This window comes from Malus domestica, chromosome 05, assembly GCF_042453785.1.
Source record: "Malus domestica chromosome 05, GDT2T_hap1".
NCBI lineage: Eukaryota > Viridiplantae > Streptophyta > Magnoliopsida > Rosales > Rosaceae > Malus > Malus domestica.
Genome location: NC_091665.1, coordinates 5,447,401 through 5,519,489, shown reverse-complemented (window position 1 = coordinate 5,519,489; position 72,089 = coordinate 5,447,401). Strand labels below are relative to the sequence as shown.

The 72,089-nt window shown below is 38.9% G+C and overlaps 4 protein-coding genes, 1 long non-coding RNA gene and 1 pseudogene across 12 annotated transcripts; 2 read left to right on the top strand and 4 right to left on the bottom strand.

The window, feature by feature from the left end:
• Positions 1-21,197: 21,197 nt before the first annotated feature.
• LOC103436101 (leucine-rich repeat receptor protein kinase EMS1-like) lies at positions 21,198-22,719 on the bottom strand. Its single transcript, XM_008374516.4, has one exon. The coding sequence runs from the start codon at positions 22,467-22,469 to the stop codon at positions 21,360-21,362; it is 1,110 nt and encodes a 369-aa protein (XP_008372738.1). The 5' UTR covers positions 22,470-22,719; the 3' UTR covers positions 21,198-21,359.
• Positions 22,720-23,637: 918 nt separating this feature from the next.
• LOC103436100 (histone-lysine N-methyltransferase ASHH1) lies at positions 23,638-35,948 on the bottom strand. Of its 8 annotated transcripts, XR_011581172.1 has the most exons (15): positions 35,587-35,930; positions 34,965-35,121; positions 33,548-33,634; positions 33,133-33,217; positions 32,963-33,056; positions 32,647-32,845; positions 30,850-30,927; positions 30,628-30,705; positions 29,359-30,536; positions 28,534-29,254; positions 27,988-28,458; positions 27,754-27,906; positions 26,666-26,700; positions 24,355-24,826; positions 23,638-24,145 (listed from the first exon to the last, which is right to left on the bottom strand). XR_011581172.1 is itself a non-coding variant. In XM_008374510.4 (12 exons), the coding sequence occupies exons 1-12, from the start codon at positions 35,730-35,732 to the stop codon at positions 27,763-27,765; spliced, it is 3,438 nt and encodes a 1,145-aa protein (XP_008372732.1). In that variant the 5' UTR covers positions 35,733-35,930; the 3' UTR covers positions 27,373-27,762. The 8 variants fall into 8 exon arrangements, 4 of the variants coding, with proteins under 4 accessions (XP_008372737.1, XP_008372732.1, XP_070678247.1 ...); XM_008374510.4 differs by lacking the exons at positions 23,638-24,145; positions 24,355-24,826; positions 26,666-26,700 and having other exon boundaries at positions 27,373-27,906; XR_011581175.1 differs by lacking the exons at positions 32,647-32,845; positions 32,963-33,056; positions 33,133-33,217; ... (1 more) ...; positions 34,965-35,121; positions 35,587-35,930 and adding an exon at positions 31,230-32,454.
• Positions 35,949-43,552: 7,604 nt separating this feature from the next.
• On the top strand, positions 43,553-44,410 carry LOC108173370 (aspartic proteinase 36-like; annotated as a pseudogene).
• Positions 44,411-45,053: 643 nt separating this feature from the next.
• LOC103436099 (uncharacterized) lies at positions 45,054-46,386 on the bottom strand. Its single transcript, XR_529517.4, has 2 exons — positions 45,949-46,386; positions 45,054-45,412 (listed from the first exon to the last, which is right to left on the bottom strand). It is a non-coding gene; the product is annotated as an uncharacterized lncRNA (long non-coding RNA).
• A 9,361-nt stretch (positions 46,387-55,747) lies between these two features.
• Positions 55,748-59,274, top strand: LOC139196015 (uncharacterized). The gene is made up of 3 exons (XM_070821678.1): positions 55,748-56,359; positions 56,641-58,622; positions 59,109-59,274. The coding sequence occupies exons 1-3, from the start codon at positions 55,748-55,750 to the stop codon at positions 59,272-59,274; spliced, it is 2,760 nt and encodes a 919-aa protein (XP_070677779.1).
• Positions 59,275-69,106: 9,832 nt separating this feature from the next.
• On the bottom strand, positions 69,107-69,424 carry LOC139196014 (uncharacterized). Its single transcript, XM_070821677.1, has one exon. The coding sequence runs from the start codon at positions 69,422-69,424 to the stop codon at positions 69,107-69,109; it is 318 nt and encodes a 105-aa protein (XP_070677778.1).
• Positions 69,425-72,089: the final 2,665 nt, after the last annotated feature.

The following is a 72,089-nucleotide window of genomic DNA, read 5'->3' as shown; positions in this document are numbered from 1 at the left end:
TAGTTATGGGCAGGTGAGTATAAACCAAGAATCTAAGATATACTTGATTTGTGATTCCATTATAATTTCACACACAAAAAAAAGATCAAATTTTGATTGAAACATCGAACAAAACAATCTCATCTGTTACAGATTGGACCAACCAAATAAAGAATCTATTGATATGGTTTTCAACCTAACTATAAAGGAGTTTTATAACAGTGCAATCAATAGCATTTGAACCCAACTAAAAAGAAACTGATTGTATGCTATAAATTCCATGGGTAATTTGATTTTGCAGATTAAAAAGAGTCGAAGAATATTGAAAATTACTAAACCCCATCAGAACATCGCATCAGCAAAGAATCAAATCCAAATGTAAACTGTAGAAGAGTGATAATTGCATAAAGAATATGATAATAGGAAGCATAAATGGGATATTCAGGATCTCAAGTAAATTCGCAACAACACAAAACCCAACCATCAACAATTTGTTCATGACATCTTAAAACACCAAATTTCGTCCCGAAAACAGGATATTTAATATAGGAAGCTTAAAACCTTGCCTCCCAAAACTACTAACATCTGAGAGAGCGTTGCAATTCTTATCTTTAAAAGCATGAATGGTGAACTTAATAAAAGAATAAGAATCTACAATGAAATAAATAAAAACACAATTTCTATAAACATTATTTGCACAAAAATTAACTGTAGTGAGAAACTCACCATCCCACGTCTCACGATGATGTATGATGATAAAACCAATTGGTGGGTGCACTGAAATATATTCACAAGCCCATTAAACACACGAACATCATATAGTGAATTGCACATAAAGTACAACATTATCATGTATACCTCGAGGCGGCATTGGATACGATCACTATAAAGTCTTCATCTCTGACACCAAGAGCACTCAGCATCTCAGAATTCCTCATCTCCCTACCATTATATAGCAGCTGCTGCCCCTGAAGCAGCACCTGTGTCTGCTCATACGCACTGAAAAACATATCACGCATTTGTTATACATTTCTCTATTAACTAATCAACTAATTGAATTTAAAATCAGCTTCCAAACCAAAAAAGTTCTGAACTTTTAATTCTGCAATTACATTCAGTTCTTCATCTCTTACTCTAAATCCAAATTACAGAAATATCTAAACATTACTTCAATTTAATATTGTTTTCCCCCAAAACAGCACAATCCCACAAAAAAAAAAGTTAAAAAAAAAAAAAAACAAAAGATCATGAATTAAATTAAACTTCTCACCTCCACCTCTAGCAGAACTTTCACATTCTCAACCTATCACAAAAAAATCAAATCAATTTAAAAAAAAGATCTTCAACTTCCAAATTAATTGAAAGAACAATAAAATCAATGGAAAACTAACGAAAAGTCCAAAAAAACTTCTCTTCTAATGAAAAGCCATTTTTAAAGGTATAGTGAATAGTACCAGGGAAAGGTATAAATGTGGTTTTTCGTTAAAAGTGAACAGTACCAGGAGTGTTTTGTTAAAACTCCCTAAAATCAATTAAGGGTTTCTGCTGAAGTGAAAAGTAAGGGTCTTACAGTCTTGTGAGGATCGACGTTTAAGGAGAGGATCTGTTCGTCTCCGGTCATCACTGTGAACTTCATCTTCTTCAATATGTCATAAAAAAAACAACAATAAATCATGAATTAAATTAAACTTCTCACCTTGGCCTCAGCAGAGCTTTCACATTCTCAACCTGTCACAAAAAAAAAAAAAAAAATCAAATTCAAGTAAAAATAAAAAAGTGAACTTGAGTATAGCAACCCTAGTCCCCATCTTACAGTATGTAAGGAAGTTGTAATCCAATCATGTTAAATTCACCCTTTTAAACGCCACAATTTATCTAATAAAAAGAGAAATTGAAAGGAAAAAAAACCTAAAACAGAAAGTAGTGATCGAACGCTCCCTCTACTGTCATTTTTTGCCTAAACTCTGTGAATTAATCGGAAACAAAAGAAAACTCAGAACTTGATAATTGAGTGATTAAGAAAACATGGACTTGGTTAACTTGATATATGAAAGCTGAATTCATTGACAGATGCTTCACATACATCACGCATCCACTGTCTATTTCCAGAAAAAGGATACATTATCTGGATAACAACACCTAGTAATGAATTGATACTAAAAAATCCCACAAAACAAAACCATCCACAAATACATATTTCACTATAAAGCACGAAAAGAGAAGGATTAAGGCTCAAAGATACCAGTTGGGTGAAGTGCAGCGAATTCGAATGATGGCGCTAGGTAAAAGGACCTTGTTTTGGAAAGGAAGGATGCTGAGGCTAGTGGGAGGCTCCACCGATTCCACCATATTTGCAGAAAGTTTTATAAGATTTATAATCATAATTTTAAAATCCCTCATTATAATACTATTATAAACGACTACAATAAAAAAATTCAAACATTTTGATTGAATAAATGGATAAAAACTATGTAACAATAAGAAATAATAAATGGTAAAAGAATGTATCCATAGTGTTAGAAAAATTGGTACATTTTACAAAACAAATTGGTATATTTCAAATATAACAAAGTGGAACATTAATAAAGAGAATGGGTACATTAGAAATAAATTAGGGTACAAATAAAATATTAAAAAATTATGAGTACAAATGAAATTTTAAAAAATATGGGCGCAAAAAGAAATTAATACATTGGTACAAATTAAAACCAAAAATAAAATACTACACATTAAAAACAAGGTTGCAAATTAAAAGTGGGTACAAACTAAAAATATAAATATATGATACAAAGTTTAGCCATAAAACATAAATATACCATATGTAATTTTTCTATCATTGATTAATTATACAATGTCAAGTGATGGTAAATGTGACGACCCGTCCCGAATTATAATATATTTTATCCTCGAAAGCTTTGAAGTGATGATTATGCCCTCGTTATGAGTTTATTTCCTTTTTTGACCTCGTTTTGGGCTTAGCTTTATGGCCCAATCAAGGGCCTTATTATTTCCCTTCCTACCTATGCCTTTTCCCCCACTCCAGAAACTTCCCTTTCTCCCTCACACTCTCCCGCACCTCTCTCTCTCGGTGCTCTCGTCCCCGACACAACACACACACACACATACATCTTTGCACCCACTACCACTATCAACACTTCTCCTCTTCTCCCTCACAACTCATATACACCTTTCCTTACCCCTTAAATATGGTGTAGTTCCCGTGTGATATATCCGGTGAGATCTCAAACTTTTCAACTAAGGTAAGCACCTTAGACCATTATAAAATTGTGTTAGGTTAGTTAAGGGTGGCTTGAGACAGTTTGGAATGGTGTGTGTTAAGCAAAAATTGTACATAATATGTAAACAAATAATTCACTCGACACAATTTCACCCTCGTTCATTCTTTGAAGAGGGTTTTATTAATTTGAGTTCGACCCATTCTAGGTTACGCGCCTATTAATTACAGCTCTTCTTTTAGGAAAGGAATACCCTTTGATTTTAATATGAATAAATCGTAACTTGAGGATTTTGGTGTTTATTTGACTTTGTGACTGTATCTAAGTAGAGCCCTAGATTGCTTACGTACCCTCGTTAAGGGATCAAGTCACTCGTAGTTCCTTATGTGTTTGTTGGGGTTTGATGTCTTGTGCAGTTTTAGCTCATGCAAACGAGGACTTTAAGCCATTGGAGAAGTTGATGCCTTGTGCAGTTTTAGCTCGTGTGAGCGAGGACTTTGAGTCATTGGAGCATTTAATGCATTGTGCAGTTTTAGCTTGTGCGGGCGAGAACTCTGAGCCTTTGGAGCATTTTTGTCACTTGATATTGAACACGGCTTCATGCCATTTAGGATTTGATACAGCTTCGTACCATTTGAGTTTTGTTGCGGCTTCATGCCATTTGTGTCTTGTAAATTTAATGGAAATATTTGTGATGAACCCACTATTACTTTGGTATTTGACTTTATCTTGGTGCCGTGCATCTCAGACTTCTTGAATAAATTTAACTTTGATGGATGCCATATTCATAAAGCTCACATGAGAAATATGGAAGAGCTACACTTTTTCCCTCTGGGTTCCACGTGGATAGCATTCCCATTTAATTTGAGGGAATTGTACATAGCAAGCTTCTTATTTCTTTCCCTCGTACACCTAAATTTTCCAAGTCCAGACAGGACGTCACATGGCGTCAAAGTCCTGCACAAAAAAGGCTTTTGATGGAATTCTTTAAGAAGCAGCTTCCCCCTTTTTTTTTTATAATTTTCTTTTGAATTTTCAAACCCATTTGACATGGGACTTTGAACCCATTTGACCCAAGACCCAAGTTTTCTGACAATAAACTTAACTTTCTCTTCTTTTTTTTTTTAATATTTATTATTTGATTTTAAGGCTTCCAAGTTCCAATGGGACTTCTAATTTCAACAACCTCACTTTTTCTTCATGTGAGCAGACTCCCACGTGAGGGCTAAAGTTTATTCATCCCCTACCCTTGCGAGATGGCTTCAAAGGAATCCTCTTTTTCCTTGGCTCTAACACACGGTGTTCTTCTACCATAAGCAAGCAACTATTCCGATATACTTGGGCTTCCGTCGATTCCGTATATTTCGAACCTCTATTTGGATTGGGTAACCGTTGATTTCCAAGTGAGAATGGGTAAGGTTTGTTGGAGCTTAGATCCTTTTCAAATTTCTTCAATTTACCATTATTTCCCCCCTAAATCGGAAAGGCTTCTTCTTGTGCAGGTCATAATCTCCATTTTTTTGCTGCATTGTTCTCTTGCTCTTACTACCCGGCTTGTGATTCTTTTGTGGAGCAGAAATTCAAAGCAAAAAAGGAGGAGAAAAATAATCAGCAGGTCGCCCCATTTTTGTTTTTTTTTTATGTTCTGGGTTTGATTTGGAGTGTGTTGAAACTCTGAACTGCAACTGATTGGTTTAATTGTTTCGTGCAGGAGTTTTTGGCAACGATATCTCTTTGATTAGTTGTTGGACAAACTATTTTGTAGTACTTTGAAAACAAGTGTTGATTCATGGCTCCAAAGGTGAGAATTGCGCCCTTGAAATTTGTAGTAATGCACTCTTCATGTCTACCATACTTGATTGGGTTTTTGGTGCATTAATGTGTAATTATCACCTTCCGGCATCTCTGTTTCCATATAGAGATTTATTTGACTTGCCTTGACCAAGTCTTTAGGTGTTTAATGTAAAGGTTGCCGTGTGAGTGAATTTCTCAATTGATTTGGAAATTTTGACAGTGAGTTTTTTCTCTTCTGTAAATTTGGGACAGCAAGTGTTTGATGTAAAGGTTTGAACCGTTTTCTTTTATCCAATCTTCACATGGCAGATTTGAACATTGGGAAATTTTCCTTTCTTTCCTTGTCTTGTAGCATTTTTTGAATGCTTTTTGGTCAAAAGTTTGACACAATATTTTGATCAAAATGATAGCCACATGAAAGACGTCTCCTTCCTTCTTTGTCTTTATCAAAGCTGTATTGAGGACTTTTCTTTTATCAAAAATTTTGGCTTCTTTTCCTTTGTTCATTTATCAAAATATGCACTTTTCCTTTGTCCCTGTGTCTGCTTTCTTATTTTTTTTTTGACCGATGACCTCATGAATGGCTTCTTAACATATGCACTTTTCCCTTGATCCTTTGTCTCTTTTATCCAACATGATGGCCACGTGAATGGCTTTCATGTTATCTGAAAAACTTTTCTTCTTCCTTCTCTTCTTGCGTGACCTTTCAGGTATAGAACACCAGCAACATGCCATCCTCTTGGATCATGTTGTTCTATTTTTGCCAACAAGCTTCTACACCGTTAGTGAAGAATAGGTTACGGTCAATATTTGGGGTTGAACAAAACTTGCTCTTTCTTTGTTGAATCCATTGCTTGCTGCGACATTGATGACTCCCTTCTTTCTTGGCGTGGACGGCGAGTACGGATCTCTTAAATTTGATTGGAACTTCACGGGGTGGTTTAGACCACCTCGAAGAAATTCATGGGATTTTTGAATTTATTTCTGCTACTGTCAGTGGGGAGTCAGGTTGTTCAAAGTCTCCACCTCCATCTGTTTGGTGAAGCGGAATGCCAAGCAAAAAGACAATTGCCTGGTAGTCTTGGCTGCAATTTTTTTTGTGTTGCTCTTCTTTTGTCCTTTTCTATCTCTTATATATATATATGTGTGTGTGTGTGTGTGTGTGTGTTTGAGGAGTTCTTGTTCTAATAAACCATCTATATTCCATTCATAGAGTTTATCAGAAAAGACAAAGAATTGATTTTGGATGTTTCTTTCTTCAAATTGAAGATCAATTGTTTCATCTGAACAAATCAAATCCCATAGAAAAGATGGTCATAACTACATTCACATTGGCCTAGTTCAAATAGCTGTAAAACCATTAACACATAAAGGACTTAATACCACGTAGAGGACTTAATACCTTTATTTTGTTATGTCTCTTAGATGCTAGATTCACTAATTTTAGTGATAGTATCCTTGGAATGATTGAGTCAAGTCTTTACAAAGGACCTATCCATTTTGATTGTTTTACAGACCTTACCATAAGCCTTTTAGACCCCTGCATGCTAAAAGCACTCACTCTAAATATCAAAACTTCAGGATACCAAGTCCTTGAAGGAACACATCCCTTGTCATTAATTTATCGAATTTATTACAAAGTCACTGACACAAATATGAATTTCCAGGCTTTAACCAAAAGTCCCAGAGATCATACATTTTTAATTCAAACCAACCAAGAAAATGCAAACATTAAAGTTCCAAGAACCATTAGGTGGTCAGATATCAGTCTAAGAACCATTAGGTGGTCAGATATCAGTCTAAGAACCATTAGGTGGTCAGATATCAGTCTACCTTCATATTAATGTTTGATTAATGAAAGCAAGCCAGTAGCCATCCAGAACAATCTAGTTAATTTAGACAACATAGAACAATATTTTGATGAGACTGTCAAAATTAATTTTGATCGTCCAGCCAGAAGATCTTGTGAGTCTGTCCACTCACATAAATCATTTGCTCCTAGCAGGAATTCTTTTTCTGGATCCATACCAACCGATAGGATGGGTCAAGATCAAGAGTTAATCAATTCATTAGCCAATAGGAAATTAAAAGTGGTAAACATTAGTTCATCTGTCACACAACAAGAATTAATCAATGATTTAATTAATATGAAATTAAAATCAGTAGAAACAACCTCCCAGGTTACACATCCGGTTTACCAACCTCAAACCCAAGATCAAGGAGAGCAAACTTCTCCTACAAAATCTGATTTTAACATAGGTCAGATTCATCATCAACTTTTAGTTTTAAACAAACCCTTTAAATGGAATAAAAAACGGCTCAATGTTGATATTGAAGCTGAAGAAAACATTCCATGAAGGAATATTTTCCAAAATAAACACACTTAAGAAGAAAAATTAGAAATTTATAAAAAATGGAAAATTTTTATGGAAACATACAGATTTGAAGTATTTTCTTTGACTATGTTGAAAAGTACTATGAGTTTGAAAAGAAATTAGAGGCAATAACCAAAGAAAATTGGCTTAAAGAAGACAAAACTATTGTCTCTTCTAGTCATCCACCACAAGAAACTATTCTTATCACAATTGCTAATAAGCAGATTCCAGCTACTTCTTTTAAACTTCCCAATGAAGATGCAGGAGTAAAACCAATCATTGAACAAAATAATTTCACTAACCAAAGTCGCTATACAATTGGAAAACAATTAGATAAAATTGAAACTAAAATTGATAAACTCTCTCAACCAAAATCCATAATCAGGGAAAACCCCCTGGTTAATTTCCCAGAATCCTCTTCAAAGGCAGTAGCCTTGAAAACAATCTCAACCTCTACAAATATCTTCATCATCCTCTGAGTCCGAAAGTGATTTAGATTCTATCCGAAAAGTTGAACAAGCTTTCCAAAATCTGGGACTCAAAAGAGTTATAAATAAACAAGTTAATCCAACATCTCTTACCAAAAATTAGTATCCCAGGCCAACACCTCTTGATCTTCAATTTGAAGAAAGAAACATCCATAATCAATTCTCTGTCTCTTCTGAAAAACTCTATGAATGGAATATAGATGGTTTATCAGAACAAGAACTCATCAACAAACTTCAACACATCTCTATGGTTGCTAATAGTTATATTACCAATCATAATCTCAGCCAACCACATGTTGTTGACCTCTTGGTCACTGGATTTACAGGAATGCTCCATTCCTGGTGGGATAAACATCTCACTGAATAGTCCAGAAATGAAATAAAAACGTTGTTAAAAGAGATGAAGAGGGAATACCCATCTTCGATGAACAAATAGGACAAGACGTCCCTGATGTAGTTAACACATTACTTTTCACTATCATAGAACATTTCATAGGAACACCTAGTAATGTCACATCTAGGATCCATGATCAACTTAGCAATCTGAGATGTCCAACTCTAAGCGACTTTAGATGGTACAAAGATGTGTTCATGTTTAAAGTCATGCTCAGAGAAAACAGTAATCAATCATTTTGGAAAGAAAAATTTATAAATGGATTACCAAACCTTTTTGCACATAAAATCATAAAAGTTTTAGTAAATGAATATGGTATTATACCATGCCATACCCTTACTTATGAAAATATAATAAATTTATCCAAAAGGAAGGCTTGAAAATGTGTATAGATATGAAAATTTCAAAACAAGTTAATAAAGATAAATCTATCGCTAAATATGAATTAGGAACGTTCTGTGAACAATATGGATTACCTCATATTGCTCCTTCTAATAAAAAGAAAAGATCAGATACCTACAATAGGTATCCAACCAAATATTCCAGTAAGAGACATCTCAAATATAATAAATATAAAAACAAGAATTTTGAAAGAAATGAATTTTATGAAAAACCTAAACATTCCAAATGGAAAAAGAATTCTTCTAAGAAATTTCAAACTAAAGACCAAAGCCAGAAAGGTAAATGCTACAAATGTGGCAGATTTGGTCATTATGCCAACAAATGTCGTGTTAAGAAAACTATCAATCAATTGAAGATCTTTGAGGAAGAGAAACTTCAGTTAATCCAAGTCTTAGAACTTAGGGACACAGACCATAGTCAATCAAAAGATGATTTGGAATTATCCTCTTCTGGTGACAATTTATCGAGCAATAGCTCATCCCCAGATATCAAGGTTGGATGTACCGATGCTTGTTGTAACAAAATCTCAATTCTTAATAAACAAGAAGAACAAGAAGATCTTCTAATTGAATTAATAAGTAAGGTCGATGACCTGGAACTTAAATCTTTTTATCTTAAGAAACTAAAGAAGTTAGTTTCTTCAGATGAATATGGCACTAGTCAAACCCAATCAACTCCAAAAATCTCTCTTAGCACAACCTTAGAAAGGTTTAATAAGTCTAAGAAAGAAATCACAGTCAAAGACCTCCACAGGGAAGTCAATGAAATCAAAGAAGAAATTAGGATTCTAAAGTCCGCAAATATAGAAGTTCGAACACAACTCAATAGAGTTTCAACACATTTGTTAATCAACACTCACGAAGAAGAGCTTAATAGTTCTTCCTCCAGTTCTAATTCAGGCTCCCAGCCTGAAGAAAAATCTACAGAAAACTTAGTTTTAAGTCTTTTAGACAAGATAAGAATCCAGAAATGGTATTCTAAAATTAAGATAATAATCGAAGATTTTCAAATAGAAACAATTGCTTTGATTGATTCCGGTGCAGACTTGAATTGTATTTAAGAAGGATTAATACCTACTAAGTATTTTCATAAGTCAACAGAAATACTTAGTGCTGCAAAACAGTCTCCAATGCAATTAAATTATGAAATACCTAAAGCATATGTTTGTCAAAACAATATTTGTTTTAATAAAAAATATTTCAGATCCAGTCATTCTAGCTCTCCCCATTTTGGCTCTTATATAACCTTTTAAGGTTCATCATAATAGGATTACCACCAGAGTATTAGGACAAAATGTCACGTTTGAGTTCTGCCTGGAAAAAAATCTCAAAAAACTAAGACATTTACAGAAAAATAATATTTCAAAAACTATTAGTATCATTACTAATAAGTCTCAACACATTAATTTCTTAAAAGAAGAAATTAATCATAAACGAATTGAAGAACAGCTAACAAATAAATCTTTGTTAGAAACTATTAATAATTTTCAAAAGAAACTTATTAATGATATATGTTCTGATATTCCCAACGCCTTTTGGCATTGCAAACAACACATTATTAAACTTCCTTACATAAAGGAGTTTAATGAATCCAAAATTCCCACTAAGGCTAGACCAATTCAAATGAGTCAAGAAGTTATGGAATTATGCAAAACAGAGATCCAAGAACTTCTTAATAAAGGAATTATTAGAAAAAGTAAATCAACATGGTCATGCCATGCATTTTATGTTCAGAAGAATGCAGAATTAGAAAGAGGAACTCCCAGATTAGTTATTAACTACAAACCTTTGAATGAAGTTTTGGAATGGATTCGGTATCCAATCCCCAACAAAAGATATTTGATAAAGAGACTTTCTCAAGCAGTTATTTTTTTAAAAATTGATATGAAATCATGCTTTTGGCAAATTCAAATTCATGAAAATGATAAATACAAAACAGCTTTTGTAACTCCTTTTGGACATTATGAATGGAATGTAATGCCTTTCGGCCTTAAGAATACACCAAATGAATTTCAAAATATTATGAATGAGATTTTTAATCAATATAGCCATTTTTCAATTGTTTATATTAATTATGTGCTTATTTATTCGAAGTTGATAGACGAACACTGGAAACATTTACATTTGTTTGCTAGAATCATTAAGTCCAATGGATTAGTTGTTTCTGCTTCCAAGATCAAACTGTTTCAGACTAATGTTAGGTTTTTAGGATACAATATCCATCAATCTACCATCCAACCTATAGATAGAGTCATTCAATTTGCTGATAAATTTCTAGATCAAATTACTGACAAAACCCAGTTGCAAAGATTCCTTGGATCATTAAACTATGTTTCGAAATTTTATTGTCACATCCCCGCCCGGGTCCACACATCCCGAGCCCGTTCCACCACCGTAGCACGATATTATCTGCTTTGGGCTTACCATTCCTTCACGGTTTTGTTTTTGGGAACCACGAGCAACTTCCCAATGGATCACCCATCCTGGGAATGTTCTAGCCTCCTTCTCGTTTAACTTCGGAGTTCCTACGGAACCCGAAGCCAGTGAGTTCCCAAAAGGCCTCGTGCTAGGTAGGGATGGGAATATACATTTAAGGATCACTCCCCTGGATGATGTGGCTGGTCCATCACATCCCGGGCTCGTTCCACCACCGTAGCACGATATTATCCACTTTGGGCTTACCATTCCCTCACGGTTTTATTTTTGGGAACTCACGAGCAACTTCCCAGTGGGTCACCCATCCTGAGAGTATTCTGGCCTCTTTCTCGCTTAACTTCGGAGTTCCTACGAAACCTGAAGCCAGTGAGCTCCCAAAAGGCCTTATGCTAGGTAGGGATGGGAATATACATTTAAGGATCACTCCCCTGGACGATGTAGGATGTTACAATCCACCCCTCTTGGGGGCCCGACGTCCTCGTCGACAAACTTCCGGCCAAGGATTAGCTCTGATACCATTTGTCACATCCCGACCCGGGTCCACCACATCCCGGGCCCGTTCTACCACCGTAGCACGATATTGTCCGTTTTGGGCTTACCATTCCCTCACGATTTTGTTTTTAGGAACTCACGAGCAACTTCCCAGTGGGTCACCCATCCTGGGAGTGCTTTGGCCTCCTTCTCGCTTAACTTCAGAGTTCCTACGAAACCCGAAGCCAGTGAGCTCCTAAAAGGCCTCGTGCTAGGTAGAGGTGAGAATATACATTTAAGGATCACTCTCTTGGGCGATGTGGGATGTTACATTTATCTTCATCTTCGTCAGCAGTGTAAACCATTGTTTGATCGTCTTAAAGATAATTCTCCAACATGGTCTACCATTCATACTTTTATAGTCAAACAAATCAAAACTCATGTTAAGACATTGCCCTGTCTTGGCATTCCAACTCCCAACTCTTTTAAGATAGTTGAAATTGATGTGTGTGTGTGTGTGTGTGTGTGTATTACCCCACTTTTGTCTACAACATAGCATCAAACAAGAGAAAAATAATTTTACCAGGACTTTGTTTCATACCTGGTGATGACTGTTCTTCTTTGGATACTGACTTGAAAGCACGAATGGTTGCACCCCTTGTTCTTTTTTTTGGTAGCACTTCGTTGCTCTTGATATTTTCTCTCAAAGTTTCTTTTATTTTCTGCAAAGTATCCCTCCTCTTTTTCTGTGTCTTTCCTTCTTACTGCAACTGATGCCTATGTATAGACATCTTATGAGGGTTCTAGAGCTCTTACGTGAGGGAGATAGAGGCCATTTTTTTTTTCCACTTTCTCTTAAACCCCTTTACTGACTCCACATTTCTTATTGTTGCAAAAAATGGGGGAGTACCTGTTTTTGCACGTTTCTTCCCCCCTTTTGTAGGCAGAAATGCATATTTTATTTTTATTTATTTATTTATGGATGTTGATTTGTATGTGAAGCCCCATCCTCATCTTCTTGGGCTGGATTACATTTTTGTTTTGCCTTGTAGTTTGACCCAATTTGTATGGACTCTATATTTTTTTTGTATGTTATATTTTTTTATTGTTCAATAGTGTGGATGCAGAATCTTTGAGGGAAAATAAAGTTCTTAAATTTTCCGGCGAGTGACCGTGGGTTTAGGGGTTTTTCCAGCCAATCTCGATGGCAACGCCATTCCATATTGGTAAGGCTCGAATCCTTACTCCTTGATCTTCATTTTAGCTTTTGAATTAAGGTATTTGGTTGAGTTTTGACCCCAAATCGGAACCCGGAAAGTTTTCCGGCGAGAACACCCAAAATTCGGTGTTCTTCTTCATGTATTTCCGGAGGGCCAAATTGTTTGGGCTAATTTGGTTAGCCCAAAAGGGAACCCATTGTTTTAGTTAAAAATTAAAAAAAAAATTAGAGCCCAGTTTATATGGCCCAATTTCGTGGGCTGTGACCAGCCCAAACCCAAGTCCATTTAGAAAAAAGTTATGTTGGGCCAGCCCAACCCGTAAGCCCTTTTCAAATTGGACCTAAACCATTTAATTGGTTTAGGCCTTATGTTTAAATTAAAGCAAGTCCTTTTAGTTTTAGTTTGGGCTTCACACTTAAACTAGATTAAGTTCAAAAATTATTTTAAAAATTATGGGGATGCTCGTGGTGTTGAGTAGGCCACGATAGTATATTCAATTACCTTAATTGAGCAACGTATGAGAGGTACTTCCATGGTTTGGTTATGTGCTTAAAATTAATGTTAAATTAGTTGTTTCGCATATAGGTAAGACATTTCCAAAGGACGAGCGTAGCCAAGCGAAACTCAGGGGTTACGACCCTGCTACATACCAGTGAGTGGGGTTTTGGTTTTCTATATATATATATATATATATATATATATATATATATATATGCTTCACATTTTCCCAGAAATGGTTTTAAATGGTTTGTAGGTTTTAAATACCGTGCCGTATGCATTAGTATAGTTGTGCATATTACTGCTAGACGTTGTGGATGCTCAAGTAAGATTCAGGTGAGTATATATTGATGATAGTGATGGTAGTGTGTATGATTATATTGAGTTGCATTTAGTGATCAATGTCCTGCACCTCGGTGTTAATGTTCCACCCGAGGCCAGGGCCTAGCCTTCACATGATCGTTCACCTCTCGCACCACATGCTCACCTTAGATCCAAGGCAGGTGCCAACCTGTCGTACAGACCATATTAGGTGGTTTCGACTCATAGGTAACTTGCGATACTTCACACAACCTTCACGTGATCGTAGCACTTGAGTGTATTTATTTACACCTAGCCTTTCGTACAGACCACATTAGGTGGTTCCAACTCGTGTGCAAGATTTGACTGATAAGCTATAGACTCAGTTGTACATGTCACGTTAGGTGACTCCGGCTGATATGTTGTTTTATATTAGTTCATTCCACCTGGCTTACTTATTCATTGTGGAGATGATTGACATGACATACTTTTGATTTTCGCTACTCTCGAGCATGGTTCTTATATATGTATGTATTATTAATTTCTGAGAAATTATACGGGTTTTACGATGAGGGGTTATTACTTTTGAAAAGAGAAATGGTTTTGAAAAGTTTTGTTTTTGCCTACTCACACTTTCTATTTTGCGCTCCTCCAGGTTCTAGATAGAAGTTTGTGTTGGTGGCTCACGAGGACTCTATGGCGGTTCTGACAGACATCCATCAATGTAGGGTTTCTTTCATCTTTTGTATAATTAGTACTTAGTCTTCTGGTCTGCATTCTGATACCTATACTCTGGTTATATGTGTATCTATACTCTTAGACACCTTTACTAATACCTATACACTTATCTAGTGTAGAATAGCTAGTTGGTTTTTATTTACCCTCATTATCATATCACATTCACTTCCGCACGGCGCACATGCCTACGTCACCCTCACGTGACGGCCAGCATGCCTCAATTGAGGTCGAGGTGTGTCAGTAAACACATGGGCACAAATACAAATAAAACTTTAAAAAATCTGGCCACAAAGAAATTAATATATGGGTACAAATAAAAACTGAAAATAAAATTGGACAAATTAAAAAAGGTTTGCAAAGTAAAAATGGGCACAAACTAAAAATAAAAATATATCATAAAAAATTTAACCATAAATATAAATATACTAATTGTAACATTTTTAACACTAAAAGAATATATTTAAAAAGAAAAAATATTTTATTATTGAAATAATTAATGATGTTAATAATACCCAAGAACTTTGATAAAAAATTGAAAAGGAATAAGGTTTTAATCAATGGAGTAGCAAAATGAGGGATGAAAACCTAATTTCTCCTATTGCTTTTGTTCTTTGTTTCTTTGCCAAAAAAAAAGAAGCAAATGAATTATTTTGAATACGTTAAAGGGAACATGTATGGCCGTATGCTAATTGCTAAACAAAAATATATTATCATTCATTTGATGTAATGGGTGAAATTTTGTATGTTGTATGCTACGTAAGTGATAGACAGAACATTGTCAAATTGTTCGATGTATACGTGAGTAGTGGAAGAACCGAGGAAGGAGAAGACCTTTTTTTTTTTTTTTTTGACAAGAAACGATAGTAGAATTTCATTACTGAATCATAATTACGAATAGGTCACAAAAATTACAAGAGTTGTCACATGAGTATAATATTTAGTGACCAAATAAATTGATCTGAAGGTAATTCGCACAAACTAGAGTTAATAATAACCACCTAATTGGCAACCACAACCGAACACACACAGTCACTTGGCAACCATAACCCCCTTGATAACAAACAACACATAAGCTTTAGAAATTTTCGTTTAAAAACGTAATGTTATACCTAACCGGTAATGTAGGCCTTGCAGTTGGAGAGATTTTTCAGTATATTAGGAACAATAAAATCCACCTCACAATTTGTTGAAAACACCCCACATTCAAAATTTCTTCTTACAATTTCAAGTTTACCCTTCATTTTGTTGAATCCACCTCACCCCTCACAAACAATAAAATCCCACAGCTACCCACCCTCCACAACCACAACTTCGCCGATGACTCCACTCAATCTTAATTTTTTTCATAGTTATGTTTTTGTTTGGCATTTGACATAGGATTGAGGGGAATGATCATACATGCATTGGGCTACTGTGATTATGGATGAAAATGCAACCTAGAAAACTGTTAAAAACCCCTTTCCATCATTTCTATGACGGACTGTTTGGATGTTACGATGAAATTTTTATCTTTCCTTGATAAGCTGGTTTAAATTTATAAAGTGTATAGCTAACTGCATGAAATTTCAATTTTGTGTTTTGGCTAGGTTGAATGGAATCACCGGCCGGAGAAGGGTGGTGGTGGGGTGAATTCAACAAAAGGAAGGGTAAAGTTGGAATTGTAAGGAGAAAATTTAATTGTAGGGTGTTTTCAACAAATTATGGGGTGTGAATAAAAAAACCCTTTGGTATATCAAGTGTCATGATACAATTAGTTGGAAACTTAAAAAAAAAAATTATTTCAACAAATGTATTATGACACTTAATGTACTCCTGGCACACTAAAACATTTCTCTTGCAGTTGTATCCCGTTTATACTCAAGTTTACATGGTCTCAATAATGACACTACTTTGTTTGCAATGCTGTATCAAACACATCTACATAGGACAAATCACTTACTTAAATCATTTAGACCATAGTGTTTCTCTGCGATTGAGGAAAAATATTTGTGAAAGAAAGATGAATAAATTAAGGTGGAGGGAGAGAGAGGGAGATATGAAGAAGAATATATAAAACAAAAATTTGGAAATATTTTTAGTTTTGAGGTTTCATTTAGTGTTCTTAGAGATAATTAGATATAAGTCTAAAAATGGAGTCAACTATTAAGTTTAATTTGAGATATTTTTCTTACCAGTTTAGATTCATTGACTTTTATTCCAATTAAGCAAGTTTTCTTTTTCGTGATGATGAGTCATTCTATTCAAATATTAAATCTGCACTGGAGGTTTACCAACCTTCAAGTTTAACGGGTTAAGGATTGAGTCGGATCTACAATGCCAACTCTACCTTCAACCCAGATTCACCAAAATTATAAACCTACACCAAAAGTCCACCACCCCATTATAAAGCTTCATTGGAGGTCTGCCACCTTCAACCCAGGTTCACTAAAATGATAAACTAGATGGATAGGCTTACTAAATTAAGAGATTGAGATCGACGAACATGGATTTTTACATTTGCAGCAGCATGAAATATTCAAATTATTTTCCAAACTAAGACAAGCGTTATCAAATAGGAGTAAATTAAATATGCGTGGATATGGGGATTGAAAGAATGTTAGCATATTGGGTCAATAACATACTAAAGTATGATAATGCTGTTCACATACTCATTTATTTTTTGGTGTGTTTGTGTACAAACTATATAGGAGAGAGCCGCCGTAGGTTCTCGAATGAAGGTGTAAATGCTTTTAAAATGGAGTCACATGCCTCTTAGGACTTTTTTTTTCTTTTTATTTTACTAAGGGAGCGTTTGATAAACACTTCCTTTATTTTTAATTAAAAAAATGAAAGTAGTTACAAAACACTTTTTCAATTTTTTTAAAGAAAATTTAAAAAACGGAAGACGAAATAGTTATCAAGTAGCCCCTAAACTAAAAAATAATAAAATGGATCTTATATCCTGTCCAAAATCTTAAGCTATACGACGAGTTATAGTTGTAGTCTTAGGAATTTTAACGAAAAGCTCCTGGTATTGTTTACTTTAACGAAAAACCACATTTTTACACTAAAAAGTTAATCCTGGTATTATTCATTTTACCCTTTATTTTGTCTTTATCGTTAAAACTCAAAGTTTTCAAGCCTTTTTCATTAGTTTTCCTTATAGTCTTTTCATCAATTTAAGTAGTAGCGGCTACTTAGTGCTACGGTCTAGTGGTATTCCTCTTCACTTGTAAGTGAGAGGTCTTAGGTTTGATTCTTGCCAAAGACGGATTTGAATCACATTATTGCTAGTTCATTGTTAGGCTAAGCCTACCTCCTTCCCCTTAGTGTAGATAATATTGTTTGTTAAAAAAATTAAAAAATTAAAAAAAAAGTAGCGAATCCATAAATTTTTATTCTTGAGGAAAAAAATAAATAGACGAAGCCAATATTTTGCCTGGTAGTCTATAGCTCGCTGTCTTCCCTCAACTTCTTGGAGGTAAGTTGGTTTAACTTCTTGCCAGTCATGCTTAAGGAGAAGATAAGTGGAAAATACTGCTATGTTTTCTTCTTTCTAATGGGCTAGAGTTTGTTTTCTTTTTGCAACACCTAGTTGGTAATATCACAACGTTGTTATATCAAATTCATTCAGTTAAAAAATCTTTCTTTTAAGTTTTCAATTGATGCCTGAAAATTGTGCCAAGTATTCTATTTCCCTTCCTTGGGCAGCAATAAAAAAGAATTCGAAGCATGCTGTCGTTGACCATTTATAAATTACTAGCCTTCATCCATACGCTCACGCACGTGTAGAATGTATTTTTTGAATTACAGCGTGCTATGTGCGACTTATACGTTTGATATGTAGTTATATGTGTAAATTGACCAAAGAAAAGTCAAATATTTGAAGTAAATAAATAATCTTATATCATGCTAGAAAAAACTCATCATAAACCAATTAAAGCAGTTGAATCCACATAATAAAATTGGTCTCAATTGATTGAATCACAACTAGTCTATTGTGAGACTAAACCCACCCCCTCCCCCTTAGTGTAGATAATATCGTTTGTTAAAAAAAAAATCATTTAACAACAAATTTAATCACATTATTATCCGCCTGTGAAAGACATTTTTTAATAACCGGCATTACACACCTCTTAAGATGTTTTGAACGTGTTTAAAAATAGAGAAAATAATATTTACCGAACAACTGATTGAATCATATTATTACTAGCCTATTGTAAGGTACTAATTATGAAAAAAAAAACTTTTCAAAAAAAATTAATTATTAACAAACACTGTTAAAATGACGAAAATACCTCTGTCACATTTAATGCATTATTTTTTGTTGCTTTTGAAGTTTTTTGTTTGAAGGGCATTTTTGTCCAATTAATTTTTGGTGAAGCTTGTGAGACCAAAAAAGTACTGTTCATTGGGCTTGTGGCTTTACATATAAAGATAATGTGCCGCCCCAACTCATAACTCATAATATGTGGTGTTAATTCTCATCCAAAAAAGAATCTTAACTAGTAAATTAATTCAACCAAAAGCACGACAATCATGTTTTTTTTTTAATATAAACCATATCTTACACTAATCTAACATTAAAGGGAGGGGAACGGAGAGGGTTTGAACCCGAAAGACAATGAGTTAAAGAAAGAAATTTTAACCACCACGTGAATCCACCACTTGCGGCACAACAATCATGTTCCATGAAAACAATCTTTGAAAGAAGTTCCATACCATAAGACAAGCACTTTATTTTTACTTTAAGCAAACTCAGCAGTAGTTCATTCACAGAATCTTGTGATTGAAAAGAAAAAGTCATGCAGAACCCTGTGAGGGGCTAATATAATAATACGTGCATCACGAATATTTATTGTTTTTTTATTTTTTTCGTTGTTCCTCTTTCTTACATTGAATAACATTTACTATTGTTACCTGTTATTGAGTGGCCAACCAATTCCTAAAAACATTCGTTTTGTGGTTGTATAAGATGTTTTTTGGGATTAAAAAAAATGGACCAGCCTATAGTACAAACTGATAGCCATAAAACTAATAACCAACTCATCATGACATGGATCGGCAGGAAATACCATTCTGGGAGCATGAGCTGGGGTGGGAATCAAATTAGCAGGTATATAATTGCCGGGATGCCCCATAACATTAGCAGCATAAAAATCCAAATGAAGAAAAGATAGCAAAACCTACCCAACCTACTAGATCCTTCACATAAAAATAAAGATAAAAAGAAATTTTATCCATCTCTAAATGTACACCATCAAAGGATTATTCGATCTATATTGATGCAACGAGGCCAGATGAAGAAGACTGACGCTATTGAAATAAATGGGAGTAAATAATGAAGAATTAGTAAAAACGATTTAACGTGGACATAAAAGGATCCTCTCATCCTTTAGTTGGGATCTTGTTCTACGAAGTACCTCAAGTAGTTCTGTTATATATATATTTTTTAACAAACAATATTATTAACCAAAGAACGTGAGGAGTGAGCTAAGCTTTACAATGTGCTAGCAATAATATAGTTCAAATTTGTCTTTGGTGAGAATCAAACCTAAAACCTCTCACTTACAAGTGAAGAGGAATACCACTAAACCATAATACTAAGCGACAATAAGTTTATAAATTTGCAAAATTAAAATTAGCAAAGCAGAACCACAACAATTCTATTTGGACACACAAAACTATTAGGGTGCGTTTGTTGCACCGGATTATCTCGGACTGGACTAGCTTAAAGGACTAAGCTGGATTGTCTTGGCATGGACTAAGTAGGACAAGAATAGTGAAGCGTTTGTTGCAGTATCGGACTAAGTCACAGACTAAATTATTTTTAGAATCTAAATATTTTTTTACTACTTTTTAATTATTTTATTACTTTTTTATTTATATATTTTCATTGACTCACCCTTAACTCACTTCCCTTTTCTCTCTTTCGGTCCCTCACCCCGTGACCCCTCTTTCCTTCTCTTTCTTTCTCTACACTTCTCTCTCTCTCTCTCTCTCTCTCTCTCTCTCTCTCCTCAACAATAATCTGCAACCTTTCTCTCTCTAAGCTCCTAGAAGGAACCCCACCATTTCTCTTGATGCTGACCAAATCAACCCTAAAAAATTTGAACCTCGAACCCTTGGGACATGGGGAATCCACCTATGGCGTTGTACGTATCTTCGATGCACCATCGGGTGCTCTGCCATTAACGCAGAGAGCTTGAGCTCTCTCAAACTCTATCTCAAGTATGAATTATTTCCCCTCTTGGTTGTGTGAGTTTTAATCTATCTAGAGAGTTCCATAAGCTGCATGATCTCCAGATTTCTCCAAAAAAAATCTCTGATCACCAATTTCCCAAAAAAAAAAATCTTATCCATCAATGGCCTGCAACAAATTCAAGCCTTTTCATTTTGTTTCTTCTTCCCCCTGCAATTCTACCAAAAATTGCCAAATGATGCTTGCTTTCCTTGGATCTCGAGAGAGTGGTGTTGGGCTAGCAGTGTATCTCACTGAATTTGGGAGTAGTGGTGTGATGGTGGTTATCGGTGCTCAAGAAAACAGAGAGCAGAGAGTGGATGAGAGGAGACGAGGACAGACCAGACGAAGGCTTAGCAGTCCCATGGTCACGAGCGCTCTCACTAAGACCTCCTAGCGAGGGAGATAGTCGGAGCGAATCCCCTTTAGTCTCATTAAGTTGAGTCCCAGCGGGTACCAAACACGGACTGGACTAACTGTTAGTCCAGTCCAGTCCAATGAGAGTTAAGGAGGGCCAACAAATGCCCCCTTACTCTTTCATAGAGTGAGCCCTACTGTTATATGTGAAACTCACCTGTATTAGAGAATAATCATGTCAATTTTGTGAGTCCAAATAGAATTAATGAGATAGAAAATACACAATAAAATAATTTAAATACTAATTCTCCTACTTGTGGCATTTCATTGTTTAATTGGCTTAACATCAATATTTACATCCCCTTTCATGAACACTCCAAGCAACATTATTTAACATTCCATAAAATAAACAAACACTACTCACACCAACAACAAAAAATGCACTAACAATATCATGTCGAAATTTGATTCAACATTTCAATGACTTCTTTCATGGCCGGCCTTTGTCTTGAAATCTCACAAGCACATAAAATGGCAATGCTAAAATACTCCTGAACTCCCCCTTCATCCAAATCCTCCTTCGAAATGCCTGAATCCACCATTTCCATTTGCCGATTTTGTTCCACCATTTTCCTAGCCCATTCCACCAACCCCATTTCGTTCCCGTCGTGCACGGTCGGCAAATTCGGCCTTCTCCCGGTCGCAACCTCCAACATCAAGATTCCAAAGCTAAACACGTCCGCCCTCACGGTTGCTCCCGTGAACCCTTCCTTGTATTCCGGGGGCATGTACCCCATCGTGCCGGCAAACTGCGTCGACACGTGGGATTGGGAGGAGTCCATCCTCCTGGCCAGCCCAAAATCAGCAATATGGGCCTCAAAATCCTTGTCCAACAACACATTGCTGGCCTTAATATCCCTATGAATAATGGGCTTTTCCAGCCCATGCAAATATGCCAACCCATTCGCCACCCCCCTAACGATCTTAATCCTCGTTTTCCAAGATAACGGTAATCGTAACCCCGGCGCGTCATCATAACCGTCACCGTCCGTTGACGACGAGTCATTAAGCCAACGGTCGAGATTTCCCTTGGAAATAAACTCATAAATTAATATCCTATCGGCGCCGGAGACGCAGTATCCCAACATTTTGACGATGTTCGGGTGGCGAAGCTTACCTAGGGTTTCCATCTCGGCTTGAAATTCCCGAAACCCTTGGAACGCGTCGGGATCGAGCTTCTTGATCGCGACGGTGAGGCCGTCGGAGAGTTGGGCCTTGTAGACAAGGCCGAAGCCGCCGTCACCGACAACGAGATCGGCGGAGAAGTTCTTGGTGGCCTTGACGACTTCTTCCATGGAGAACTTGAGGGACGGATCGAAGGAGGTGCTCTCGTCGAAGCTGATGGCGGAGAGGGCGGCCGGGTTGCGGAGGGGACGGGCTTGGCGGGAGCGGGTGGATTTGTTCTTTGAGCCCTTGAAGAGGAGGTAGACGGCGGTGAAGATGACGATTACGAAGAAGAAGCTGGCGGCAGCTGCGAGTACGGCTTGGAGAGAGTTGTCCATGGACGTAGTGAAGTTGATCGGGGGAGAGAGAGAGGGAGTGGGTTTAGTGAGAGAGATATACGATCGATGTGGATGTGGATGTGGATGTGGATGTGGTGGAGGAGAAGGGGAGGGAGGGAGGGAGGGAGGAGGCGGCAATGGAAGCAAAAGGGGGTTCGTGGAAGGTTGGTTTTGACTGAGAAATGGATGGGGGAGGTTGTAATGAAATGATCAGCAAGCTAGTCCAGGACGACGAGTCAACGCCTAATTCGTTTACTTTGAACATCAAATATTATTGTCTATGGTGAACGTATTACAAGGACCGTAAGTCTTGGCAAAATTACGCTTCCCAAACCCAAATTATTGAATATTTTTCTGAAAAAATAAAACAAAACTAACGAAAAAGGCTTTAAAATTTTGAGTTTTAACGATAAAGGACAAAATAAATGGTAAAATGAATAGTACCATAATTGATTTTTTAGTGTAAAAATGTGGTTTTTCGTTAAATGAACAGTACTGACAGCTTTTCGTTAAAGTTACCAAAAATAAAATCATACCAAAATATATTGGAGGATGCTACCGACATTCTCATATTCTAAATTTAGTTTTCGGCCTCTGCTTCTCGTTCTTTAATATTGCACGATAATCAAAATTGGCTATTTTTTAATTTACATACTAAAAATCAATTATGCAAAAAAATAAAATAAAAATAAACGTTTAAATTGACGTTGCAATATTCACATATACATCTCCCTTCACTTTATTTTTCAATACCTAATTTCTCTCCTCCAATGAAATTTTGTTTAGTTTTGACTAGAATCACCCGAAAGTAAATAGGATCATTTTTGCTTGTCACCATAATTATGGTGTATACTTACTTTACACCTCATCATCAAACACATGTTCTTTCAACTAATTATGCACCCTAAATATATTAGAGGATGCTATCAACATTCTCAAGTGGATATTCTCGGTCCATCTCTCGTCTCTTATTCTCATACTACAATATTGCACGATATGTGAAGAAAAAATAAAAAATAAATAAAAATAATGGGTTTAATTCACGTTGCAATATTCAATACCTAATTTCTCTCCTCCAATGAAACTTTGTTTAGTTTTGACTTTACTCACATCACATGGTCCCGTGCTACGGAAATGATGTGGAAATGGAAATGAGGTTCCAGCCAAGTAATCAAAACCCCAAACTATATCAAATCTGAATCATCAAATATATAGGTAATAACAACCGCAAGTCGATTATTTCCGGAAGAAAATGAAGCTTCATAATACGTAGATTGGTAGCTAACAACGCCGAATATGTAAAAATAGTCCCAGAATCATAGTCGAAAATCTCATGGTGGTAAAAACACGAGTAACGTTTCATTGGTTTTTCGGTTTCAAACCAATGAACATGTTTGGAAGAAAGATCAATTCTGCAAGTACTTGATCTCATTCTCGGTGTTGCCGTCAGATGGTTCAGCTTCGGCAAATGGCCTTCGAGGAGTGCAGGCAATGCCTTTAACAATGGAAGAATATAGGTCGAATTCTGCCTTGAGTTTCAAGCAGCAAGCTTCTATCCACTTCTCAGCTACACTTGTAGCTACACTGTCTTGGCTGTCCCTTTCATGTTCTTCAATGGCAGGTCGTATCTCATTGTATAGAGATTCAAGATGAGTGGCAGCATCGTTTTTCATCCGCTGCGAGCAAAAGTTTTAACATGAACAGTTTCGATAATAGACCACTGCTGAGAGTGTGACAAAATCATTTCAGTTCAAATATTAAAACCATACTACAACAAAACATAAATAACACAACTCCGTGGAGCATACATATCCATGTAAGGGCAAAGTTAATGACGATGTTTTGGTCCACCGACGAGATCAATAAAAAACTGAAAAATAAATACCTCATAGTTTAAAATTTCCTCTTGTGCTTCCTTTGACGCTAAAAGCGCAGCAACAGATTTGGCGTCGACTTGCTTTTGTGCACCATGTTTCAACCTTCCATTATATTGTTTTGATCTTTTGTTTGACAAGGACCCTGATCCGATGTGATAATTCCGACCTGCAGTATTACTGCGGATACGAGATATAATTGCATTCTTTTCTGAAATAGCCAGTTGATTGTCTTCTGAATAAAGTTTCCTCTCCATGTTCACTTCTGTTTTTACCTCCATAACTACACCTTCCATTGGAACAGAATCAAGTGATTGCACAACAAGAGCAGTAGACATCAACTGATGTTCAGAATCCACATTGACATTCTCCATCATCCCATCAACATCAAACTCAGAGCTTGAGGAGTTCACAGCCCTGAAAAGCCTAGACGAAGGCTCATCCTCTGCAGAATCGTACAGCGGAATTTTCTCAACGGAATATCTGTCACAAAGAGGCAGTTATATGTGAACATTAAAAGAAAGTCGTAAATAGAATGCACTTCTTCAAAAAATCTCTATATATCTATGTGCGTGCGCGAGTGAGTGGCATGTTTCGAAAAGATTTTACATTGATACTAAGACATAGTCAAGATAAAACTGTGTCTAAAACCTATACCTTTCAACTACATAGGCCAAAAGTGTTAGAATAGTTCTGAAATTTAGCAAGATAACCAGTCCCACCAGAGAAGTGGAAACTACTTGCACTGATCCACTCATTTGATTCATGTATCTTATTGAACAAAAAAAGTGATATTGTTACCCCGTTGATCAAGAATTTAGATTTTTGGAAAATATCTTGATCATCCAATAAAAAGGGTTTCTATTTTTCCAAATGAACGATTTGAAGACCTATTGATTCTAACAACTGATTTTAGAGTTGATTATTAGGACCTTTCAACGGGGATATCCTCGAAACTCAGTCTTCCACAAAACTCATAATTCTATGAAGAGTTTCCTCTTTTTACCCTATCAGTCCAGTCAAGGGTCTGAAACGGCTCAAGAGTTCAGGTCAAACAAGAATTATTTTTTTTATAGGAAGCACAAAATATACATATTAAGGAAAAAAAAAGTATTTATAGAGACGAAAAATGTGTCCATCTATCAAAAGTATACAAAATTACAAACAATATAATTACAGGAAAAGAAAAAAAATTATAAAATATGAAGAGGCATGGATACGACACTGGCACATCAACAATGACAAGACAAGTTTTAACAAACTAAAATACCACACACCATGGATGCAGGAAGTGTACACTTTATTGTTTTACAGTTTAGTTTCATCTTTATGCATACTTAGCTTGTAATTAATTCATCTAAAGTTGATAGTCAAAAGGTTTGTTGATGCACAAAACCGGAGAGGTCTTGAAACAACGTAAATCTGACCATGAATCTGCAAGAAAGTAAAGAACACAAGATGTATCGTGGTTCAACCCAATGTTTGGGCTACGTCCACACTGATGTTGATTGTATTTCTCTCTAACTGTATGTATGGATTACAAGGGTGAGGGGGAGTCCCCCCAAAGAAAGAGAGTTTGAGAGAGCCTCTGTTTAGGGTGAGGATGAGAGCCCTTTTTTTGTGAGGGTGAGGAGGCCCTTTTATAGAATAAGGGCTCCTCACTTATTACATATTTGCCTCTTCATTTATTACATAATTACCTTTGAGTCCCCCGAGTATTTATACAAGGTCTAAATACGGAGGCCCTAAGTATGGTATAAACAAGGTTCATTGAAGGAATGTAAAACCGAAGTCCTAACACCATATAAAGTACTACAGCGTTAGCTCTGTAAGTGTCATGAAAAAAATAAAAATAACAACATAGAAATGCAAAAAATATAAGAATAAGTATTCATATGTAACCCTTTCCTATCGTATAACATCCACCTAAAGTTTTTACAGTTTCTTAAGAAAATACTAAATTTTCACCTCAACTATGTCATCGAAGTGTTGGGAAAATGTCGAAAGGGTGTTGGGTGGTAGAAAATGCATACAGACCATGTAGAAAAGCACTGTGTCATTGTCCGACAAACACAACTACTTTGAAGAAGTGTGGTTGCTAGATTACAATTTACTCATGCCTATAACGCGAACATGAGGAACTAATCAAAGGGAACAAAATTTAGAACTACAATAACTAAAGTATGAATCTACAAGAAGCAAGTGCATGCAGGCCGACCAAAACACAGGCTAAAGACATGTTAAAGTAAGAAATTCATGCAGCAATCCATTCTGCAAAAACAAACTTTGAGGAGAAATGCATCCCAATGTATGGTACATTACCTGTCATCATCGTCTTCCCATAGGTAAGTATCCTCCTGTTTGTAAAACAGTTGCACAACACAGGTTAAAATATTTAGTAAGAAGAACAATTTACTGAACAAAAGGAAAAAAAAACAGTAAAATACACACCAGAACTTTCTATAAATACACAACGCTAACTGCTAATAATAAATAGAAGCAAACCAGTACTCGGACAAAGGCAAAATAACAGCAAATGAACACCAGAAATCCTATGAACACCCAATGCTAAATGCTAAAAAGAAACGAAATGAATAAATAAAACAAAACATGCCCTACAAGATAAGTATGCTAATACAAATAGGATTAAACAAAAATTACATGGAACATTAAAAAAACACACAGTATAGAGAAACTAGTTTCTCGTATGCTGATTTTATGATTGAAAGCACTACTGATGGAAGACCGATACAATAATGTGGGGGGTTTTAAAGGATTCTCAGTTCTTCCCAATTTCGTTGATATGTGCACGATCAAGATACAAAGTGTATTGTTTGTAAGTTGACATGTACAGTTAACTGATAAGAGTGGTGCACGAGTGTGTATAATCTACTATAGTATACTTAAGGTATTTTGGTAACATGAGATGGTATGAATGGTATGTATGGGGACTTGTGGCCCTCCCCTACACATTACATTTGGGGCACCTAACAAGGTATGGTATTGGAGCAATGGAGGGATACATGGTATATCTCAGGCCAACCGTTTGTTTATCATTGGATACCACAATTGTCAAATGCTGCCACTATGAATGATCTGTAGGATACAAGAGAAGCTGGTAGCTTTCGTAACAGGCGACATATAGGATGCCCTGTCCATACTATAAGGTTTAACACTTTACCACTAAGTCTATATCACTGGAAATATCTGTTTCCATTATTTGTGTAGGGTTTGGATCCTCATGGTGGGATTTGCAGCTTTCCTAACAAGATCCACTTCATGGCCTCTCCTTCAGGGCACATTTGTGCATATAGACGGTATCTCCTTTCAGAGCACATTTGTGCATATACGTGATCAAACCTGACCATTCTAAGCATATTTTTCAGACAGTTTGGATTTGTGACTTGCACCTGACCGAGTCAGATTTGATCAGAGCTGACAAGAGATTTGAAGCGTAAAATACAACTAGTATACACAGTGTCCCATCCTTGTGCAGCTGGTGTATGATATCTGATCCAATCAGACGTAATGGGAGGCACAGGATGCCCTGGCCTTAAGAACACCTACAAGAAACATATGTAACATTAATCTAAATTGTCTTTCTACAAAAGATATAGAACAGTCCATTATTATGGGTATCATACCTCCACGCAATGACAATCATTCATAAAACCAATAGCAATCTGTCGACGCCTTGGCAAAGGAACTGGTGCCGACCGAAGTGGTAAGAAGGTTAGGCACTGAGTAGATGATAAGTGGAAAAGCACGACCTTATAGCATGACGCTATAAGATGACCCATGTCAGGCATCATCATCCATCTATCAAATGGTGCTCTACCTTCATCAAAGAATGATAGTATCTGTGCTAACTCACGAACCCTGTCTGTGCTGCCATACAACTCGCCATAATGTGCAGAAAATGAAGACAACTCAGTAAGCAAGTCATTACGCACTTGCAAGTATCCATTCTCACCCATTCCCACTAAATCAGCAACTGCCCTAAACCCGCAGTGACCATCCTGACATACATCCTTGACTTGCTGAATGAAGGGCCTCAATCCAATTGGGAATGCATCAATATACGAAATACCTTTCATTGACAGCGTCCGGTACACCTGCATGAATATGAAACCTTATGTATAAATGGGTAACTGTATTATATTCGATTTAGTAACTGGTATCTTTATTACCTTCTTCTTGGTTTGCTCCATTTGCTTGTGTGTAAAATTTTGCTGACCATCCATTGGGCTAGGTGAGTGACTATCCACAGATGCAGATCTCAAATCAAATGCATATGGATCTTGTTGAGTGGACATATCAATTTTCTCCCTCAGTTGACCTCGTAATCTGGACTTAACTCCTGGTTCAACAAGATTAGTTGTATAGGGTGCTACAAGTTCTCTCACTCTTTTCCTGAGCATCAACCTATTTTCTGCATTTGCCTCCAGAAAGTATTGTTGAAGCAACTCCAACTCAGGAAACTCATTCACATCCATAGAATCCTGAGCAGAACTAGGAGGTAGTATATCAAGTTTCGTCCAATGGGGGTCAAGAGACTCAAGAGGAATTGGCTGACACTCCCTCTTGTATTTCACAATCTGATGGGCACAAGGTAGACCATGGGTTCGGGGTATGACACAACCACATCCTGAACCATCAACACCAATTGAGGTGGCTAGTTTGGACTGAGATAACACCTTCTCCAATGCAAACATAGATACAACTCCTCTCAGATATTTGAATTCTGAAGACTTGAAGCTTTGTTGTGTGACCATCAAACACTTGTCAAAAGATATCTTTATGTCAGTGTGCTGTAACTCAATAAGAGAGTGTATACTCTCAAAAGAACCCTCAAAATTTCCCAGGCTCATACCAAGTTCCCTCTTAAGCTTGGTATGTGCACCCTTGGCCCTATTAAAACATAAAAAATTGCAAACATGTTAACACAAAGTTACAAACTTCATAGTAAACCAATGATGTAACATTGAATGAGTAATATAACTTCATGAAATTACCTGTTTGATGTTACATTACCAAAATGCATGATCATGTCCGTCCAAGCCGACACAAATCTGTCCTTGAAAGGATTCAACCATGTGTTTGTAACATATTCCATGACCTCAGTGTACATACTAAATTCTCTCTGTAACACTGCCAGCTCCCGTATGTAATCATTTTCTGTAGGAGAGGTCACCAGTACATTCCACTTCATAATAAATCTATCACACCTTTCCTTGGACTCAAACAAGTTTTTGCATTTGGCCAACACATGCTTATTAATATGCCATTTACATAAAAGATTTTTAGCGGTAGGGAATACTACCTCAATGGCTCTCATCAATTGCAAATCCATGTCTGTGACAATTACATTTGGCATGGGACACTCCACCATGACACCACGCAATTTACTTAATGCCCATATGTAGTTGTCTTCTTTTTCAGAATTCAAAAAGACAAATGCAATTGAGAATGTAATATCAGTGGATGCGACGCCTACAACCTCTAGTAGGGGATAATAATACCTATTGGTCTTGTACGTGCAATCTATCATCAAAATGGTTGGAAATGCACGTAACAACTCCAAACTCACAGGATGCGCCCAAAACAAGTCCTGCACACTATCTGACATAGGGCACCTCCTATGCCACTCGACATAGTCATGCTCATTCAACTTACATAACAGTTGTTGCATTTGAGACCTTCCCGCCTTCTCTTTAACTCTTTGCCTTTGGCGTGCATTATAGATCGTCCTTATGGTTGTAGCATTGAGTTCATCCCTTTGCTTCAATGTGCTCAGGATTTCTTTGGGTCGTACTAAATTCTTTGACAAGTCTATCAAGAGTGAAGCCTCCTGCTCCGATAACCTCCCTGCATATGAACGCCCATCAGGATACTCAGTGGATGCATGGTTATGCACTCCACATACAACCTTTAGCATCCATCCGTCCCCATTCGCTGACTTCTCCCCTTTCAATGTGAAAGGACACCCACACTTCTTTGTGCCTGTCCCACGTCTTTTTTTGGCAGCCCTAGTTTTCTTCTCCTTAAATCTTCCACCCCTCTCACAACCTAATGTAACTCTTGGTTTTGTACTCTTACAATCCATATCAGATCGTAATGTCACAATAACAAATCCATTTCGCTTGCCCGTCCGACGAGCCCACTGCATCAAGGACTCTCTAGTCTTAAATATCTACAAAACAAAATAAAACTAGCATGTAAGTACCCAAAATATGCATGTGGCTCTTATTGGACAAAAGCATTTTAAAGACGAAGTCGGTTACCGCATAAGTAGTAAATTCACTTGTGAAATCCATTACACAGTCTGAGATAACCCCACTATCTCGAGCAGAATTGTTGTCCTGCATTCTCAAAACAAGTTTGAACAAAGAATATGTTACAAGAGGAAGCCATAGTCACTATTGGAAGCACTTCCACCAAACCCAAAGCTAATGAAGCTATCTCATAATAAATTCCATTATCAATTTAAAGATAAAGTTGGTAACCTCATTACTCCTAAATTCACTTGTGTAGCCCGTTGCACATTCTGAGCCAACCCCACTACCTCGAGAAGAAGTTTCGCCCTGCATTAGAGAAAACAAGTTTAGATATAGAATTTGGTCAGTGTTCTGTTAGAGAATACAGCACATAGAAAGAATTGTGTGGCTATACTGGCTCCACTTTCTTGTTGGTGTGCAGCCATTTCTGGTCACACGCCAAATGTCCTCTGCAGCAATATCTGGCTACACTTAATGAATGGTTGTTCGGCCACATATAACTGCACAGTACATTTGGTGCTCAGCTCTGAGTAACCAAACAAAACGTGAGCCCAGTTTTAGTAACCACCAGAACAAAACAAGCTCAACTAATTTGGCAAATAACATACCTTTCCATTCTCACTGACTTGTCATACATGATGATTTGATGCTCCATTGACCAAGAAACTCAATATGGGTGGTATTATGTGACTGGGGTTTATGGAGTGATGAAGGGCTGATTTTGAAGATTGTGATGGGGTTATGGTTAGTATTGGATGGTAGGGTGGGTATAAGCCTGAGTGAGCTATGGTGGAGTAATTGGAAAACATTTTAGATGTGAATTAAGTTGTTTTAAGTCATTTTTCAAAGGTTATAATGGTCATTAAGAAGAGTTATTAAAGCTTAGAGTGCGCTGGTCAAGCCTAAAACATTATAACCACAAAATTTCCCTATATTTCAACATGTCAAAAACAACCCAATTTGGTCCCAAATTTGGCAAAGCCAAAATCATTAAAGAAACCCAATAAACTGGTCCATGAGACACCGTAAATATTTATTTTTCAGGTCGTTAGTAGCCTTTCTGAGGGAATAAAGGAGATAAAACCAGAGATTTCTATCTGCCAAACACCTCAATGTTTACTAATTTTCTCAATTAAGAGCCTAATTAAAATATCGTGAACTCTATAAAACCCTCTTTGCAAGAATAAAAGCCATTAAAAGAACAAAAATTGGAAGTTACCAACTGTTCAACTCCCAACTGATGATGGAGATGCTGCCATATAGTAACCATTCAAGTTTTTCGTTGCATGCTTCTGAAGGAGTCAATTGGTTGTGGTAACGCTGTGCAGGGTTTGAATGATAGAGACTTGGGGTTCTATTTACTAGGGTGTCAAAAAATAAAATAACATAAAGCCCATACCAAAAGAATTCCCTTTTCTTAAATAAAGTGTGAGCTTGCTAAAGCATACCAACTCAAAGAAAAGGTTTACACCACACTTTTTTGAAATTTCACAGAACACTTGCATGCCTAAAGACACTTTCGGGTTGTCTCTGTGAGGAATGCCTAAGCTTTTCTTTCTTTACGCTATTTGAAACAATGCCTCCAAACTAAGCGTCAGACATATACCCCCATAAAAGTTTGTAGGACAATTGCAAACCGATAGAAACTGCAAACCCCTAAAACCATTTTATAAGCATAAAATATGTAATTATGATCCTGGAAAGTTTATAGCATTAGAGAGGTTAGGCAATGAATTTCAAAGCAAACAATGGGACCATGCCCAGAGAAAAAGAAACTGAAAAGATCAAAAAAATAAAAATGTAACCAGAAAGATTGCAGAACTTGCATTATGCATCACAGGCAAGATTTTAATTTTCTAGTTCAACGGCAGTATCCAGATAATTTTACAATGAGAAAATAGATAATGTACAGCTATGGAGATAACAGCCACTTATAGGCTATAACACACCCTCGAAAAGACTTCTTTTTCATCTTTAATATCTAAAATGAAGACTTGTATCCAGAATGTTCAATCAATAAATTACCTGAAAACCACGAGACTTTGCCCCAAGAAATCCTGAACAGCTTGAAGCACCACAGAGGCAGCGAACCTTAGCTCCCCCATACCATTCAAAATTGTAGTCATATGCCAGCTCAGTTCCTACCAATATATCTTGTTTTGCAAATATTCCAACCCTAATTTCCCCCAACACGTTCCACTTTCTTGTCTCACAATTTGGTTGGCTGAAAACGTTAAGGTGTAATAACTCAATCTCAACTTGGGCAAGTAAATAAAATAACAGCTAGTTGTTCTAAAGATATACAAAATTTTCCCAAAAAGATTTGCGAGATAAGGCTCACCATGAATGATTTATAAAACGAGCAACGCTTCCCTTTTCAGTTGCATCAATAGATTCAGAGGCATTGAGAGAAATAATAAATGCATCTCGGAGACCTACATCAATGCAGAAATTGAATTCAGCCTCAAATAAAGTAATACAAACATATATTTGGTAAGCCTATTAAATCACCTTGAGTTTCATAAGCGTGAGATCTTTGCTTTGCTTCTTTCCATGATATCACTTCCCCAGAGTACTCAATAATAAATTGTCCTGCCTGCATTGTGTAAAGCAAATCAAATAGCTTACAAGAAATTACAGATTCACTCAAAAGATAAAGAAACTATAAATAGCTCATAGACTTATAAAACTTCAAGGTTCTCAGTTGAGTAAAAACAAAAGTTCCAAAGATAAATAACATACCAAGATGCACTATACAGTTCAAATGTTTCAAAAAGAAAAAAAAAAAAAGCTACCAGAAACTTGCCTAAAACCCAGTAATGTGTATATAATTGACTCAACTAAATAATTGAATGGCAAAGAACCCAGGTAAAGAGGAGTCACTTTACAGTTGTAACAAATCAAGATAAAACTAGTAGGCTATTACCTTTATATTCTCATTAGCTAAAAGACCCCAACCACGACCTTCTGTTTTAAACAACTTTGTCTTGGCATATTCCAATTTCTGAAATCTCTGTTGACAGTAAACAAACAAGGTATCATAAATGAATAATAGAAATTTCATAGTATTTGAACAAGGAATTGAATATTCAAATTATCTTAAACTCACGCTAAGTACATCATTATCCCAATATTTTCACGAAAAAGGAAAAGGTGTTCCAGATAATTTATTAGAAAATTAAAAAACAGCATAAAGAATGTTACAAAAAATAGAGAATTACCGATGCAACTATGAAAGACAAAGATTGAATAGTGGTGCCATTGCCAACCTCATCTATTTCTCCTCACCCAACTTTAACTAAATTTTGTGGTTACAAATAGGATGATGTTGCTATCAAATATAAACTTTCCTTGTATTTGGTAACAAACTCCAACTCCATTGGTAACCGTGGTCTCACCACCATATTTACTCTTTCTTAAATAATAAAAGTTTTACGAAACAAAGGCAACAAATAATGAAAACTTGTCCATCAAACAAAGGAGATTAACCAAAATAACCGCACAAGCAAACTAATCATAATTTCATACTCCCCCAGTCCCCAACCAAGAAAAACTAAACTTAAAGGAATAACCCTAAAATGGTTTGTCAACTTTAACGAATATCCCAAAAATGCTAAGTCAACAGAGTGGTTTCCCAATAATAGGACGAAGGTATACCTTCTATAACTTGGATTGCGCTTGGACAAACCTAATGTTGTAAATCTCATTACTGACCAAAAACAAAATCTAAAAGCACATCCATAAATTCTGAACTGCAGAACCCATAAATATATCTATTGTTCAGAATTTCCATCTACATGCCAAACTATACCGTTCTGAACCATAAAAAATTACAAGCCCCCATTGCCATACAAAAACAGTTAAGTCACAATTTTCAAGCCATAGACAACTTTCATGTACACGCTTATGTCTGTGAGCATATAATCATTAGTATGAGGCAGGTGGAGTGTGCATGCGTTGGGGTGAGTGTGAATAACATCTTATTCTTTCTGTGAAGAATTGAAACTTTTGATAGATGAAAAATCAGTTAAGATCAATACTAAACCAATATGCTGATAAACATTACAAGAGGATAATATGAATTGGCAAATACAAAAGACAATTGGAAATAAAATAAATAAAATACAAATTGGTTAAGTATTATAATCTTCTACAATCACAATAAACAAAGTCCTGAATTATACATGGCGATGCCACGAAGGCTTACATATAAACAGAAAAAGACAAATATGAAGAAATAATATGCAAGCAAACAGATCCATATTCACAAACCCACGAGCAAGAGGTGGGAGAGAAGACACACACACACAAACACAACACCAGAGGAAAAAAAAAATATTTACCTGATTCTTGCAATAGACACCACAAGGGCAATGCGCAGGAGTGCATTCCGTGTTGGTTAGTACATTCAAGCACCTCTCTCCACATGCACTTTCAGGATCATTTTCATCATACTTGCATTCACATATAGCAATATCCTCCTCCGTTTGTATCTTGTGTCTGCAAATAAATAAATAGAGGGAGAAAGAAACCTTGTTATATAATTTCAAACTGTCAACTGCTAATACAAATAAATAACCAACGATAACCAACTACAAAAACCTTTCCTTGAACCGATTAGCACATAAAAGTTGCAACTAAACAGTGTTCTGTCTCATTGGTTCTCTCAGGCTGATATTACTTTCAAGTGAGCAAATAATTGCATACCATATATCTTAAACCCTAAACCCTAAACCTCACAGTGTAGATTCAAAAAAAAATGAAACAGACCATCAATCCTCCCAACTGCATCCGGCGATTAAAACACTTAACAGAGCCCACATTACAGGCAAAGACAACAAATTGAGAAACCCAGAAGACAAATTGGCAAGTCATCTACCAATGCAGTTCGATTTCCACAAACCCAATTGCACAAAACTCATGCCGAAGCTAAAAACTAACAGAGAGACAGTGATTGTAACTTACCTTCTATGCAAGAACTCGTTTTTCTCAATGTGGGTGTACCGCGGCCCTTGTCCGGTACACTGTTCCGTCAAGCAAAGCAGCTGGCGCGCACAGTGTTCTTCAATCTGGTCAATTTCAGTGTGTGTGTGATCTGCCTCTGACTCCATAGCTTTCTGAAAGCTGCGATTCTTTCCGGTCGCTTGGTTTCGGGTCGAGACACTCTCCCCCTCCCTCCCTCCCTCACTCCCTCTTACTGAAATTCCTCTTCCTCTTCCTCTTCTTCTGTGTCCCTCAACCAAAACCCTCCGTTCGGTTTCTTCCTGGGTCTTATCTTCTGTTTCTTTCTAAGAACTTTTTCATGTGACTTGACCATACTGCCCCCACCCCCGCACATCTCTACTAGTAAAACACCCAGGCGAGCAGGCCCATCCAGGAGATGAATCCGGGCGGCCCAGCTCGGGCAGCCACTGCAGCCCTTCTGTCCACAACAAGCCATGGAGCCCCAGGCACTCCAGCTCGTGCTGGTCCAGGCACGTGAGCCCAGATGCAACATCACCTACTAGTACAACATTAAGGCAATTTGTCCAAATTTAAATAAACAACCCATCAGAACCATATATGCTGTCAATAGCATATTATATAATTCATAAATTTAAGTGCATCCAACTTATTCCACTCTTTTCTTCAAAAAAACAAAAACAAAAAAAACTTATTCCACCTCCACCTCTTCAAGAAGCCAAACAATCTTGAGCTCAGGTTTTTTAATGTCAGAAAATATCACTCTTCTTTGAAAGAAATTTCATTATGATCGGAACACGAATGGTACACCACATGTTATTATATAAGTGGTAGGATGTTTTATTTTATTAAGTTGTTCTCTTTTTTTAAGCAAATATATCACAATTTGTATAATGACATGTGTTTCAGGTAAATTGAAAAATCTCTCCTCTTGTCAAGCTTACTTGTAAATAGTCCTTTTGCAAAACACCACATTTTGCAATCCCTTTATCCCGTAATTAAAAGATTCAACATTGTGCATGACTTCACTAACTTTCCCCCGTCCACCAACTACTGCGTCATTCTCATTTTTCTTAGCTTGTATGACAGTTGTTGAGTATCCCGTTTTCCCTTTACAAGATGACCTCTTCGGTTGAGGGGTTTCAACTGACCTGACATATCTTTATAAAAAAGTACACAATAAGGAAATTCAACAAAAAAAAGGATTCTTGACGGATCCTTTTTTTGGGGATTCCGTGATCGTGACCGTTCATCGTGCATCATGCGATCAGAAATAAATTGAAATTTAAAATTAAATATAAATAGTACCTAACAAAAACTGACCGTACGATATACGATAAACAATCACGATCACAGGATCCCCATGAAAAGAATCCGACAATGATCCTTTTCCATTCAACAATAGGGTTTAGTAACTAACTATATACACACGACTGCATGATCACATTGATGTAAACTTGAATTGAACCATCAAAAACCCCAAACGACACTAATATATACGACTGCTTCACAAATATGCAAAAACAAACGAATGTAAAGTAATGAGGAAAAGAATTACTTGTAAAGTTTTTCAGACATATCCATGATGAGATCCGCATAACCACCAACCACCTTAACCCACACCCAGATGGAACTAATTAAAACAATTGGCATGACGTATCTTTATAGGAAAGTACACAAACAAAATTAGGGATATGAAACTAATTAAATGGTAATTCTCCCATATGCAAAAAAGAAAAAACAACAATTTTTGTCATACTCAAAAGACTAGAAACCTAAAGACTAGAGGTTGGAGAGTTTGTCAAACCCTCACCAACAATAGTCAATCCAGGCGAGATCCTATCCCAATAGGGGCACATAATTTCGTTACAGCCCTTGCGAAGGCAAACTGAACACTTGGAAGTACCACACGAGGATCTTTGGATTTATTAGATAAACTGATCCGTTGTCATTCTGGTCGGGGTAAAACTGAAAGTGGAGTCTAAGAAAACTACACCTTTCAATTGAATGGTTTCCATCCGTTTTAATAGTGCAAACAAATAAAAAAAAATTCCAAATATACTCAGCGATTATGTCTCAATTAATACAAAGTTAAGTAAAAAAAATAAAATACAAAATAACTAGACTGACCTCTGAATAGAGTTCCCGTAAACTTATCAGATAAAGCAGAGGCCTTCAAAGCCAACCAAATTCGCTTTTTTACCTCATCCACTCGTTAACTTCAAATCCTCAATTTTATAACCAATGATTTTCCTCTGAGCTAATCGTCTTACGATCTAACAAAACACTTAATTACTTGTTTCAATTTGCTTCCTAGAGCGCGCGCGCGCCCACACACACACACATATATATATATATATCGGGCTTCAGTTTTGTAAATTCATGTAAACAAGTTGGACAACACAGACAATTATGCCAACTAAATAATTTACATTCGAGATTATATTGTATTTGTACATAGACACGATATGCTTCGAGTGTCTGTTAAACATATATCATTAAAGAAAATAATGAGCCTTCTTTTTTCTCCCAAGCTACTTGATAATACAGTTTGAGCTCACAATGTACAATCCGAATGGCACTTCAACTTCAAGCAAGGTTACATGTGATCAAGAGTTCTGTACTTCCGTATTCAAAGGTAAAACTTCCTGATTGCAATGCAGATATGCTTTGCAATTGAAGTATCTCGTACGGAGATAGAAGCATAACTGATGGTTACTATGTCAAGGGCAATATCCAACTTGATAGTCACTGGAAACCATCAAACTACCTCGACAAATAGAACCGTAGTTATACATTGGTTCTAGAATTGTCTAGCATTTTCAATGCATGCCCTGCCACCTTACATGCAAATTTGAAGTAGAAAAATCTAGTTCATTTGCAACTGGACAAACTGCAAGTCTTCTAGAAGCTTCAGCCTTCCAAGCTTGCTACTGTATTTGCTAGAGTTTTCTAGAATCCAAACACCAATTGGGCTGGTGTTGATCTTTAACAATCAAGCCACACCCCTGCTTGTGAGTAGCAAAATCATCTTGAAGCCACAAAATGATAGTATTAAGTTGGTTTCTTTTACCATTTGTTTATAAATGACAGTATTAGGTTGGCTTCACAACGACAATTTATTCTCTTTAAGAAACTTGAAGTGCGACTAAATGAACGATTGATCTATTGTCAACTTTCATAAAGCACCAGACGAGAATAATATTGAGCATATGAACATGGCTAATCTTATTGGCGTGACACAAGATTTAGTAAATAGCTGATCTAATTGATTTGCTCATTAAAAAATAATAAAGTCAACACTCGTATAATTTAAACATGACTTCTTATAGCACAGAAAATAAAACTTTCAAACTTGTAACTCATACGTACAATATTATAATTACATGAACACACTAATGGGTGTGTCTTTAAATTCAATTTGTTCTCTGTGAGAAAGTGCAATTAAATGATCGATTGTCAACTTAAAACACATGGCTATAGGTATGGAATCTTTTGTAAAATTATCATTTTCTAGTATGTGAGCATGGTTATGACAAGGAATAAAAGCATATGGCAATAGGTGTGTGGTCTTTTGGCAGATTTTAGAAATTTTATAACATATGAATTTACATGATATGTATGAGAAATATATCTAGTCAACGTTTGTAACCATTAATGAGAAATATATGTTTTAACGTAATACGTGTGCAACATAAGTATGCAACATCAGTTTATATAAACATTAATTCTTAACGTAATATATGTGCAACATAAGTGTGCAGCATCACTGTGCATAATCACTTTTATATAATCATTAATTTTTAACGTAATACTTGTGCAATATCAACTCATAGAATCTTAATCAATTGACATAAGTTTTTTTAGGGGGTATACTTGTGCAGCATCAGTTTATATAAATATTTATTTAAAAGACTATGGATTAGAAAATTGTGCAGCTTCAGTTTTATTTAATCAACATAATACTTGTGCAACATTAGTTTATATAAATATTTATTTAAAGGACTATGGATTAGAAAATTGTGTACCATCAGTTATTTTATTTGTATATATTTTGTGTAGCATTATTTTTATTATACAGATAAGTGTGCAACATTAGTGCTCAGCATCCTTGTTGGCATTTTTTGTGTTGCACTGTATTATAGATATTTGTGCAGTATCAGTTTTATTTATTATAGATTTACATTTTAAAATGCATAGATATATACAATTATTTATGTGCAGTATCAGTTTAACTTTATGATTTTTACTGGTCGCATTTAGTTGTTTTGGATTGTTCATGTTTTTTCAGTCACGGTTTTTTAGTTTTGAAGATTTTAATTAGGTTTTGAACTTATTTGATCAAGTGTTTGGAGAAGACGATTTTTCGTTGTGCTGCTTTTGATTTTCATTGAAGTTCTTTTTGTTTTTTTTTTGCAGTATAGTTATCATATATATTAGTTTATGTAACATCAGTTCATAAAATCATGCAAAATCAGTTGGCATAAGCTTTTTTTTTGGGGGGGGGGGTATTGTAGCATAAGTGTGCATCATTAATTTATATAAACATTAATTCTTAACGTAATACGCGTGCAACATAAGTGTGCAACATCACTTTTATAAAAGCTTTAATTTTTAACGTAATACTTGTACAACATCAACTCATATTAATCAAGTGCAACATCAGTTTTATTTAATCAACATAATACTTGTACAGTTTTAGTTTATATAAATATTTATTTAAAAGACTACGGATTAGAAAATTGTGTAACATCAGTTTTATTTAATCAACATAATATTTGTGTAGCATCAGTTTATATAAATATTTATTTTAAAGGACTATGAATTATAAAATGGTGTAGAATCAGGTTATACGTTTTGTATGCAACATCAGTTTGTTGTATTTTGCAATTTTTGGTTCCCAAATTTATGAAGAATCAATTTTTAGCAATTGAGTTCATGTTTGTATGGATAGGAGACTATTTTTTAATGTAATGTTTGTATAGCATCAATTTTAAATAATCAATGTAATACTTGTGCAACATCAGTGTGCAACATCATTTTATATACACATTATTTTTCAAAGTAATATTTTGTGCAACATCAAACTCATTCTTTTGTTTTTCATTGAAGTTCCTTTTTTTTTTTGCAATATAGTTATCACATATATTTGTTTATGCAGCATCAATTCATATAATCGTGCAAAATCACTTGGGCATAAGTTTTTTTTTAGGGGGGACCCCCCAATAAACATTTAATATTTTTCAAAGTACTACGTGTGTAGCATCAGTTTTAATTTTCAACTTAATATTTGTGCAGTATCAACTCATAGAATCTTAATCAGTTGGCATAAGTTTTGTGTGGGGGGCATTGTTGACCGATGAATCTATTGGTTCAAAAGCGTGGGATGGGCAAATCTCACATATGATTAATTGATTTCTTACTTATATTACTCTATTTTTATTAGTATGGTCAATAGTAATTGATGAATCAAATATTTTCAATTAAATTTATCCTTTCAATTGGTTGATATTTTGAACCTCGCCTTATTTTTCAATGTCCATGAATGATAAATAATAGCATAGATCGAACTTAATACTTCAGATGCAATGTCACTTTTTCAACGTAATACATGTGCAGCATAAGTGTGTAGCATCAATTTTATATAAACATTAATTTTCAACATAATACTTGTGTAGCATTAGTTAAGCAACATAATACTTGTGCAACATCAGTTTTATATACATGTTTTTATAACAAGTAGTTATTGAGGAGAAACTTGCCGTTCCCAATTTTGCAAGTTTTATATCATGAAGAAAATGAATAAACAGATTGAAAAAGTTATGTAACATTTGAAATGGATAGATTAAAAAAGAAATGTAACATTCGAAAAACATAAACATATACACTTTACTTTACTTTTTTTTTTTTGGTAAAAATGAGTTATAACAATGTAATTTTAAATATCAAAATTCATAACAATTGAAATGTTAGAAGTCCAGATTTTTTTTTTATTGGTTCAAGATGGTTTTTTTTGTCCTCTACTTCAGCTGCTTGTTTTTGCTCCTCAAACTTCATGCTCTAGCTCAATCTATGATGTATTATTTGAGAAGCAACATCACGGCGCACATAGTTGACTTCTCGCTTGGTGAATGACTTTTTCATCTTTTCGCCTTTTGCTATTTGTTTGATGTAGTACATCACAAATACACTACAATCATCTCTATAAAATAAGTTTGCATAATTAGCATGCAACATCAACTAAAGCAGACTAAGTATACAACTTGAGTTATGGAAGAACATAACTTTAGTATGCAGCATTAGTTATAGTAGACTCATTTAGTATGCATAATTATTATTTTCTATGAAATCTAATGATTGGTATAGAATCATTTTATCATTGAACATTTATCATTGAGCATCAGTTATACCAGAATTATTATGCAGCATCAGTTATACCAGACTTAATAATGTGCAACATCAGTTATACCAAACTTAGTATGCAACATCATTTTACTATCTTATTCATTGCAAAAATTAGTTGAACCTTAAATATGTAACAAAAAATAGTAATTCAATTAAAACATTCAAAATACACAATTATACTTACGATCTAAGCTGAATAGGACATTGTTTATCTTCATCCATTTCAAAAGTTGCATTTGTAGGGCTCCTTCGGATGTAGTCAGTTGTTAAACTTTTCCTTTCATTCAATGGCAAATGGAATAATCTGTCTTTGTTGTTGTACCATTCTTTGACCATTTTGACCTATATACAAATTAAGCGTATGTTTGAAAAATATATTAGGAAATCACTGAAAATATAAGTGATAATGAATTTACACTTACTACTTTATATGCATTGTCATTGTGGATGTTTGTTTCACCTTCTTGGAGGTTTTTTCTATTAGAGTTGTAAACTTTGAAATACCTTTCTTCTGTGTCGAACACAAGCAATGTGTAGTGCTCGTGATTTAGAAGAGGTATAAAGATTTTTCGCGCAACTCCCATTTGCTCGTTTAATTGTTCCCCCAAACTGTGCTTTAATTCTTTCATTTTGGTTTCATTGTTTTCATAGGTGTTGAAGTTCATTTGTTTATCCAGAACATAATTAGTATATGGACAATCAGTATGCAACATCAGTATGAATCATCTGTGTGGACATATGTATAAAACATCAGTATGGATTAAAAACATCTTAAATTAAAAATCCAAATTCTTCAAAACCCTAGCCAAGTTTCTATCCCCCAAAGTCGTATAGAAGAAGAGAAAAGGTTGGGGCCAGCCAAAGACCTTATTTATACTACATAAGTTATCCGATCATTCCTAATAAAAGTCTTAGAATCTGACTAGGAAACCAAATAAAAACAAAATATACTAGAAAACAAAATCCCAATTAAATTAGGAGAATTTGCAATGAATATGTCCCGCCACATTTTAGCCCTAAATATCCTCCAAATCCGGCCCATAATAGCTTGTTTTAAAGATTGGAACAATCTAGACTTGGGATTTTAAACTAGACCCGACCCACCCGTTAAAATAAAATAAAACAAAAATTCATACAAGTCAATCCAATATTATTTTGTCTCAATTAGATAAGCTATTTCAAATGTTCGATTAACTACTAGTAAGTTTCAGGCTATTGTTGGAGTCTCTTTATTTTTCATGAATGGTGTGAAAAGCCATCCACTGCGAGAAAAGGACAACTAGAACAAGTAGATAAAAATATTGCCCTACCGAAACGGAATAGGAAATTTTTTTAGTAGTTAATGGACGCTGGCTAAAACAAAGGGAATGGTGGCTAGAACTCGATCCCAAGCCGCACACAAATAGCCTCTCTGCGGTTGATGTTATATAATCTACTGGCTTAACATATGCGTTTATAGCTGCCGCTAGCATTACAATTCGATACCTACAACCTATTTGTAAATTAAGGTTAGAACTTACAGGTTGCATTTGCATTGCATGTTGGATAATTATTATTGCTTTACATGTTATGTTTGGCCGGATTTAGGCTCTACATTGCAAAAATCAGACTTGGCTCCCCTTTAAAGGACTTTCATGTGCAGGTTGATACAGGTAGTGACATTTTATGGGTGAATTGTGCAGAGAGCAGAATTTTCCTACTAAAAGTAATCTTGGTGTATGTTTTCGTTGCCTTCTTTTTTCGCCCTAGCTACTTGATGATACAGTTTGAGCTCACAATGTACGATTCGAAGGGCTCTTCAACTTCAAGCAAGGTTGCATGTGATCAAGAGTTTTGTACTTCCATATTCAAAGGTAAAACTTCCTGATTGCAATGCAGATATGCTTTGCAATTATAGTATCTCGTACTGAGATGGAAGCATAACTGCTAGTTACTATGTCAAGGACAATATCCAACTTGATAAAGTCACTGGAAATCATCAAACTACCTCAACAAATGGAACCGTAGTATTTGGGTGAGTTTTGCACAATTGTCATACTAAAACTAGCATAATATGAGGAACAAAACTAGATTACATTTTGAGTTGGTTTACTTTGAGTTTGCATACATGGTTGTTGCTATATGTTCTTGTTATGTGTATTAAGCTGCATCTCTTATGGAACAGGTGTGGAGCTAAACAATCTGGGAATCTTGGTAAATCTCCCACAGCAATTGATGGGATACTTGGTTTTGGACAAGCAAATTCATCCGTGATCTCGCAGTTATCTTATCCGAAAAGGTGAAAAAGGAATTCGTGTACTACTTGGATAACGTGAAGGGTGGTGGAATCTGGGCCATTAGTGAAGTGGTGGAACCAAAAGTGAAAAACACAACTCTGCTAATACCAAATTTGTATGTCACACAATCTTGGAATCCTTGGTAACACTTTTAACTTGATTGAAAAATAAGCTGTAAAATGTTTTTTTTTTTTTTTTGGTAATGGGCGGAGAAAATGTATGTACTCAATAAGTTAAGGTCTCTATTGCTCAAACATCTGCATACCTTGTCCTCTTTATTATGTAAGAGAAAACATAGACTTAAAGATTAATACACTAGCCAATAACACAAGGATCAATCAACTAAATCACAATCCTTATACCATGTATGCATTATATGTAACTGTTGAAGCATTCACAACGACACATACCTGCAGACATGTTCATGGATGAAGAAGCCATGAAAACCTGCACACAACCTTCTCCCCTCTGCAAAACTCAATGCTCTCACAAAGCACGCTCTTATTGTAGGCAGAAAACATATACCCACACACATAATACGTACTGTGGAAATATTTGACACTTACCAAGTATATATTATAGAAATATGAATTGTAATAAAATAACCAACAACCTGCCATAAGATCAAGGGAAGCATTGCAGCATACATCTAAAGAAAATTACGCTAGACTCCAGGAAATCCTCAGCTTCAGCAGACTCATATGCAATCATTACTAAACAATGGATGAGTTGTATGATTTGTGCGATACGGGCATGTGGTAAGTCACTTCGTCTACGTCTAGCCTGGAATCAGTGTTCAACTCAGCTATCATATTTGGCATAGGGCAGTCAAGAAAACTGTGGCCATAGTCATTACAATTAACACAGCAAATGGCACGAGCATATGACATATTGTGCTCACACATATTATCCTCACGAATACAGCGCCTACAAGCTAGTTCATAGCCCTCACCAACAATAGTCACGTCAGGCGGGATCCTAGACGAATAGGGGCACATACTTTCGCCACAGCACTTCTGAAGGCAAACTTAACACTTGGAAGTACGACGACGTTTCTTCTTCTTCTTTAAAGTAGGCGGGGCATTCTCAAGTTGTAGTTGAGTCAGAGTCATCCAAAGCCTCTTCTTCTTTCTTCTCACCTGAATCATCTATTTTGTTTGCAGAAATGTTCACAAATTAATAAACTATACAAGATATCATTTTAATTACTTTGTATTCTCAATCTCATTCAAACTAATCACATACTTAGCCAAAGTAAGGGAGCACCATAGCTTTCTTAATTTCAAATTAAAAAAACTTGCACACGAGATACTTAATTGTGAAACTAATTAGGTATAGCAAGTTCGTTTCTTAATCAAAACAAATAAAATTAGGGATATGAAACTAATTAAAGGGTAATTCTCATATATGCAGAAAGGAAAAACAACAATTTTTGTTCAGTATATTTCCTCAAACTCTGAACATGTACATATGGTTATGGAGACTAGTTAAAAGGGTAATTCTAGCAAATTTTGTTGAGAGTTCTACAAAGGTAACCATGGTCAAATACTCAGATATTGCAAAAAACAAAAACATAATATTAATATTTAGAAACAAATAATCAGATATGAAAATTAAAAATAATCTCCCTCATCACAAAGAAACCCTAAAAACAAAAACCAAAAGCATCATACCAACATCTCACCTAGGTGCTTCGGTGGTTGGCCTGGACCGGATCCTAATTCCGTTTCCGGGAGGCGCTTGGCCTTAGATCCGGGTCGGCGATTCCTGTCTTTGGATAGGCGGTACATGGCTTTGTCTCTTTCTTGGAGAAATCTGGAATAGTCGGTATGCACCAACTTTTTCATGTGACTTGACCATACCTGAACCTGAAGTTGGAGAAATTTCCACTATACCTCCAGAACAACATACACGGTAGCAACGTGGGCTAACGATGCAATGGGCTATTTAGATGAGGCTACTAAAAATTGTGAAGAACCTAAAGCCATAATTTCTGCCGTTAATGAATATGCAGCCAATGGAAATTGCGAGCAAGGTTTTCAAAGTTACATTTGGAGTCTGGAATATGAGGTAATTAAATTGTATTATTTTAATGTTTTAGAATATGACACATTAATTCTTTTCAGAGAATAGCTCATGATTGTCTTTGATGATATATGTTTAACAGACACTCTCGAAGCATATTGTGTCTATGTACAAATACAACATAACCCTGAATGTAAATTACTCAGTCGGCCGAATTGTCCCTGTTATTCAACACGTTTACATGGATATGTGCTCGGGATATATGCTCTAGGAAGTGTATCGAAACCAGTAATTGAGTATTTGGTTGGTGCATTTGGAATAGATGCTAAGAGGATTATCTCAGATAAAATTGTTGGTTATAAAATTGAGGATTTTGAGTTAACGACTAGTGTGGATAAGGTAAAAAAAGGAGTTTGTGTGGGTTTGAAAGCCTCTACTTTATACGATAAGTTTACTGGAACTTCATTCAAAGGTCAGTTTGCACTAATAAAGCGGATGGAAACCATTCAATTGGAGGTTGTAGTTTTCTTAGACTTCACGTTTTACGCCGACGAGGATGAAAACCGATCAGTTTTTCTAGTATATCTGAAGATCCTCGTGCGGAAAGATCACGGCCACCACGTTGTCAAAACATTGTAAGTTATACTTTTTTCGTCTTTTTTATTTAATGAGGCTTATGTTAGCATTTTTTTTTTCCAGACTTTGTGACCTAAACTTTGTTTAATTTGTTGTTGGCACTGCAGGCTTGGAGATCTAAAAGCAAAAAGAAATGCAAATACATATACTCATCCCTTAATCTGGCTCCAAGGAGATTACTGTTTACACAAAGTCAAACTTTATTGGAAATAGTTACTTGACGAATTACTGCAACTGTAGGTGCTAAAATAGGTTAGTGAAATCCCAGAGTTTGCCACTGGTAATGGAATGAGATCATTCCTTTACCAAGAAAAGCATAAAGTTTTTGTCGTTAGGTCTCAAAACAGGCTATGGAGAATATGATGGAGGAGGAAGTGTTGCAGGTTAGGGGGTTCAGGGGTGACCAGCATATGCCCCTAAATTTTTAACATCGATTCAAAACGAGGGACATCAATGTCAAAAAATCAGGGGTATATGCTGGTCAGCCCTGAACCCCCTAACCTGCAACATCTCCTCCTCTATCATATTCTCCACAACCTGTTTTGAAGACCTGACCACAAAAACTTTATGCTCTTCTTGGTAAAGGAAGGATCTCATTTTGTTACTAGTGGCAAACTCTAGGATTTCACTGACCTCTTTTAGCACCTGCAGTTGCAACAATTCATTGAGTAACTGTTTCCGATAACGTTTGACTTTGTGTAAACAGTAGTCTCCTCGGAGCCAGGTTAAAGGATGAACATATGTATTTGCATTTCTTTTTTGGTTTTAGATTTCCAAGCCTGCATTGCCGACAACAAATTAAACAAAGTTTAGGTCATAAAGCCTAGAAAAAGAATATCCTAACATAAACCTCATTAAATAAAAACGATAGGAAAAAAAAGTAAAACTTACAATGTTTTGACGACGTGGTGGCCGTGATCTTTCCGCACGAGGATCTTCAGATATACTAGAAAAACTGATAGGTCGTCATCCTCGTCGGCATAAAACTTTAAGCAAAGTCTAAGAAAAATACACCCTCCAATTGAATGGTTTCCATCTGCTTTATTAGTGCAAACTAACCTCCGAATGGAGTTCCAATAAACTTATCGTATAAAGCAGAGACTTTCAAACCCAACCAAACTCCTTTTTTTACCTCATTCATACTAGTCGTTAACTCCAAATTCTCAATTTTATAACCAACAATTTTGTCTGAGATAATCCTCTTAGCATCTATTCCAAATGCACCAACCAAATACTCAATTACTGGTTTCGATCTGCTTCCTAGAGCATATATCCTGAGCACATATGCATGTAAATGTGTTGGAGAACAGGGACAATTTTGCCGACTAAGTAATTTACATTCGGGGTTATGTTGTATTTCTATGTAGGCACAATATGCTTCGAGTGTTTATTAAACATACATCATTAAAGAAAATCATGAGCCATTCTCTAAAACGAATTAATGTGCCATATTCTAAAACATTAAAATAATACAATTTACTTACCTCATATTCCAGACTGCAAATGAAACTTTGAAAACCTTGCTCGCAATGTCCATTGGCTGCATATTCACTAGCGGCGGAAATTATGACTTTAGGTTATTCACAATTTTTAGCTGCCTCATCTAAATGACCCAAATAGCCCATTGCATCGTCTTCATCGTCAACCCACGTTGCTACCATGTATGTTGTTCTTCTTGGAGGTATAGTGGAAATTTCTCTAACCTTAGGTTCAGGTATTTCTACAAGTTTATCAACTTCAGGTAGAACTGCACAGATAAAACAGTAGAATTAATGCATTCATGTTCCGGATATAGTACATACAGTAAATTTTTTACTTCTATCCTCATAGCTAGTCAATCTCTAGTCAGCACAGCCGACTAACACATCTTTCAAAACGATTAATGCAATTATGGCTCTGGATCCTTTTTTAGTTTCTGTTTTATTGTCTGTACTTGTACTGGTTCGGTATGGGATACCAAACCGAAATCTTTGTTCTGATTACCAAACTGATGTTTTCGGGAATCTCAATTTCAAGACCAATCCCAAACCAAATTTTCAGGAATCCCGAAATAGTTTAGGGATTTCGGGACAAATTGGGAATCCCGAAATATTTTTGGACTTTTGGGCTATAACTTGACATATTGGGCTTTTGGGCTAAAGTTTAGCCTTTTATATTAAAATTTAGGGAACTTTAACGAAAAGCACCCGGTACTGTTCACTTTAACGAAAAACCACATTTTTACACTAAAAAGTCAATCCTGGTACTATTCACTTTACCCTTTATTTTGTCCTTATCATTAAAACTCAAAGTTTTCAAACCCTTTTCATTAGTTTTCCTTAAAATTTAGACTTATAGCCCAACCCAATCTGTGCAATCAATCTGTGCATAACTTCATACTATTGGGTTTTTAGCCTTTAACTTCATACTTACCATTGATACCAATGCAATCATAGAAGGAAACGAAAGATTATGAATTTCGTGGAGAAGAATGAAAACCACAGAAGCAAGAATATAAGCTCAAATCAATTTTTGATAACTGTTTATATATAAGGTAACAGATGAATTTCAACAATCAAATTGCCTACCACATGCTTGCAAAAATTAATTCTATACAAAACCATTCAACCATTAATTATTTGACTTGGTCTCTATGAGAAGTAGTGACCCATGGAATTAAATCCACTAATACACATGCAAATGGCCAGGGCCATCCCCACACACATATCTGATACGAGTTTATTATTATTGATATAAACACACAAATTACAGCGAAATTAAAACAACAAAAAAAATAAAGAAAAAGGTACTGATGAAAGCTAATGCCACTTTCGCGGGAAACACGATTGCATTTGCGCATGCAACAAGCCTTTTAAACCCATAGGTGACCCAAATGGGACGAGTGAAGTCTCGTAAGGGTTTCCAGAGACGCTACCCACAAACATCATGCATAATGATCATTAACATTTACATGTACCACCGGAGACTGAGTACATATCCACCCCTTGGGAGTCGGGGGTTTTTTGGTGGAGGCGTAATTCGAATCTATTTTCGATGAACGGCCTTGTTAAAAGGTAGCTTTGCAAGTGGCGTAATCGGCAGCGCGTGATTTGGTTGTTGTTATCGGGTGGTCCGACAGGCTCGACCTTGAACAATGTGCAAGCCCAATTGTCTTTGGTTTCATTTCTATCGGTAGCTACGGCCAGGACCAGTAGCCTGTTTTGGTCCACCCTTCTCAAGTAGTTGCCATTGTAGGAGCATTTGATATGCACATAATGCTTATCGGCGTAGTCCTCATTGTTTGGTGTTTCGGTGGTGAACTTTACGAACCGGCTGTCAGGATTGTCTTCAGAGAACTGGACAATCTCATTAATGTCGCTTTCTGCATCAAGTTGGTAGCGCAAGTATTTGTTGTTGGTCTCTGCTTTCAGCAGAAAGGGGCTTGGTAATACAGGTGGAGCCATGTTGTATGGTATAACAGGGATTGGGAAGATCTCTCTTCTGTCTTCTCTCTTGATGATTGAATTTGCTTGCTGTGAGTGTGATCCCTAGCTCTTTCAGTTTCTCATCTCTTTCATTTACATGAACATGGCTGATCTCATTCAAGTGACGCAAGATTTGGTAAAATAGCTGATTTCATCCATTTATTTGTATCATTTTCAAACGAATAGTTTCTAATCGTGAAGACGAGTGCTCATATTATAACAATAAATAAAAACTTAACCCGTGAGCATAATATTTTTTTTTTCCCTTCTCTGTTTGGGGTCATATACAAACAAATACATGCTTTCTACGCAGATGAAACTATATCAGTCTTTAATTTTGAGGGAGAGACTAATTTTGGTTGGTGCATTTGTAAAATGGCTAGTGTTTGGGCCCAAAATAATAGTTTGGGCCGAGGGTAGGATCACTCTCGGCCCGGGAGGCCGTGCGGCGAAAGGGCCATGGATCGTTCAGCTCATGGGCTTCCAAGCCTAGGTCGGTTAAATCAGAACGCAAGCCGAGTCCTAGTACAATAGGGACTCTCGACGGGATCAGTAATCCAGAAAGCGAATCCGGCTCAGTTAAGGACTAGATTCGTAGTCCTAGTGGAGATAGGATTGGTCGAGGTGATGTTGATCCAGAGAGGGAAACCTAGTCCGAATAGGATTGTAACTCGGGCTCGAGGACCAGCGCTATAAATAGGGGAAGCTGTGCATTAAGGAAGGCTCTCTGCAAATCAATACAAAATTGCCCTGCGCAAATTCTCACAACTTGTGATTTTTCTTTTTCCTTTTTCGCTGACACATCTTCCGTAGGCATCAACAGCACTGTGGAAGCAACCGGTGATATCTTAAGTCGGCATAGATAGCTCTGTCACCGTAGAGTCAGTCGGTCTCGCAGTATCTTCCGTTGGCATCAACAGCACTGCGGCGAGAACGATTGATTACCTATCCAAGTCTCGGTCGAGAAGGGTTTCTAAATCCTTATTGGTCGAGGTCATCTCATCAGCCTTCTCGGCGAAGTGAGGTGTTACAGTTATTACATTCGGCACGTTGAAAGCCGAATTTGATATTGAACTTCGTAAGAATAGTAACCTTGTCTTCAGGTTCGAGAGCCCAAGAGGCTGAGACGTGTTCCTTTCTCGGCCGCAATCGCAAGACGCAGAAGTCAGTAGCGCGACCCAACGCAACATCAACAAATTTACTCCTCGGCCGAGCTGGGCCGACGAGTTGGCACACCCCGCATTCATCGAATGACGTAGTTAGCTTATAGATTACTCGGCCTGCGCGCCACATAGGCTTTGTAGTTTCTAGGGTCAACATTTTGGCACGCCCGGTGGGACCCAGTGCTAAACTACGAAGTTCATGCCAATTGAAACACGATCGGTAAAAAAGAAAACAACTATGGGAAAGTTGACAGCCGATTTGCCGAATCAAAGTACGGGACAAAATGTGCCACAGGCGCAGAATCCCCTTAGCGCTGTGACACCTGAGTCCACAAGCGCGACCCGCCGAGAGAGAGAAGTTAATCTCGGCGGTCAGCTCCGCGGTCTAGAAATCCCTAACAGAAACACCTGCGTTCTCACTGAAGGGATAGTAGAGGAGTGCGACGAAGATGGTGGTGAGGGATCTGATCCACCGACAAGGTCGTTTCTTCGAAAGCGACTAGACGAGCAGTCTCGGTCAGTCGAGCAGACGTTTAGTCGAGGCATTGACAAGCTGCATGACGTGATACTCAGTTCCAATGAGCGACAAACCAGATTGCTCGAAATGCTGGTTAGTAAAGTCAGTGAAAGCAGGCCTTTCGATCTTCTCCAGCACTTACCACCAGGAAACAATCCGTTACCAGTTGTGCCGGCCGAGCCTATTCCTGCTCGGTTCAAACCAATTAACTTGGAAAAAGGAGGAGGGTCGAATAGTAGGTCAGACGGAACCGACCAGAGAGTCGAGGCAACACCTGTCGATATGACCGAAGTTCAGCGGATGATCGACTCGGCCATGAAGAAAGGGCCGAAGTTTCCTAAGTTTATTCATCCGTACCCATCTTACGTGGAAACGTTCGGATACCCGAAGGGTTTCAAAATCCCAGATTTCAGCCTTTTTGCCGGTGAATCATCCCTGTCTTCGTTGGAGCATGTGGCTCGTTTCACTGCGCAATGTGGGGATGTTAATAGTGATTTCCATAAGTTACGGCTGTTCAATTTCTCATTGACCGGATCAGCATTTGCCTGGTATATCAATCTCCCTCCTAATTCCGTCCAAAACTGGGAGGAGTTGGTCGAGAAATTCCACGAGCAGTTTTATCGGCCAGGGATGGAGATGTCAGTTTCTTCATTAGCACGGATGGCTCAAGCATCTGATGAGTCACCAATGGATTATCTTACCAGGTTCAAATCAGCTAGGAATTGGTGCCGAGTGCCTTTACCCGAAGTCGAATTTGTCAGGCTTGCTTTGAACGGCCTCGACGTCGAATACAAAAAGAAATTCTTGGGGGTAAACTTTCGGGATATGTACGAATTAGCCCAGCATGTCGAGCAGTATGATTACTTGCTCCGCGAGGAAAAGATTTCGAAAGTTCCAACTCGGGGGACGATTTACAAGAATCCTACTGTCAATTATGCATCAACCGAGGATGAATGCATTAGTGTGGATGCAGCTGAGATAGTGATAGATAAGCCATACGTCTGCAAGGCATTGACTCAAGTCGACTTTAGGGAAGTCAAAAGCCGTTCGGCCACTGAGGGAACGTCGAAATCGTCAAAAGTTTATACTTTTGATATTACAAAGGCTGACGCAATTTTTAACCAACTGTTATCAGCAAGGATCATCAAGCTTCGGCCTGGTCACAACATTCCCAAGGCCGAAGAGCTTAAAGGAAAGGTATATTGTAAATACCATAATTCCAGCAAACATACGATAAACAATTGTGTCGTGTTTCGAGACAACGTCCAAAGCTGGATTGATAATGGCAAACTGAAATTTCCAAAGAAGAAGATGAGTGTTGATACTGACCCGTTCCCCACGGCAACAGTAAATATGGTTGATGCATGCCTACCTAAAGACAAAGGGAAAGGGAAGGTCGAAGATGTTGCGACGCAACGCTTTTGGAATCAGAATTCTCGGCCACGTTTCATGGCCGATTTTCGTTCGAACAAACCACCTACAGCTTTAACGGGACCCGCTATTGTCAAACCTATGGTAGATTATACCACCGATGAAGACAGTGAGACAGCGATTTTGTGCAGCAAATGCAGAGTCAAGGTCGGTAGTGAGCCAGAGGAGAGGCCCTCTTCGCTTATAACGGAACGACCTACAGCCGCAACCCAGCAGAAGGTTGCCGAAGTAGGCCAACATCAAGGGGTTTTTGATAGGCTCGGTCCTAAAGTACGGATGGAAAAGACACCCCCGGTCAGGCGGCGCCTCGATTTTGATGCTTCATTCTATGACGATGATTACTATAAACGTAATTCTAGCAGTTCAAAATCATCGTAGAGCCAAAAAACCTTCAAACCTCCCGAGCCTAGAGATCAACGTTGGTATACATATCATTCTTCGAAAGGCGTCTACACCGCGTTGTCCAAATCCCAGAAACGCTGGCATCAAAGGATAGATTGCATGGCCCGCCGACGGGCAGCCCAAGAAATCTCGGTCCCTAAATGGCGGAAGGACACAATTGCTACTGATGATGAACGACCACCTCCAGCCATTATGACAGAGTTGGCTCAAGGGAGACGGCTGGTCGACCAAGATGTCGAAACCACGTTTGAAGAGGCCGATAAACGGATCAAACTTCTTCTTCGACCAGGGGAGATGAAGGCGCGCCTTGAACATTTCAGGCAAGAGGCCGAAAGCAAATTAGCCCCGCCGGCTATACAAGGACCTTTGATCAAGATCCGACGGAATTTGCACCCCCCGTTCCTTGGGGAGGCTTTGGAGTACATGCGAGAATTCCATAAGAAACATTCGGCCAATGATTTGTATGGCTTGCCAAAGGCATGCCAGGACACCATTGATCTAGTCCTGACTTGTCTTGATGCCGAGCGAATCATCCAGAAAACCTCAGACCCAGGATTGAAAGCAAGGTTCCAGCACATACGAGAAGCTCGTGTCCTTGGGTTTGAAGTCGACCCATACACTGATATTGATGCAGCCGACCTTCCTTTCTCAATGGAGGACCTTCAGTATTTACGATATCACTTTGAAGTATTCTCGGCTGTTTCGCTCTTCGGCTTTACGACCGATGAAATAGCACGTGTTGCACGTCTGGATGCTTATCTCGACACTAGGGATGCCCGGCTACACTACCAGGAGCAGGTCCTGACCCCGAGTACACTGTCGATCTCAACCTCACATGGGGTAGGTACGCAGAACCAACAAGTTGCCGAAGCAGCACCACAGGATCAAACCATCGAAGAAGGAACAGAAGAGGCTCGTTGTCCAACCTTGACAGCAGAGTCCGCGGTTGCCGACCAGACAAGAGATGAAGCTAGTGAGGAGGGTCCTAACCCGATGGGCCGTCAGTCCTGGATAACATGGAAATCAGTATGGTCCATGTGTTACCCGCTGATTTTCAATCAAGCACGACCCAACCGAACTTCCTCGATGGTGACGTAGTCGCCGAAGAAGCCGGCCATGTTGATTTTGTAACTGTTGCTGAAGTTGATTCAACGACAAAAGATGACAGTCTAAAGGCGGCTTTGGCCGAATTGTTTCCTTGTTCATCATCGGCCAAACTTCGCCATTTAAAGCCTTTGTATGTGACGGCCCATATCGAGGGGTATCCAGTTTCTAAAGTTTTCGTCGACTGTGGAGCCACCGTCAATATCATGCCTCTAAGCATCATGAAAGCCTTACGTCGCTCGAATGACGAACTTATTCCGTCAGGGATCACAATGAGTAGTTTCGTCGGCGACAAATCTCAAACCAAAGGTGTACTTCCGTTAACTGTAAACATTGCTGGTCGCACTCACATGACCGTCTTTTTCGTGGTTGATTCCAAAACCGAGTATAATGCACTGCTCGGTCGAGACTGGATTCATCAAACCAGCTGTATTCCTTCATCATTGTATCAAGTGCTTGTATTTTGGGACGGCAACTCGGTCACTGTTCACCCGGCCGATAGCCAGCCCTTCGAAGCTAACATGATCCAAGCACGGTATTATGATGACCACGTCGGCTACATTACATTGCAAGGCTTCAATGAAGAAGGACGGCCGACTCGGATTTCGGTTCAGAAAGCTATCAAGGTTGGCGCCGAGACTGTTCAGCAGGATTCGGCGAGACTCGGATTAGCCAATTTCCTCCCCGAAGCTGATGTTTGACACCGATCGGGAAACACGTAGGGCCGCGGTTTCATCTGCTATGGAACGACTGCTGGCCCATTGGTATACTATATCCAAACAACCAAATTCGGGCGTTAATCTCGTTGAGTTCCTTGCTGAAGGAGATAATGGTCCTGTCTTGTCTCTTGATAAAATTCGAGCCGCCCCGGCCGAACTCGAAGATCATCGGCCCCAAGTTAAGGACCCCTTGGAAGAGATTAATGTTGGGACGGTCGATGATCCACGACCTTTGTTTATTAGTGCGTTACTTCCCCAACAAATGAAAGACGAACTTCGTGCCTTGCTTACAGAGTTCAAAGATTGTTTTGCTTGGAGCTACCATGAAATGCCCGGCTTGGATCGCACTCTTGTCGAACATGAATTACGTATTAAGCCCGGATGCAAACCTTTCCGGCAACCACCTCGTCGATTCTCGACCGAAGTACAACTCGGCATCAAGGACGAACTGGTTCAACTTTTGAAAGCCGGGTTCATTCGGACAGCTCGATATGTGGAATGGTTGGCGAATATCGTTCCTGTCTTAAAGAAGAATGGTGCACTGCGCATCTGCATCGATTTCAGGAATCTGAATCTGGCAACTCCCAAAGATGAATATACAATGCCGATTTCAGATCTATTAATCGATGCCGCGGTGAATCATGCGATCTTATCCTTTATGGATGGACACGCCGGGTACAACCAAATTTTCATTGCTGAAGCCGATGTGCACAAAACTGCTTTCCGCTGCCCGGGGCACTCGGCACTTACGAATGGGTTGTTATGCCATTTGGCCTCAAAAATGCCGGCGCCACATACCAACGGGCGATGAACACCATATTTCATGACTTAATTGGAACCACCGTCGAAGTCTATATTGACGATGTTGTGATTAAATCCAAACAACGGCGAACTCATGTGGATGATCTCCGACAGGCTTTCCTTCGTATGCGTCAACACAATCTCAAAATGAATCCTGCTAAATGTGCATTTGGTGTGTCGGCCGGTAATTTTCTCGGTTTCCTGGTACATCACCGTGGGATTGAAGTGGACGAAAATAAAGCACGTGCAATCATCAATGCTCCACCACCGACTACGAAGAAACAGCTGCAGTCCTTACTCGGCAAGATAAATTTTCTTCGCCGATTTATAGCTAACTCGGCAGGAAAAATGAAAGCATTTTCCACGCTTTTGAAACTTAAGGACTCGGATACGTTTGCATGGACGACCGAGCATCAGGCGACGTTTACACAAATTAAAGTCTCCCTCACAACGCCGCCTGTTCTTGTTCCACCTCGGCGCGGTAAACCCCTCAAACTATATATTTCGGCGGCTGAAGAGTCCATCGGCTGCCTCCTGGCCCAGGACAATGATGCCGGGCGAGAGCAGGCTATTTTTTACCTCAGTCGAAATCTTAATCCACCGGAGATCAATTATTTCACCGTGGAGAAGCTCTGTCTTGCCGTGTTCTTCGCCGCCTCCAAACTCCGGCATTACATGCTTCCGTCGGTCACACAAGTCATTGCCCAGACTGACGTCATCCGGTACATGCTTACCCGGCCAATCGTAAAAGGGAGAATTGGGAAGTGGACGATGGCGTTGTCCAAGTTTAGCCTACAATACGTGCCTCAGAAAGCTGTCAAAGGCCAAGCATTGGCCGATTTCCTGGCTCACCATCCTTCCCCCTATGGTTTTGGGGACACCGATGTCGAAATCAGCATGGTTGAAACACGCGACAACTATTGGACGATGTATTTTGACGGGTCCAGTACTTCATCCTCGGCCGGCGTTGGAGTTGTCATTCAATCTCCTAATCACGATCGTTGGTATTTTTCGCTTAAGTTGGATTTTGACTGCACCAATAATCAGGCCGAATATGAAGCCTTAATCATCGGCCTCGGCCTCCTTCATGATTTGCGGGCCACTCGTGCCCTCGTCCTCGGCGACTCTGAGCTTGTGATTAACCAACTTAATGGATCTTTTCGCTGCATGAGTTGTACCCTGGCACCCTACCACATGGTTGCCAGCTATTTGGCCGAGTCCTTCGACGGTATTACGTTCTCACATGTTTCCCGGATCCATAATACCGACACAGATGAGTTGGCTCAAATTGCCTCTGGTGCACAACTCCTGGGGGGCAAGCTAGGCCGAGAAATACCGGTGTTACGACAATTATACCCGGCTTTGGTCAACCAGCAGATCCTCCGTCGCGACGATGTAATACGCACTCGAGTCATGTCTTTACCTTTGTTGTTAGACCGACAAGATACTATAGAGGTTTGCACCGTCGGGACAACACCAGATGATTGGAGAAAGCCCATTATGCAGTACCTTGACAATTCCAATGGAAAACATAGTCGCAAGACACGAGGCCACGCCACGAACTATGTCACGTACCAAAACGAGTTATACCGAAAAGGGAAGGATGGATTGCTACTGTTATGTCTCAGTCCCCAAGAGGGTGCTCAGGCGATCTCGGAAGTCCATGAAGGGGTTTGCGGAGCTCATCAATCTGGACGGAAAATGCGATGGCTACTTCGACGACACGGTTATTTTTGGCCAAGGATACTAAAGGATTGTATCGAGTTTGCACGAGGATGCGTACAATGCCAAATCCACGGGCCTATACAAAGGGTCCCGGCCGAATCATTGCATTCGGTCATAAAGCCATGGCCGTTTAGAGGATGGGCCATGGATGTAATCGGCACAATCACGCCATCTTCGGGAGCTGCTAAGCACGCATGGATAATAGTTGCAACCGACTACTTTACTAAGTGGGTCGAGGCGAAATCATATGCCGAACTAACATCTAAAGAAGTTTGCGACTTCGTGGAGGAACACATCGTGACCAGATTTGGCGTACCAGAAACGATCATAACTGACAATGGAACAATCTTCACAGCTGAGAGGTTTAAAGAGTATACGACAAATTTAAAAATTCGGCTCGAACAGTCTACACCGTATTACCCACAGGCGAATGGGCAGGCCGAGGCAAGTAATAAAGTGTTGATCGGCATCCTCGAAAAAATAATAAAAGAAAGGCCTGACATGTGGCATTTGAAGTTGAACGAGGCATTATGGGCATACCGAACGACGCCCCGGTCGGCGACCGCGACAACCCCATACGCATTAACCTACGGACACGATGCAATGTTACCAGTCGAGTTAAGCATAAATTCGTTGCGATTAATTGAACAAAGTAGTTTGTTTAGCGCCGAATACAATCAGTCCATGAGACAAGAATTAGAAGATTTGGAAGAAGTGCGACTTGACGCTTATAACTTACTGGTGGCACAGAAATGGATTGCCGAACGAGCATACAATCAAAAGGTGCGACGGAAAACATTCGGTGAAGGCGAATTGGTTTGGCAAACGGTGTTACCTGTAGGACTAAAAGACCCTAGGTTCGGCAAATGGTCACCAAATTGGGAAGGACCGTTCGTTGTACATAAGGTATACGGAAAAGGGCCGTATCATCTTCAAGACCGGACCGGTTCAGTTCACAAATTACCAATCAACGGGAAGTTTTTGAAAAAGTACTACGCGGTAACGTGGGAAATGCGAGAATAAACAAAACCATCTCATTAAGATTGATGAGCATGTACAAGCTAAGTCAGTCAGGGCAAAACTAAGTACATTCAAGGGGAAAAAGGTAAAAGGGTGCTGAGAAGGGCCTTCAATTCCAACCACCGCACCTCGGCCATGATAACTTCAGCTTGCCGATTTTTCTTGTCCAGCTTCAACCGCTCGACCCGCTTTGTTGTCGTCGCGTACTCAGTTAGGCGATCCTTTCCGCCCGACTCGAAGTCTCTAGCAAGCTCGGACGCGATAGGCGACCGACGTTTTGCTAGTTCGGCCATCTGACGGTCGAGCTCGGCTAATACTTCTCCTTTTGCCCTTAGAGGGTCGATTTTCGGATGGAGAGTGTCTCGAACGGCCGTGGCAGCTTGCAGGTCCTGTTCGACCTTTAGAGCGGTCTGGAAGACACTAAATGTCTCCCGAACCTGCTCCAAGGTAGACGATGCCCGAACGATGGCATCTCCGCTCAGGCGACCGTCGGCCCCAAGATCGTTTAGACACACGCCAAGCAGATCAAGACCGTTGCGCTCGAGCACTTACGGCGCTGAAAGCGACAGAACTTCTCGCAGCTGGGTTAGAGCGGTTGGATCGGCAACCTCAGTCGGAGCAGCCGAAGGGCCGGACTCGGCAGTTGTGCTAGAGAGGAAGGCTTTGAATTCGACCTCCCATGAAGCCTGCACATACAAATCAGTTTAGGCTTAAAGGAAGTCAGGGCAAGAATAGCAAGAAGGTTTCGTTTTTTAACCTGCCGAGAGGAGACCTCGGCCATGTCCCCAGGATCGTTGCTCGAACCTAAAGAACTCAATGGCCGAGCCCAGTGTCTCAGATGGCTTCTCAGTTCACGCAGCCGATGGGGGTTATCTACGTTTGATGGCCACTGAGGCGGCCAAGAAATATAGATAACGCCCTTCGGCGCGTAGAATTATCGGTGAAAAGAATGTACAGGCACCTGACATTTAGTATTTTCTTCGTTTAGAATTCTAAAGCGGAAAAGCAATCAAGGAAAGACGGTGGAAGATACTTACGAAGGCCGAAGTAGCCTCCTGCGGAGGAATGTGGAAGCCCTGGTCTTGAGGATGGACGGGCGATTCCGCCGTTGCCTCGGGTTCCTCGACTGGTCGTTTGCCACGGTCGGTTGTGGAGGGGCCGACCGGGACAGCTGCTTCTGAGGAAGGAACACCCTGGTCCTGAGAAGGAGCAAGGGGTTCGGACACCGCCGTTGGTTCCTCGACCGGACGCTTGCCACGATCGGCCGTAGAGGGGCCGGCTTGAACCGCCATCTCGGACACTGGAGGAGGTTGTTGGCGAGTATGAGGACGATGTCTTCTGTGGGACGCAGAAACCGCCTTCTGTGGGACAGATGCCTCATCGACGGAGGGAGGCACGACTGGTGTGTCGGCCCCAGAGACAGGCCGCGCTTGAACTATCTCTGCGACCGAAGCTGGCGGTTTCTCCACCAAGGAATGGCCGGCGGCGGGAGAACGGGAAGCACTGGGAGTCGTCGTCCCTGTAGTATGACTGGATATGACGTGGATCTCTCGTGCACCTTTCTTCGCCAGTTTCTTTACCCACTTGGCAGGCGGGGGAGACTCGACAGCCGGCTCGGCCTCTGGGCGAGGCCGTTTGATCAGCACGGCCCGACCAGCAGTTTTGTCCTTCTTGGCCACGACCGATTTTTTCTCGGCCGTAGCAGCGGCAACTGCATCCGCTTTTCTTGAAGGACGACTACCTGAAAAGATGAAAGCAATTCAGCAAGGCAAATCAGTATGCAGAGTTGAAAGAAAAGAGGAGAAATGAACAATTACCTTGAGATTGGGGGGCTGAGGCCTTCTTAGGTCGGTCACCGAAGAGTTTGTTCAGCATCTTTTCGACCGGAGCACCAAAGAACTCCTGGGTGTAATTTTCCCACCATTCACCGAAGGTGTCGGTGCAAAGGGTTTCTGGGGTGGCCGGTCGAAGGTGGAATTTTTGGCAGTACTCTTGGAACTCCCTCGCGGCAGTTCTACATTCCTTCTCCGAGGAACGAGGTTCACGTCCACGGCTTAGGACTGTTCGGGAGGAGAGAAGCGGAACAGGGCAGCCCTGAAGATAGCCGAACTGTCAGGCAAGGAAGTTCGGATGGTACACTTCCCAACCCGACCGTTTCCCATCGCAGCCGAGAGGGAGGTCGCGAGCGAGCACAAACGACCCCCAAGTCTGACGAAGCTCGACATCCTCCTCCGCGCCCCACACAGAGGTAGGTAGTCTGATGGAGGAAGGATAGTCCCGACGACGACATATTAAGAATTCGTCGTTGGAGAGATCATCAAGAGCGAAGAGGTACCGAAATACCTCTTCGGCTTGGTGAGGAGGTGTCGGTCGGGAGGCCAGCTGAGGTCCAAGAGCCTCCATTGGCGAGAAATCAGCTATGGCCGGCCGAAGGGAGGCGAAGTACACTTGTAACCAGAGCTGGAAGACCTAGAGGGCACCATTCTGGTGTGGGTCGACCTTGTGGAGGGTCGCCTCGGCTAGGCAACGGAAGAGATGGGCGAGGATGTTGGAACTCAGTGCCAGGACGTGACCACTAGCCAGGGCTTCGGCTACCGGCATGTTCTCGACCAAACACTTGTTCGACTTGGTACAACAAATGTATTTGTTGTACCAATAGAAGAGGAAGGCTTCATGCTCTCCCTCTCGCAGGTCCTCTTCTCCTCAGCCGGCGAAGTGAAGATAGAGGGTGTTGTAATTAAAGAAGTTCTTGTGGAGCTTCTGAATGTCTTCTTTCGACGGGATTTGACCGTCACGGTTCAAGGTCTCAAAGGCTCGTCGATCAAAAAACGTCTTCAGATCAATATTCGACGGGTGCCCAGAGAGGGCCGCGTCGATAGGCATCCCGGTTGCCGAAGTCCCCAGAATGGCGGTGACATCAAGGATGGTGGGACCGATGGGACCAAGAGGAAGAACCAGGGTGTTGGTGGCCGAGCACCAGAAGCACAAGGCGGCTAGGAGAAGCTCCTTGTCGAGAATGACATCCATTGACGAGAGAAGGATGGCGTCGTAAATGCCGATGGCTCTCCATTGCTCGCCGAAGAGCCGTTCCATTCGAACAACCCAGGCTGCCCAGGTTGTGGTCGTCGAGGGCCAGGAGCCTTGGGGTTTCGCCGCATCCCATCTCGACCATTCAAACCCTTGGAACAAGGGTGTTAGGCAGTGCTCCTGGAGAAGGCCAGTAATGGTCGACGGTATTGTAGCCTTGAAGAGAGGACCCAAGATTTGGTGGACAGTGCTCATGTCACTTTCAAACCGTATGGTTTTGATCGAGCTCCGATCAAGGATTTTCTGGTGCTGTTCACATTCCCTGGAAAGCTTGGAGATGAAAGACGCCATTATAGGAAGGAAGCACGGCGTAAAAGGTTTTCTGGGTTGGGGGATTTGAAGACGAAGACTTGGAAAAAGAAATGTGCTGGAGAAGAGGGGCAAGAGATTTCAGAAAATTTTGAGAGCGTAAAGTGCAAATGAGAGAATTTCGGTATTTATAGAAGTTGTGGAGGGAAGAGCAATCGTTCGAAATTCAAAACAAAGGGCAAAATCGACCGAAGGAATCGTTGATCATGATGAACATTTGGGAAATGCAGTTGAGAAGACTGAAGGTTTCAGGTTTTGGAGGCGCACGATCGCGTGTGATGGCGAAATTAATGGCGGAAGACGTTTCGACGCTTGCACGATGACAGGTGGACTCACGGATTGAGGTAGTAGCTCGCGAATTGAGGTAGTGGTTAAGTTGACGGTTCAGGCAGCCGCACGCCTTAGACGTCATCATTGGGGTTGGCCGTGTTGGAGGACGCCACGTGGCGAGTTTGGTTAGCAGGATCAAGATCGTGCAATCATGTTCAATAAATGCGCCTTGGAACTCGGGCATTAGGGTTCTGAGTGGTAGATTCGTTTCTTCAAGGCCGAAACTCGGCCAAAGAATTCAGGCCGAGGACCTCAGAAGCGAGGGGGCAATGTTTGGGCCCAAAATAATAGTTTGGGCCGAGGGTAAGATCACTCTCGGCCCGGGAGGCCGTGCAGCGAAAAGGCCATGGATCGTTCAGCTCATGGGCTTCCAAGCCTAGGTCGGTTAAATCAGAACGCAAGCCGAGTCCTAGTACAATAGGGACTCTCGACGGGATCAGTAATCCAGAAAGCGAATCCGGCTCAGTTAAGGACTAGATTCGTAGTCCTAGTGGAGATAGGATTGGTCGAGGTGATGTTGATCCAGAGAGGGAAACCTAGTCCGAATAGGATTGTAACTCGGGCTCGAGGACCAGCGCTATAAATAGGGGAAGCTGTGCATTAAGGAAGGCTCTCTGCAAATCAATACAAAATTGCCCTGCGCAAATTCTCACAACTTGTGATTTTTCTTTTTCCTTTTTCGCTGACACATCTTCCGTTGGCATCAACAGCACTGTGGAAGCAACCGGTGATATCTTAAGTCGGCATAGATAGCTTTGTCACCGTAGAGTCAGTTGGTCTCGCAGTATCTTCCGTTGGCATCAACAGCACTGCGGCGAGAACGATTGATTACCTATCCAAGTCTCGGTCGAGAAGGGTTTCTAAATCCTTATTGGTCGAGGTCATCTCATCAGCCTTCTCGGCGAAGTGAGGTGTTACAGTTATTACATTCGGCACGTTGAAAGCTGAATTTGATATTGAACTTCGTAAGAATAGTAACCTTGTCTTCAGGTTCGAGAGCCCAAGAGGCCGAGACGTGTTCCTTTCTCGGCCGCAATCGCAAGACGCATAAGTCAGTAGCGCAACCCAACGCAACATCAACAAATTTACTCCTCGGCCGAATGACGTAGTTAGCTTATAGATTACTCGGCCTGCGCGCCACGTAGGCTTTGTAGTTTCTAGGGTCAACAGCTAGTAAGCCCCATTTCCTAATAATTGATTGACTTAGTTTCTATGACAACTAGATCCGGAAGATGGAACTACAAACTAGCAAATTGTAAACTTTCATAAAGTAAATGGCAACAGGTGTGGAGTTTTTTATTAGAATTGTTTTATACATGTTCGGACTATGGTGACGGATTAAAATACATGACTACGGGTGTTGCGGGTCTTTATATAAAAATAAGACTTTCATAACATGTGAATTCAAGAACTTAAAGTCTCAATCATGCGTGTTACCTACTGTACCAAATAAAATAGGTATAAAAGACAATAATATAATTGTGCAGGTGTCAAGTATAACTAACGATCCGTTCACACCCATGACTACGGGTGTTGCGGGTCTTTATTTAAAAATTAAAATTAAGACTTCCATAACATGTGAATTCAAGAACTTAAGGGCCTGCTTGGTACTCTACTTGAATTCAATTTTTTAAGCTCAAAAACAATTTTCAAGTTTTAGGCCTTAAAAACTTGTTTGGTAGGATTATTTTCAAAAACTGAACTTAAGATTAATTCAAAAATATAGTTTGTTCTCTAAAAACATAAAAAGTGAGTTTTTAGAGTTTTTAAACTTAAACTCACTCATTTCTTTTCTCTCCCTCCTCCCTTCTCACTCCAAATCTATCTCTTTTCTTCTTTCTCTCTCCTCTTTTTTATTTTTTTTATTTTTTTAACCTTTTTAGTCTCTTCTCCAATCCGTTTCTTCATTCTCTTGGTTCTTTCTCTCAATTCTCTTCCTCTCTACCTAGTCTGATCCTCTCTCTTCTTTCTCTTTCCTTCAATCATCTCTTAATTTCTTTCATCCTCTCTTCTCTTTCTCCCTCTCCTGTAACCCCCTTTTTTAGATCTCTTTGTCTAGTTTAAGTCGTAAGATTTAAAAATTTTAAATCGCAAACCAATCAAGTTTTTGAGTTTTAAAGAAAATTGTTTTCAAGAAATGTTTTTAAGAAATGTTTTGAGAAATGATAAAAAAAATTCAAATAGGATATCAAACAGGCCCTAAAAGTCTCAATCATGCGTGTTACCTACCGTACCAAATAAAATTGGTATAAAAGACAATAATATAATTGTGCAGGTGTCAAGTATAACTAACGATCCGTTCGCACCCATGGCTTGTTTTGTACAAAGGAATGGATAACTCCCTAATCTCAACGGCAGTTGAGAGGAGAAATGGAAATATTATGACCAACTAGAGGGTGGAAGATGAATTGCAAATGAGCTTATAACAAAACACGGCATCAAAGTGACTGGTTATATAAAAAATTAACCAAGTGGGAGAGAGATTCGCTTTCACTCTTTGTTGAGGAAAAATTAAAGGTGATCTAAACTCTCAGGTTAGTAGCTAGGGCAAGCCCCACCCCTACGTGTGAGTAGCAAAATCATCTTGAAACCACAAACTGATAGTATTAGGTCTGTTTCTTTTACCTTTTGTTTATAAATGGCAGTAATAGGTTGGCTTCACAGCGGTAATTTATTCTCTTAGAGAAACTTGAAGTGCGACTAAATGAACGATTGATCATATTGAGCATATGAACATGGCTGATTTTACTTGGTTCTGATCGATACCCAACTTCATTCCTTCGGCCAACGGAGTAGACACTGGCTTGCACGCCGTCATACCAGTTTCTTCCAACAGGTCAAGAACATACTTCTATTGTGATAGAACTATCCCGGACTTGCATCTCGACACTTCAATCCCAAGGAAATATTTCAAAGAACCAAGATCTTTCATTTTAAATTCTGTGGACAAATAATTTTTCAAGGCTGCTTGCTCAATAGGATCATTGCCAGTAACAACTATATCATCTACATATACGATGAGAGCTGTAACCTTTCCGTTCTGGCGTTTCAGGAATAATGTGTGATCCCAATTACTTTGCCTATACCCGAATGCTCTCATAGACTTGGTAAATCTACCAAACCAGGCTCTCGGAGACTGCTTCAACCCATATAATGATTTCTTGAGCCTACATACCTTTTGTTTCCGTATGTCCATATCATTACACCTTGGTGGAAGGTCCATGTAAATCTCCTCAGTTAGATCTCAATGGAGGAATTCATTTTTTACATCGAACTGTTGCAAAGGCCAATCTAGATTTGCTGCTAAGGATAGTAGAACACGAACTGTATTGATCTTTGCCATTGGGGCGAACGTATCAATGTAGTCAATGCCATATTTTTGTGTATACCCTTTGCCACCAGTCGTGCTTTAAAGTGATCTACCATTCCATCTGCTTTGTATTTCACTGTATTAACCCATTCGCATCCCACATATTTCTTTCTGGCTGGCAAGTCAGTTATTTCCCAGGTAGCATTCTTCTTCAACGATCTTAATTCCTTGTTCATTGCATCTTTCCAGCGGGAATCTGCTAAAGCCTCATGCACACTGTTAGGAATAAATACAGTAGATAATTGATATACAAATGACTTATTTGATTATGACAGGTGACAGGTAGACACATAACTGTTTAATGGGTATCTCACTATTGAATCTGAGTTTGGTTCACTCACGGAATACTTGTGTTTACACTTAGGATCTACCTCATAAGTGGGTTTATGAATACCTCGATTAATACGCTCTGGAAGGTGACGGAGTTGAGGTGCATTTGGTGTAGGAGACGATTGGTTATGAGAAATAACAGAAGACGAGTTCATACTTGGACCCGATATAACATCGGGAGAAAAATCCCCTGATAATTGTTGCAATTGCTGCTCGATTCCATTGCAAATAGTCTGCTGCAGCTCATTTTCAAGCCCAGACCCCGTGGGACCCCGTGGGCTGATGACCAAAGCACACGGGCTGCTACCCTTCCCCAGATGCCGTGGGCTGCTACCCTTCTCCAGATGATGATGGTTGCTCTTCATTCAGCTTGTTTCTAGCCACGGGAGAGTAATCAAAGCTCAAAACTTCACTATTATCTCAAGTCAGAACTTCACTATTTCGGTACTCCCCCTGAAGTGAGGACGCGGAGGATCCAAAAAATATTTCATTCTCATGGAAAATCACATCCTACGTAATAAACATTTTTCGACTTAAAGGATGATAACAACGATATCATTTTTGGGTAGTAGCATAACCCAAAAAAACACAACGAATGGCTTGAGGCTCAAGTTTATTATTCCGTTGAGGGGGGTAGAGGTGAACAAAAACAACACACCCCAATACCCATGAGGGAAGATTAGGAGTTGGTGGACTGCTAGTTTGAGATGTGAGAGCCTGAAATGGCGTATGGAAGTTGATAGTACGAGAAGGAAGACGATTAATAAGATAGGATGCAGACGTAAGTGCCTCTCCCCAATAATGTAGAGGCATATGTGCCGCAATAAGTGAAGCACGAACCATTTCTAACAAGTGTCTATTTTTTAGTTCGGCAATCCCATTCTGTTGAGGAGTATACATGCACTTGGTTTGATGAACAATACCATGCAGTTCCAGGAAGGAACGAAGTTCCATATTAACATATTCGCCACCATTGTCACTTCTAAGAACCTGGATATTCCTGTTGTATTGCACAACAACCATTTTATGGAACCGTTGAAAGGCCAAACTAACTTCGCTTTTTGACTTTAACAAAATAACCCACGTCATTCTGGTACAATCGTCAATAAAAGTAACAAACCAGTGAGCACCACCAAGAGTAGCTATTTTGGACAATCCCCATACATCAGAATGCACAATCATAAAAGGAATGGTACTTTTATTTAAACTGGCAGGAAAGGAGGTTCGATGGCTCTTAGCCATTTCACAAACATCACACTTAAACTGAGAAACATCATTCTTGACAAACAAACTAGGAAATAACTTATGCAGATAACCAAAGGAAGCATGCCCAAGGCGCTGGTGCCACATCCAGATGTCTGACACGTTATTAGTATCCCCCTGAGAATCATCAACGGAAAGAGCTTGAGTCAGCAAGCTAGAACTACAGGTGGTCAACTCCAAGTAATACAGTTTCCCTCTTCTAATACCATAACCAATCGTCTTCCGCGTCCTGATGTCCTTAAAAACACAGAAATATGGCAAAAAAATAACCAAACAATGTAAGGCAATGGTTATTTGAGCAACGTGCAACAAATTATAATTTAGAGAGGGAACCACAAGAACAGTGTCAAGTTTCATGGTACCGGAAGTGGAAATGGTGCCTTCCCCAATAACAAGGACGGCATTACCATTAATAATGTTGACCTCGGTTTGTGTGGATGTTTTTAGTGATGAAACCTGTCAAGAATTACAAGTCATATGTTCAGCAGCTCTGGAATCAATTATCCATGTATTATTCATAACAAAAGTAGAAGTACTTAGTGCCTTACCATCACTCCCTGCCGCATCAATCATGTCAGATGCCTTGTCCGCTATCTGGTTCGAATCATTCTTGGTTTCTGCAACGGAGGCTTGAGATTTGTTGCACTGAGGATCATGGGTCTTATCCCAATTCTCAGGATATCCAATCAGCTCAAAACAGCGACTCTTGGAATGTCTTGTCATGCCACAGTGTGGGCACTTACCTTAGGGACAATCCCGGCTTATCTGGCTATGCTGAGTTTGTCCTGGCCAGTTTTGTGACCCTTCTCGGTTCGACCCAAAAGATGATCCATGGGCCTTTGCTGCCATGGCAACATATTCACTTTTGTCAACCTTCATTTTCATTGCTTCCTTTCGATCGACTTCTCGACGAACATATGCATAAGAAGCCTGAAGGCCAAGTGGGGGATCCTTCCGCAACACTTCTCCACGCACCTGATCAAACCCATCATCGAGACCACCAAGAAACACATAGACTCGTCTCTCAATGGATTTTTGAAACACTTTGATGTCGTTTTCACACTCCATGGATACTTTATTAAAGGGATCCAATTCTCTGAAAATCTCAGTTAGCCCCCCGAAATAGGTAGCCAAAGGTTGGCCATTCTAACGAAGTCGTGATGCCTTCTGATTCAACGAATAAATTCTGGCCTCATCATTCTCATCAAAGTAGGCTGCCTTAAGAGAGTCCCAAATTTCCTTCGATGTAGACAACTGAATGTACCGTTTCATAATCTCAGGCTTCATTGAAGACAAAAGCCAACTCTTAATTTTTTGATCTTCAAAGAACAAATCATCATATTTAGGATCATCTTCGTTAGGTGCTTTGATAGACCCACGAAGATATCCCATCTTCTTCCTTCCAGCAATATGGATTTGAATGAGAAGAGCCCATAAATCATAGTTCTTTTCATCCAAAACCATACCAATATTAAAGCTTGAATTCTCTTACTACACCATAATTGGAGCAGCCGCTGGAACAATCTGAGAACCGGCCCCCTTTTCTTCAGCCATCTCTCTGGCCTGCAGCGTTGATGGGACTTTGGAACTCTGTATTGACTAATAAAAAAAACTGGGCAGAAAACCTGCAGCGTTGATGGGACTTTGGAACAATACGGACGGACTGACAGAACGGGGCAGCAACAACTTCTCAGTTGCTCGCTGCAAATAATCAGCAAACGGGCAGCAAAAACTCTAAGTTGCTCGCTGCAATTGATCAGGGACATGGCAGAAAAAAAATAATTAGGGTTCGATGTTTTCCTTTTCTAACCCGGCTCTGGTGCCAAGAAGAAAGAATGCTTTTCAATGATAATGTATTTCATCTCAATCAAAGGTATATATACAACCCTATAGAATCATATACAATCCTATCAAACTAAAGGAAAGAATAATCACATCCTAAACTAGGAAACCAAATATGGTAGAAATCCCACAATTGTAGGAATCCTAATACAAGTCAACACCTACCGTACGAAATAAAATAGGTATAAAAGACAGTAATATAACTGTGCAGGTGTCAAGTATAACTAATGATCCGTTCACATCCATGGCTCGTTTTGTACGAAGGAATGTATAACTCCCAAATCTCAAAGGCAGTTGAGAGGAGAAATGGAAATGGTATGACCAACTAGAGGGTAGAAGATGAATTGCAAATGGCTTGTAACTAATCACGACATTAAAGCGATTGGTTATATAAAAGAGAAACCAAGGGGGAGAGTTATTCACCTTCACCCCTTGTTGAGGGAAAATTAAAGACGATCTAAACTCTTAGGGTAGTGGCTAGGGCAAGCCCCACCCCTACGTGTCAGTAGCAATATCATCTTGAAACCACAAAATGATAGTATTAGGTTGGCTTCACAGAGGCAATTTATTCTCTTCGAGAAACTCGAAGTGCGACTAAATGAACAATTGATCTATTGTCAATTTTCATAAAGCACAAGACAAGGATAATATTGAGCATATGAACATGGTTGATCTTATTGGCGTGACTCAAGATTTGGTAAATATATAGCTGATCTCATTGATTTGCTTGTATCCTTGTCAAACACTCTGCCAATTCTGCTACTCGTGAATACAATGCTCATTGAAGAAAAATAAAGCCAAAACTCATGTAAATTTCTCTGTGTTATAGCCATATGGAGAGTGAATATCAAGAAGTCCAAACTTACTTTTGAGAGAATTTAAAGTTACCTCTTCCAAAAGGCTTGGGGAAGATGTTTGCCAATTTTCCTTGAGAAGTAACGTAGGAAGGAGTGATTATACGACAACGGTTACTTGCTGTCTTTTGATTTTCGGCAAAGGACGACACTCAAATGACAAATTTTCCCCTAGAGACTACAATTTTTCACCGTCTATTACATTTTTCGTACTAATGTATTAAAATACATGAACTATTAAGAAAAACTAGAACGAAGATCCAGAATCAACTGGTTCTGGTACGATGACTCTTATCCCAAGTTCTTTTATATATCTACCATGCATCACAGAAGAGCAAACCGCTTCAATTCTTTGCCCTAACAGCTGAGTTAATTGAACCATTTAACAAAAGGGACTTCGTGGTTAAACGTTGACAGTTAACAGCAATTTTGTTATTATATCTATATAGAGATCTCTTACCTAAAGAGATCCCTCTGTTTGTAAAATATAGGGTCTAATTATGGGGCTCAATTCACAATGAATTTCAACAATCAAATTGCCTACCACATGCTTGCAAAAATTAATTCTATACAAAACCATTCAACCATTAATTATTTGACTAGGTCTCTATGAGAAGTAGTGACCCATGGAATTAAAGCCACTAATACACATGCAAATGGCCAGGGCCATCCGCACACACATATCTGATACAAGTTTATTATTATTGATGTAAACACACGAATTACAGCGAAATTAAAACAACAAAAAAAACAAGGAAAAAGGTAGTGATGAAAGCTAATGCCACTTTTGCGGGGAACACGATTGCATTTGCGCATGCAACAAGCCTTTTAAACCCATAGGTGACCCAAATGGGACGAGTGAAGTCTCGTGAGGGTTTCCAGAGACGCTACCCACAAACATCATGCATAATGATCATTAACATTTACATGTACCACCGGAGACTGAGTACATATCCACCCCTTGGGAGTCGGGGGTTTTTTGGTGGAGGCGTAATTCGAATCTATTTTCGATGAACGGCCTTGTTAAAAGGTCGCTTTGCAAGTGGCGTAATCGGCAGCGTGTGATTTGGTTGTTGTTATCGGGTGGTCCGACAGGCTCGACCTTGAACAATGTGCAAGCCCAATTGTCTTTGGTTTCGTTTCGGTCGGTAGCTGCGGCCAGGACCAGTAGCCTGTTTTGGTCCACCCTTCTCAAGTAGTTGCCATTGTAGGAGCATTTGATATGCACATAATGCTTATCGGCGTAGTCCTCATTGTTTGGTGTTTCGGTGGTGAACTTTACGAACCGGCTGTCAGGATTGTCTTCAGAGAACTGGACAATCTCATTAATGTCGCTTTCTGCATCAAGTTGGTAGCGCAAGTATTTGTTGTTGGTCTCTGCTTTCAGCAGAAAGGGGCTTGGTAATACAGGTGGAGCCATGTTGTATGGTATA

What these genes read in the sequence shown, in the direction of transcription:
- LOC103436101 (XM_008374516.4), bottom strand. Translation starts at nt 22,469, where the DNA reads ATGGACAACTCTCTCCAAGCCGTACTCGCAGCTGCCGCCAGCTTCTTC.
- LOC103436100 (XM_008374510.4), bottom strand. Translation starts at nt 35,732, where the DNA reads ATGGAGTCAGAGGCAGATCACACACACACTGAAATTGACCAGATTGAA. An exon ending in TAGCTAATGAGAATATAAAG is followed by an intron (nt 33,218 to 33,547) that starts GTAATAGCCTAC and finishes TACACAATGCAG; the next exon opens with GCAGGACAATTTATTATTGA. An exon ending in TCACGCTTATGAAACTCAAG is followed by an intron (nt 33,057 to 33,132) that starts GTGATTTAATAG and finishes GCATTGATGTAG; the next exon opens with GTCTCCGAGATGCATTTATT.
- LOC139196015 (XM_070821678.1), top strand. Translation starts at nt 55,748, where the DNA reads ATGGAACGACTGCTGGCCCATTGGTATACTATATCCAAACAACCAAAT. An exon ending in ATCTATTAATCGATGCCGCG is followed by an intron (nt 56,360 to 56,640) that starts GTGAATCATGCG and finishes GATCTCCGACAG; the next exon opens with GCTTTCCTTCGTATGCGTCA. An exon ending in ACAGCTGAGAGGTTTAAAGA is followed by an intron (nt 58,623 to 59,108) that starts GTATACGACAAA and finishes AAAAGACCCTAG; the next exon opens with GTTCGGCAAATGGTCACCAA.
- LOC139196014 (XM_070821677.1), bottom strand. Translation starts at nt 69,424, where the DNA reads ATGGTTTTGGATGAAAAGAACTATGATTTATGGGCTCTTCTCATTCAA.